This window comes from Agelaius tricolor, unplaced genomic scaffold (assembly GCF_023055355.1).
Source record: "Agelaius tricolor isolate 1412-34295 unplaced genomic scaffold, bAgeTri1.0.p SCAF_9, whole genome shotgun sequence".
In the NCBI taxonomy this organism is placed as follows: domain Eukaryota; kingdom Metazoa; phylum Chordata; class Aves; order Passeriformes; family Icteridae; genus Agelaius; species Agelaius tricolor.
Window position 1 is genome coordinate 42,035,499 of NW_027269269.1, and position 72,089 is coordinate 42,107,587.

At 36.3% G+C, this 72,089-nt stretch overlaps 1 long non-coding RNA gene across 1 annotated transcript; it reads right to left on the bottom strand.

Annotated features, from left to right (window-relative positions):
* Positions 1 to 16,707: 16,707 nt before the first annotated feature.
* LOC139593220 (uncharacterized) lies at positions 16,708 to 43,679 on the bottom strand. Its single transcript, XR_011680220.1, has 6 exons — positions 42,539 to 43,679; positions 41,615 to 41,837; positions 40,597 to 40,655; positions 39,428 to 39,606; positions 18,165 to 18,234; positions 16,708 to 16,959 (listed from the first exon to the last, which is right to left on the bottom strand). It is a non-coding gene; the product is annotated as an uncharacterized lncRNA (long non-coding RNA).
* Positions 43,680 to 72,089: the final 28,410 nt, after the last annotated feature.

Sequence of the window (72,089 nt, forward strand, 5' to 3'; positions counted from 1 at the left end):
CAAATGGGACCAAGTGAGATTAAGGAATCAGGCAGAAAATTACAAAATGAGCTTCAAATGGGAAAAATACAAACTAATATGTTTGAGGAAAATAATATAAAATACAGATATTCACAGAGTCTGAAAACTAGGGTTGAAGTGTAACATGGAAAGGTCTCAAAGCAGTAGTTTGTTGAAAGCTGAGTAAAAAATTTCAGTGTGTTTTTTCAGCAAGTTATTTTTCAGTTCTTTCAAAGCTTCCCTCTTCAGATAACAAAGACACAGTAGCATTTCTGACTTTAGTACTGCAGCCCTCAGACTCAAGAACACTGGACCTATTAAAAAAAAATATATATATATAAAAAAAAATCTTTTCATGATTTTTCTTTGTATTTCTACAGTGACATAACTATAACAATCACAAAGTACCACACAACAAGATGATCCAAGGACCCTGACCTGAGAAATGGAGGCCACATCCACCACAAGCAAACCATGGTTTGATTCATTTGTGTAACCAGATTGCTTTTCTTCTCTGGTAGTTTGGATGAAGAAGTGATTGATTTTGGGCTGTATTCCTGATTATATCACAGTGACCATGTCTTGTGATTTTAGGTTATACTGAATGCTGAATGTGGAGTGTATTTGATTCAGATATCATCTAGGTCTTTCCCCTGACATTACAGAGATCTGGGACTCTGCACATATGTTTTCCAAGACCAAAAAAAAAAAAAACCCTTTTGGGGAAATTACTGGGATTTGTTGGAATATATCAGTAAATTAACTATGCACAGGACCATATAAAAGCCAACTTGAAAAATACATAGAAGACAAAGTAAGTAATGTCTTATAGAATTAGTAAATATTTGGGTCTGTGAGTTTTTTTAACATTGTTTTATTCAGTTTGAGCTTTTTAATTTTTTTTAAATTCCCTCCATTAAAATTGTTATGAATTCTTATCCTCCCTCCTAAATTAATAATTCTGAGTCAGAACCAGATATTTTCTCAGGTATAATCATTAGCACTTGTTAAAGGCCTTCAGATGCTCTAGGCTGTGTCTTGTTAAGATTATTAAATGAATCTTTCACTTACCTCCTGGTTATTTTCCAATTTGTTTGAAGATGGCTGCAATTAAATCTCCTTCATACAAGACAAATTCCCCTAACAAGGGGCAGTTTGTAGCTCAGAGCTCTAGGTATGTTCTCCATGATCCCAAAGCAGTCTGTGTCACATAAGCTCAAGCAAGAAAAACTTTATATTCTGCTTTTTTTTCCCTTCCTTTCTGCAGTGCTCAACAGTTTTCAAGGCTTCTGCTTCCATGAACTCCTCTGTTTCATTTGAAATTCCTACAGATCTTTCTGGTGCTGTCTGACCGTTGTTCACATCTAAACATATTTATTTTGGTTGCTCACTGTAAACAAGGCTCTAAGATAAGGGGGGCAAGAGGCCTTTAGGTAAGGTGTATCAATTCTTTCGTTCTGTGCTCTCAGACAAAGGGCAAAGTGAGAACTGCTTAAAAGCCAACTAGTTCAGATGTAATGGTACACTGTTCAGCAAGCTGACAGGGAGAAAAACAGGGTGGCATGGTGGTTGAGAAAGTATTGAACTGATGGGGATGCAAAACAGAACAGGGACAAGGAAAAACAGACAAGATAAGAAAATTACAGCATGGGTTAGGGGTTTTTTTGGCAGGGCAAGGTAATGGGGGAGAAGAGGAGGTGTCGGTGCTTTGTGTTTTGCTTATAAGCTTACAAGTGTATTACATTATCTCTGCTAACAGGTTTTCTTCTGTTTGACACACAAAAAAAATTTCAATCATAAGATTATATTGTGGTTTTGAGTATTGTAGGAAATGTTGACATCTCCTGAGATAATGGCGTTTTGTGAAGGAAATATCCTTGGGTTTTTTTGACTTTCAATGCATAACATGAAGGAGTTTAGATGCAGATGATATACTGGGTCTCTTTGGAAGCTTGAAAACAGATTGTTACTTTGCATAATCAACTTACTGATACCCAGTGATGAGTAACTCTATGTGAACCACAGACAAACATTTCTAAAATAAAACCGCAAACATGCTGACTTGTTTATTGGCACAAACTGCTTTGGGTCCCTCTTAAACACCATTTATTTATCTCTTAAAAATGGCAAGTAAATAATTTCATCAGTAACAGCTGTCTTGATGCCACCACAGAAAGGTAGGCTGGTAGTCAAGGCTGTGAGAACAAACCCACCCTACTCCAGTGCTGTGGCCATCAACAAGTTGGTTTGAAAATGTAAAGCACAATAAAAGTGCTTCAGCTGCTTATGTTGTCTGCAGCTGCCTGAGATATGTGCTGCATTTTCTGAGAACTAGTATTTGTCTTGTTGCTCAGATCTCATCTGTCTTTATTAATAAAATTCTGAGAGAGCACACAAGCTGTAAGTAGCATTTAAAATTTGCATAGACCCATCCATTCTGGAAATAGCATTGAACTTTGTTCATTAGCTCTGCCAAGATTATCAGCTCTATTACCATAGTGAATATTCTGAGTGTTATGAAGTAATTGTACGCTATCATGCATTTTCTAAAACAGAAAATTGAAAAATCCTCAAGAATGAGGTACCAGTATTCACAAAGAACAAAAACATTAAAAAAATCCCTAAACTGTACATTAAATTGTCAAGTGCAAAAGAAGAACTAGTTTTTCTGTATCATGGAGAGTAGACACAATTGAAGCATGTAGAGGAAAAAAAATCGATGATTGTGACAGTTATCCAAATATAAAATATATGCATAGGCCCACAATTAAGTAATATAATATTAAAAGTTTTGGTCATGGGAGAGGGGATTAAAATATTAGGATGATTGACCTAATTTGTATTAGTTTTTATCTTATTTCATCCTTGGCAGTTTAAGTTTTATTTTGTTTTATTTATGTTATACCTTTTTCTGCTACATAGCTTCACTGTTGTAAAGATATTAAAAATATCTCTTCTCCCAGATTCATCTTGAACATTTTCCACAAGCTGGTCTCATAAGCTATTTGGGGAAGATGGTGCTAACTTGTTGTCCTGTTGCTGGATTATCTAAATCTCTCTCAAATAACAGTGACAATATTTTTACTCACAAAACTAAACTTGACTCACAAAATGTTTGCAAACACAAATAACTCTTTCTTCCCCTTTGATGGATCTACCTTTTTGGCACTCCAGTTAAAACTAGCAATTCCTTCTTGATTAGTGTAACATATTTATTTCCATGGAATCAGGATTGTTATTTTCCAGTCAGTAATTTAGAAACTGATACTACTTTTCCACTATCATCTCTATGGTAATATATTACAGACTCTTCAACTCACAAATAATAGATGTTGTTTAAAGCAGTCATTGATTGATCAAAATTGCCCAAATGCTCCTCCAGCTGCTTTCCACTTTTTGTTGAATTTTAAAAATGTATTGGTGTTTTTTAGATAGGTCTTGCCATAGACATTTTGTATTTTCATAATGTGAAGTGCCACATAGACGTTTGGAGTTCCTTATGTTGTTCATTTCTTTTGAGAGGGGCACTGCTACCACACAAGAGGATGATGAGACAGTCTAAGGATAAAACATGTTTGGAAGGCACTTGGCATATATTATTAAATGAATGGGAAATGATCATTTAAAGCAGCAGATGATTAGAAAGGAAGGCATATTTTACTTGCAAATAGGGCACAAGTTGGCAAGTAAACTTGAACAGGTTTTAATACTATTGAAATGTCATGTTAGTACTTTGTGAACATTTGCAGGAGGAGCCTTTGCACCAAAACACTCCTGCTAAAAGGAGTCCTGGGAGAATATTTCTGTAAGGAAGAAATGGCTCTAATGAGGGAGATACTGTGAACTTGTCAGAAATATTGTTAAATTACTGGACATATGCTGTCTCATTGCAACATATCTTGTGGTAAATAAATTCAAATTTATTTAAATGTCAGAGCAATTTGTAAGGAAGTCTTGGAGGAAATTCTTGTTAAAATCAAAGTTCAGGATCCTTTGTTAAATATTTGATTATGTATGCCCCCCCTTTTCAGCAATAATGAATCCATTGAAGTATACAGTAATCATCTTTTCCCCCCATTTTATTGTTTCTGACTACTTTTCAGATAATTTGAAAATAAGAATCCCACAGTTTTAAGATCTGAAAATTAGTTAATGGCTTAGTTTTTTTCCCCTGAAGAAAAAGAACTCTGTCTCTGAGGATGGGAAGGCAACTTGGAGTCAGGAAAAGCATCTGACAGAGTTAATGCTGTTGCAATTCTGTCCCTGTAAGACTTGGAAAAATTCTCCTAGTTTTGAAATAAGGAAAAATAGTTCCAAGGTGGAGGTAGAAGCAAAAATCCCACATTGTTACTGATCCTCTTCAGTGTATCCCTTCAGATAAAAAGAAGACTTGAGGAAAAAGGACAATGTAGGCAAAAGATAAAGAATGGTGAGAAAAGATGAAAAGAGGGATCTGAAAAATGCAGTCAAATGGCAAAGGGATCCTTGACATAAGCAAGGAAGTAGATGGAAATCCATGCTACATGTTGCCTGATGACTTAAAATCAATGCAATAAATAGAAGAAAAAGTATAGCAGGAGTAAGCAGGAAAATCAACACATTTCATAGCCCATGGCAAATAGATTACAGCATTTTTTTTAAATTGGCTGATACATACATTGATTGAGGCTGTACAAAACAGTTTGGTATTACTAAAATAAAAGTGTTTATATCATTTGGGATTACAAAGGAAAAAAAGAAATCTAAAAGACATACCTAAACTGATGAGATACTATGGCTCCAAATTCCTCAGGCAGCACAGTAATGTGGATTAGAAAGTGAATTCCCCCATTATTCCAATGAGATTATGGATTTAGGCTTGAATTTAACAGTAATCTTTCATGATTCTCTCACATCCTCAAAATTATAGGAGGATCTAATAGAAGGACGAGAAAAATCACCGTAAGACTGACATTTCCATATGCATGGGCACAGTACCAAATTATAAGGATTATATTATTATTATTACTATTATTATTATTATTAAAATATTATTATACAAATAATATGTAATATTCTAATATAATACTCATAAGTGCTATTCATTGGCACAAGAGGATTTTCTTTCCCTCAGTCCTGTATTAGCACTTCTAGGACACACCCTGTTAGTGATCAAACAATTTGCCATCTAAAGTTTAGATGACAAATTTAGATACAACTTATTTCAGTTGGGTACAGAGCTTAACAAAAACTGAAATACAACCTGATTTTGACTACACTAGAACACTGTTAATCACAACACTTTTCATTCTGGCTGTAATATTTTTAATGGTATCTTTTCATCAAATTAGTATGTCATAACATTTACTTTGTGACGAATATCAAGACACATAATGGGTTGTGTAACATGATTTTTACAGGATAAGTCACCCTCTGGAAGATAACAATGAGAACATTCCAAATGAGAGGGACTGCTAAACCCTTCTGCCTGAACTGTGTTATTCTCCCTATTTATAAAATATATGATACCAGTATCAGGCAAATGGTATTTTATTGTCCCAGCCTACTTCTCATAAAACCTCTCCTTTTGCAATGCTCCACACACCTTAACTGTCACATAAAAGCATTAATGCTATAGATCCTTTTACTTATGCATTTACCTATGATTGATGCTCTTCATTCAAAGGCAACAGTTTTGTAATATAGAAATTGTATCACTTTTCAATCAGTTGCTCTACTTTTCCATCAGTAATATACCCAAGTTCCTGTGGCATACAAATTTAACAAAGGTAATCATCTGAGATGGAAATGTTACATATGGAAAAAAGGTTGCTTTTTCTTTCAAAGTTGAGGGATGTTTGGTTTTTTGTTTTATTTTTTTTTGGTTTCTCGGTGGATTTTTTGGGTTTTTTTTTTTGTTTGTTTTGTTATTTTGAGAACACGGAGAGATTTGACCTTTGTTTAGAAGTTTGGTAATAATTTAATTGAAAGAATCTAGTGCCCTCACTCTTTTGGCCAGACAAGCATTTCCTTCTTGCAAACATGCTGCAAGCCCTAAATCAGTTGAATATGCTTGTTTCTTATACTTTATGCTCAAAATCAGGAGTACATCTTAGGCTGGTGCAATGTATTGTACACATGATATTCCCAAAGTATTTGTTTCTTCTCCTGCAGTTGTTTTCCATGTACCATGGTGCAAGGCTTTCCTAATGATGAAAAACAATTGTATACAAAATAAATTAATAAGAGGAGAAAATTACAGAACCAAATTTTAATCTTACAATTAAAACAGTGAACCTGGGTGTTATTTACGACATAGATTTTCATCCCAAAGTAACAACATTTTAGTACTACAATTTTTTATTTTTTCACAGAGAGGGTTGAGGAAACACTGCAAATATTACCTGTAGTTCCTAAATTTCAAATAGTGAACCTCAGGTGGCACTGAATTATTGATCAGAGCACATTCTGAACACAAAGGCTGGAGGGAGAATACTCACGCTTTTCAAACAAACCCCATCTTGATATAGAACATTAAGTCTTAGGTAGTCTCATATCTTCAATATTCTCCTAAGAAATCTTTTTGGATGTTCGTGGTTATTTCTTAATCAACATTATTTTATCTGTGGTTTCTAAAAAATTGGCACAGCTTTTCAGAAGGCAGACTGTTCACCTAGTTTCTAAGCTTGGGACCAATGTTTATTTTTGCTATCTCAATTTGATTTGATGGTATGAGGAAGCTGTCACCATCTGCTTCGATCTTAGGAGATTTGCCTAGCCATGTGAAAAATAATGAATGTGACCAGAATGTGCAGGTTGGTGAAAAAAATCACCTGGATATACTACTTTGATTTTAATGAAAAAGGAACAAATAATATAATGAGCATAGTTGAATCCCCACACACATTTTCCCCATTTAAAAATGAAGCTAGTGAAAATACTTTTCAAAGAAGAAAGATATTTGTTAAAAAAATACATTCAGAACCTAGAGCAGAAACTTGATATTTCTCTAAATGCTTAAGTTTTAAAGTTGCAAATTTTAGTACCGCATTGTATTTGGATGAAAGGAAAAAAAGACTTAGATATCACCTGTAAAAGCATTAGCAAAAATATTAATTTTTTAAAGTAATGTATCAGTCAGAAATCTAAATTATATATCTATAAGAAATAAAAACTCAATATACATTTATGCACATGTGTAAAATCAGAAGTATATGTAAATGCAGAAAAAGATTTTCCTGGGAGTAGCTTGTTCCTATCCAGGGTTGTTCAAATGGCTGGAAGCCCTGACTTTTACTATCTCTCTAGTGTGTTCCATTTGCAAATGGAAACTAAAAGCAGAATTGTAATTTTTTTTCTGCTCACACCAGCACCTGAAATATTAGTTAAGACAAGGATGCAGCAGTAGCCTCTATCCTCTTCATATTTCCTCCTGTCAGCTTCCTTTCTGCCCAGTAAATTAGTCACAGAGGAAAGAAGGTAAGAAAAAATGCCTTTTACATTGTGATGAGTCTGTCAAAGTCATTTAAATTGGCTTGGAATAGCACTGCTCCAGGAAACTCGGGAAAGAATCAGCTGTTCACTTACCACCACCTTTTCTTATCTTCCTGCTCAAAGATTTATTATTTCCTTAGATATACAAGATAATAGACTAGATAAAATGCTTCTGGTTTAATTTGTCTGAGATTCATTACTTTAGATCCTCTGAGATCTATTCAGGAAAACTTGTGATTTCTTTTGGAATCTTTTTTACCTGTTGGAAGGCAACTAGCAGTGCCTAGTCCAACTTCTTCCTTAGCTGCTATTCTTTTCCTAGTTAAAAAAAATTAAATAGAGAAAGAAAAATGTCTCTGCCCACTGTACAAACAATCAGAAGCTTAATTCTCATGCCAAACTTTGTAGTGTTTGCTTTTGAGTCCCTTTGAAATTCTGATCTTCAGGCTGAGAGGAGTGTAAATGTACAACATACAGGGTTTGCTAAATCTTTACCGTAGGTAAAAGGAAAGAAAATCTCCTTTACCCTGTTGAGTGTGTGGAGAGGAGGGAAGGGAAGCCAAAACCTTCATATTTTAGTTCTTTCTTTCAGGTAAATGTTGTTTATGAATACAAAACTCCACATGTAAATCTTCCAATATCCTTTTGTCCAAACTACCCCTTCAAGCTCTACTATCTTCATCTGCATCCACATTCTTGCACTGTCAAAAGCCAATATAAGTTCTGTTTTGGTTTTAAAAATTATGGCTATGTTATTTTAAACAAATAGCCATATAATCACAATGATATTCACAAGTCTAATGTTTTCCCTTATCCTTCATAAATTTTTCTTTCTTGAATGTTTCCCTGGCAGAGTTCTACTTTTAATTTGCTGCCATCTTTTCTTTGCTAACATTAATACTCTGTTTACAACAATTACCATAATTCATTCTGGCTAAAGGTTGAGGCCTGAAAAAAATATTGTCCATCTCCAATTTTTTAAAAGTACAAATCACAGTGAATAATGTAACTTCAATTCCAATGTGGGAGCATTATTTCAAAGCGAATGACAATAATGATCTTTAAATTACATGACCCAATTCTCCTCTGACTTTTATGTTTTCCTGTAAATCAGGGGTACATTTTTGAAGGCTATAAAGCTGCACTGACCTTTAATTATAAAGGTAACTGCAGAATCAGTTTGTGTTTTTAATACCTTCAGGCAGAAATAAGACACAGATCCCCATGCTTAGAGACTCTATTTAGTTCACCTTGATGAAAAGAGGAGGCAAGATCAAGAACTGCAGCTAGGTCTTGTGGAATTTCAGAGGGCTGAAAACAATACCCATCTCCTCAAACCCTTTGCCAGCAAACATCTAGTATCCCCTTACCACATAAAATCAGTGTCCCCACACTGTCCCTTACTCTAGGAAAGTGAGAACCTCCAGAGAAGGCTGGGACCTTTCAGTCATCATGGGAAACTCTGAAAGTGCCTTCTTCTCTTCTCTAGGGAAGCTTTCAGATTAGAAGGGAGCATGCTGTGTCATAGATTTTGTGTAGAATTGCTGTTGCATTACAAACATAATAATAATTGCAATCAAAATCTCCCACAATCCTTTTCCCCAACAAAATAAACAAACACAATGTTTTTAAAGTCAAGTATTGAAGTTGGAAATCTTCCTTGTAGCCTTCAACAAGTTTATGCCTTCAGTTTCTACTCTCTGCAATTATTTATTTTGTTTTGCCTCTTTGCTGTCTCTCTTCCTGGTTGCCTTTCCTCATGTAAATTTTAATTTCTTAGGTGCTAATCATGCCAGCAGTAACAAGAATTGGTTGTTCAATGTAGGTGGAATCTTCTGAGATTTTAGTAACAAACATCTCCACAGATTAAATGTGAAATGTTTTCTTTTAAAGGCTGTGGCCAGCATTGAAACTTTGGGTATGATTTTGTGCATGGAAAGGAAATGTACAAAAGGGTGTACAGAATGTAAGGGCATGGCAACTTCCCATTCCAAAGGGCAAACTTTTGGTAAAACTATGGATGTTCACAAGACTTAATGCACAAACACACTACTATTATGTGATGAAACTGGAATATTGCTGCCTGAAGAGCCAGGTGAAATTGCAGTTTCTAGTTCCAAGAAAATCTCATTCAATTTCTTCCCTCAAAAGAAGGAAGACTGTAATGAGAATGTGTTAACACCAATGCTCCTCTTAAATCCAAACCTTTTTCACACAAATTACCCAAACCAACCAAGGGAATTCGAGCCTTGTATTTCCTCATCAACTGCTTTGGTTTTATTTGGTTTGGATTTTTATCAGTGCTCCATCCTTAAACACCAAAAACTTCCCTTGTCATCAACTTACATTTTACCATGTCTAGACATTGTCCAGATATAAGGAAAGGTGACCAAAATCTCCCAGCTTGATCTTTTCCTCACATCAATATATTGACACCAGTAAAGTCTAAAGGATTATGACAGTTGTGCTCTCTGTGCCTGAGAAACTACAAGGCAGAAGACAAGCTGCAATAAGCATTTGGGTCAGGACTTGTGTCAATGGAAGCAGGGTGAACTTTCAAAAGGAACAGCAGGCAGTCCAGGTTAGCCTCAAAAGAAATAAGGAACAAAAAGAGGGCTAGCTGTCTTGGCCTTTCGGCCCAGGGACAAAAAACCTCCGGTGAAGTGTTAGGAAATTCCTATGGGGATATATCTTAGCTTAAAAGAAGGGCATTTCAAACACAATGGCTTATAAAAGAATTTAAAAGGAATTTATAGCTACAAACTCGAAGCCAGACTTCTCTCTGAGATTGCATGTCAACAGATATTTACAGTATATTGTGGTCAAACTCATAGATGGTAGTAAAAATTCAGATTGGTATTATGAAAGTATCACTTTAACTATAGATAGACTTAGCCTATTTTATTTTTTTTTCCTAAAGCATTTTGTAATGTTAAAATTATATTTAATCAGAGAGGACATTTTCTGTGAAATTGAAGGCAATGGTAAGTTAAAAGAACCTCAGCTTGAGTTGGCAGAAAGCAATTTAGTTATTTTTGTAATTCTGATGTATTTCCAAGGTCACAAACAAGACTGATTTATACAGGAAATATGAGTTAGAAAGGCTGTTTAAGTGAGCTGTAAATACTTTGCTTAGATGTGCCTAGATGGATTTATTTCTTCCATCAGCTGCACTGAAAAAATTATGATTTACCAGTAATCTTATTTCACAATTCAGTGATAGTGATAGCTTTTCTTGAAAAGAAATTATTCCCCTCCCTTATTCTGCAAAATAAACTAATATTCAAAGTAGATCGTTCAGAATTTAAAAGGATTCCCTGGAACTTCACTTAACCAAGGGACACATCTGCTGAGGAGTGCTCAGCATAACAGAAAGATGAACTGAGAGGGCCTAAGAAGATTTTTACACAGGTGGCTTTTAATGAGAATGTTCCCTAAGTATTGGATGCAGGGGGAGACACACAGATTAAATGAAAAATAAATTACCACACCCAATATGCTGCTTTACCAAGGATACTCTTCCGAACATCTTTTCTCATTATTGTCTCTTCACTTTTGAGAAAAATGTCACTACTGAACCCAGCCAAATGCTATCTATAATGTGGACCATCAGTTTTTACTTATTTTCCAGGGATTCAATCAAGATATTCTAAGTGATGTGTTTGGGGCAGAAAATATAAAGCATTTGTCTCAAAAAACTTTGCTATGAAAAGATATCCAGAGTGTAATCACCTATTTCACCTCTTTCAGAATTTCCTAAAGATGGGACTCAGGTCCCACTCTGTGCTGTTAAATTCAGCAGCAGCTGAGTTGCAGAGCTGGTCTTGGCAAGCAAAGGCAACAAGGCACACATTCATAGCACCACACAGCTTAACTTGTTTTCTCCACTTCAAGTACAATATTCTCATTTTTCAAAGCTTCTCCACGTCTGGGGCAGGACATGAGTTGGTGCCAAGGGAAGGAGACTGTCAGGTATCCTGCTAAAAGGAGCTCCTTTCAGAAACAAAACCAAACCAAACATGCTCTGGAAACAGCCACCTCCTCCCCTCTCCAGGCTTTTCAACATGCCCTAAAGGTAGTAAGAAAAACTTTAAGGAAAATACTGAAAAGGTGACGAGAAAGGCACAACTATTTATTTGTTTAAAAGATGTTCATTCCTATAGACCTCAGAAACAGGGAAAGCAGTGATCAATTACAGGGAGGGAAGGAAAGAAGTCAGACAAATGAACATTGTGGGAACTGTGATCTCTCCATAGCAAGCAACCTTCAAATGAATAATTCAAAAATAAATGTTCTGAGATGGAGTAAGGTTAGTAAAAAACTTCATTTCTATAAGTTTACTGAAAAAGAAACTTATCTCTTATGTCAAACAAAAAAAAGTACTCTAAAGCAGGATAGTTAATCTGCATAGGATTCACAGGTTCATTTTCAGGTTAGCATTTGGACTTGGGCTTTTTTACCTTTAAATCAAAAATCTTGCTTTATCTTTCTTCTGACAAAATTGCTCCATACTTAACTTTAATCCCAGTAATTCAATACCTGTTTTCCATAACTGCAGCAGTATCTAGAACTTTGCTTAAAATTACTATACAAGAGGAAAAACAGAAGGAAAGAATCTATAGCTGCTCTGAAATGCAAACAAGGCAAATGGTAGAAAGCAAACATAAAAGTCTCCGGGCTGGTAAAGTTTATTGGTTTTTCATTACTTACACTCATTATTGATACAAGAACCTGTCACTGTAAATTTATTCTAAGACACCTATTAACCAGTAGACAAGAAAAAGATTTAAATCCTTACTCCTACTTTGTGGGTATAAAAAAAGCATCATTATAAACAAGCCACTAAAAAGAGCTGATCAGTGACTAATTGCCACTCATAATCACTATTCTGCCCCATTATTTCTTACATCTTGTAACACCTGGATATTTAAAACTCTCCATGAGTGCAAGACCCATTAAAAAAAAACAAAACAAAAAAAAACAAACAAACAAAAAAAAAAACCAAACAAAACCAAAAATAAAAACCCAAAGGTTTGTATTGGCTTTCAAAGGGCTGAATTTTCCAGAGCTGTTCCTCCTCCTTTGTCTGTTCAGGAGCACAAATCAAGCACAACGAAGCTTGTAAAGTGCAAAGAATTTTAAAGTACTCAGACTAGAATAAAAACTCACTCTTCATGTTGTTTGTATGAGTTTTCCTCTCTAGCTAAGAGCATCACATCCACTGACAAACATGGCTTTCAGCTAAATTCAAGGCACCAGCCACGAGAACACAAAGGACTGAAAAACCTCTGCAAGAAGAACAACAAATCAGTTATTAGTCTTTTGCATCAAATCATGGGTTATACTAAAAATTTTACTGCAAAAAAATAAGCTTCCTGCCAAAGTGCCTGTGACATATTCCTGCATTAGAGAGTATTTTATCTTAGAAGGAAACATATTTTGGGTGAATGGGGAAAAAGACATGAACAATGACAATAAAGAACTAGGATTAATTTTATACTTTTTTGCCTTTCCCATAGCTCCTCTCTAAATGACATTGCTATTTCTTCAGTATCCATGTTTCTGTGCTTATATTTTCTTTTACTGTCACTGTTCTTTTTTTCCTCACATGCCTTACTCTCCAATCAATAGATGCTGTTCTCCTTCCTGAAAACCACTAACACATAACAGAGAAATTCCTGCACTGCATTTGAACTCTTGGGGTGGACAACACTGGGTAGCACTGGTCTCAAAGTTGACCATGCCCCAACAGGAAATGAGAAAATTTCCTACCACAAGAGAAAAAATTGAGGTCGCTACTCTACTGGAGAATTGTGATCTTTTAGCAAAAAAAACTTCACGCAAGATTATAATTCATCTACTATAAATATGAAGGCAATTTCCTCCCTATAAAATTGCTTTCCTGTTTCTTCAGAATTCACAGATTTATTCCAAGGCTGATGTTCTGGGGAGGTTGCAGGTCACAGGTAATTTTAATCCCAATGTAAGTAAATATAAAAAGGGAAAAACAAATAAAGCCTTTGTTTTCTTGAAAGAAAGTGAAATTACTAGGAGACTAGTTGAACTGGAAAATGAAAGCCAGAAGCAGTCATTTGAGAGCCAATAAATAGGTTTAAAATTCAAGAGTCTCATATTGCAGCAGCTGATCCATTACTGATGCTGAGACAATAGGTCCTCTTGCTGTTATTCTTGATTAATGAGAATGTGTTTTCTGTTCTCAGTTACGGCCCTTTGTGGGCCCATCCTCTTTAATTTTAGCCATTATGAATATTTCTCGGGGTTCAGCATGTGCAGTCCTGAAGGAGCATGGTAAAGGACACCAGAGGAAAATTCCTTGCCCAGGACCATTATAAAAACTCCCTCAAGCATATTAAAAATAAAAAAGACAATAAATTTACTGGAACTCCGGGGATCTTGTTTAGTGTCAGAACCAAATCATTGAGAAGCTTTTCTTAGTGTGGACTTGTACAAATTGGAAAGCAAGAAACAGTATGATATACTATATCTGATATAACAAATTGCTCTTTATTTAAAGTTACTTTTAAAATACGAATAAGATTTTAAAGCCTGTCAAAGATGGCACGCAAAGATAAAAATAAAGAAGTGTCAGAGACAAAAATGTTCTTTTCCTCTTCCTCTGAATTAATTTGCATGTCAGTCAAGAAATCTGTCAATGCATATGCAATATAAGCACCATGACTTACACTACTCAAAGTGTAGGAAAAAAAAGAACAAGAAGAACCGAAGAAGAGGAAAGCGACAGCTGTGATGAGCAAGGATTCTTCCCTTGTATAGCATGTATTCAGCTATAACAATACACCCAAAGATGGTGAAGAAATGATGACAGAACTGTCAATTATAGCTGAGCAGAGTGTAAACAGAGATGCAAAATCTGCTGAGCAGAACCGACACCAGGTGGTGAGGCTCCTCTGCCGACCCACCCCACCAGGCAGAGCGCAAACCCTGCTGAGCAGCAGGGATCCCACTGCCTGGTGACAGCCTTCCCAGCCTAAGGACACAGTGGTGGGAGCAGCTTTCCGCAGAGAAAAGGCTAAAATTAAAAAGGTCCTAATGGGAAACAGGCACAAAATTAGCTGGTTGAGATGTAAATCAGATTATTGATGCAGCGTTTCAATTTCATCTGAACTCCAGGAAAGGGACCCTCACCTAAAGTCTTGTTTGCTCAAGTGAAGAAGAAGTAGACACTCAGCTTGTTCAGAGGGTTTTGCAGCTTGCTTAGAGGTGTATTTCCAGTAAATCTTTAATTTGAATCTTTGCTTCACAAAAAAATGATTCTGTTTTCCAGCATTCAACGTGCTGAAGACTGTGAGGTAAATAAATGGTGTTTACTATACCATTAATCAAGCCAAAACCAAATTTAACCAAATTCAACCAAAATCCCACAAACTCCTTGATTTGGAGTCTGGAACCAGAATAACTTCAGGCTTTGTGATTATGAAGGACCCAAGGAAATAGTAAGAACTTGTCCTCAGTTCCCACTGGGTTAGTTTTGAACGTGACCAGCAGCTCTGCTCAAGAGATAATAATGTGGGACAGAATTCAGTTTCAGCATTGTCCCAGCAGAAAGGTGCAGCAAGGAAGAGTGAGGAAAAAAACCCAACCCACAAACCCCCACAAAAAAAAGCTTAACATCACTTCAGTCTCAAGAACAAGTAGCTGCAACCAATTGCATGAAGAAAGATCTGTTGAGTAATGAGTTCCTCTTTTTTACATGTACCCACATAGAAATTGTGCTCCAACTATGGATTTGAGTGCACTAACCCAGGCAGCAGGCACTGTTGGACTGAAATTTTAAGTTATAGGTAGTGTTGTGAAAAGTGTTATGATGTTAAACCTCCTCTTGGCCATTAAGGTTCCTTAATTCTGAGCTTGTTGCTCAGAGTAAGCAGCCAAGCCTTCATTCCACAAATGAACAATAAATCAAATTCTGGCTCAAGAAATAATATTTCCTGTGATAATGTTTTTAATTCACTTTTTGCACAGCACTCAGCCTTTATATGGGAGTTATGGCTAAAGAGAGCAGTTTCAACTCCCATTTCCAAGCTGAGAATGAAGTGCCTTACTCTGCTATTCCAGACTTCATAGAAAACACTCAGATTCTTTTGATAATGTTTTTTGCAAAATCAATAGACTGTATCTTTGGGGTAGAAAAGGTGTGGGTAAGAATATCAAGGAATTCACCAGGAAATTGAAGGTACCTGATTTTCATTCTCTGCTCCAGTGCCTTTTGAAGATTTTTGTATTAAGTAACCTATGAATAAAATACAAACACTATTATGGGACCCCATGGGAACTAGAGAGCTCCACCATACCATATCAGTTCATACATATTTGCTTTTTAATTCTTTCTCTTGATGTGCTAATTTTGTCAACAACAGCAAAAAAATCAAACTTACAGCATGGTTGATAAGGCAGACTAGTGAACAGCAAGACATTAGATTTTGTTCCCTTAATATTAAAGGTACTGCTCTAAAAGCTCAGTTATATTTAAAAAGTAAAGGAAATGCAAGGAAAGGAAATTTCAACTCCCAATTCTTTTTTTGCAGTTCTTCTCTATGATCAAAGAGATGCCTAAAGTGCCTCTTTTCATAGGATTTAGGCATTAGGAGCTCAGCATGAAGCTACTCAGCCTCAAGTGGACTCAGACTTCTGTGCCAGGCAGATGGAGACCTTGCAGTCTCTAATACAGACACATCTGGGTATTATTAATTTTCCAGGGTCATAAGGAATGAGTTGCTGAGAACCCTACCTTTGGCCTTCAACACTTTGAAACCAAATAAGATTGTGGGGACTTGTAGCAACAGCACAGCAAAGCACCACATGCATCCCTCTGGCAGCAAGGGTGATTTTATTTTAGGATAAAATTGTTTTCACCCACAGACTTTCACACCAGTGGGCATGTGTTCAAGTGGTCCTGGCTAGCTAGCTTTCCTTGGGATGATGGCTGAGAGGGAAGGTGGTGCCAAGGTTTAATTAGGAAGAAGAGGGATGGTGATTATCAAGATTTTTATTATGTCTTCTGGAAAGTTTTGAAGTTAGTGATCATGTGCTGATTTTAGATGTGCCTTTTTCACTCTTTCTGAGCAGATGGTGATTAGGAAATTTTGCCTCTCTGGAGTATTTCACCTCCATGAGTCACTATCATCTGTTTACTGTTTCATCTCTCTGATCTGGGGGTGATAAAACTTCAGTCATGTCTCACCTTGTCACTGTTGCTTTCTGATGACTTGTGTTTTGATCAAGCTGCCCTCTTCCTAATCCTGGGGCTGCTGAGAAGCTGCATGGAAATGCACCCACATCTTAAAGTAGATGTTGCCCAATTGTGCCAGTCCTGAGTGGCTTCCTCTGGTCTTTCCACAGTCATTCATAGAGTCCCATTCAAGCCTCTTTCAGTGTTTAAATTACAGAACTCTTCAGTGTACAGTCAGAAAAGATGACTCAGATTATCAAATCCCCTCTGCGAACCTTAATTTTATTGCAAAATGAAGAACAGATATGGTTTTTAGGAAATCAGGAAATATGAGGAATTAGAAAGAGAATTGCATTACTTTCATATCTTTCTAAGACCATTCTTGATTTTAGAGACTGCAGTTTTAGAGGCTGCTTCAGTCATCAGTAATAAATTCAAAAAAGATTGGAGTTAAAAGATGGAAGTAAGGAAGCAAGGGGAGTTTCCTGCAAGTAAGATTTATAAATTAATTCAAATGAATGAGACTTCTGTTATGGTCATATTAATGTTTCATGACATAGGGGAGTCCTAATATCTCCATTTTCCCTATTTCCCCATCAGCTCTGGCAAAGTCCAAGTGCATATTAAAATGCTGCTACAATTGACAGTGCAAGCATAGCCTAAGAGACTGGCCCACTGGTCTGGATGTCAAGAGGTACCATAGCACAAACAGAACTGTTGAAAATTTAAAAAAAAAAAAAAAAAACAAAAAAAAAAAAGAAAAACTCCCAAAAAACCAACCAAACAATATCAAAACAGACAACAACAACAACCACCAAAAAAGCCCAAACAAACAAAAAACCCAAACCAAAAACTCCCAAAAACTTTTCCTGTGTTGTGTGAAAATCCAAATAATGTAATGGGATTTATAGCAAAGATAAATACTGTGAATGCACAAACCACTAAAATTGTATCTTGAGTATTTCTCTTTCTGACTCTTAATGCTCAGCAGGCTGTTACATCTGTGGTTTTTTTCTAAGCTCCCTTGCATCCCACATAAAAATTCACTATAAATTTATTTCCAATCCTGTCAGGTCTCACTTTCATTATTTTCTGGAACATATTTCTCCCCTATGAAGTGTTGTTTAGCTGAATTGAAAAGTTCAGATAAATGCACAGACTTTAAAAATAGAAGCATTTCATCATGTTGAAATCAGGCTGTTGTCATTTTTAGAAATGCTCATTTAGTACTAAAAGCTTTTAAGAATGCATGCAAAAGAAAATCTAAAATGCAAAAAGCTTCAATGTACTTTAAAATAAGATGGATTTGGAATTTTTTTTCCTTGAGTGTTAAGATAGTATCACATTTTTATTTTCAAGAAATTTGCCATAAAAATGGAAAATCTTAAATCCTTGTCAGGGCTACTTATTCTCTAGGTTTTTTTACAAACTTTGATCCAAATTAATAGTAGTGAGATTGGGATTGACTTTGTGAACTTACATTTGAAGTTAGGGCATCTAATTGGTCTTCTGGGGTCTCGCTAAGGAGCTTGTCTTCAAAATCTGGATTCCTACAAGACCAATAATGCAACAGGCACACAGGTAAGTGTGTTACAATAAATTTTTCTCAAAAATAAGCAGTTACTTATGAGAATAAGTTCAGGCATGTCAATGCCACATGATCAACTTCCCTATGAATTTGAATGCAAATAACTTAAAAGACAATAGTTATCATTACTATTATAAGTGTAAGTCAAATAAATATCATATAAGGCTATATAGTTTAATGTTGTGTGAACTCTGCAAGAAGTTCAAGGCCATAATCTCAACATGAAAAATAGATTCACTAAAGTTACTGTGTTTCTTCCTTGCCTGCTTCATGGGCCAAATCTTGAAAACTATGGAAATTTCAAGCAATTTCAAGCACATCAGATTTCACTCACTGTAAACTCATAAATATGTGATTTTTACCAGCACAGCCTTCAGTGCATGCAAGAGAACCAGAGCATTCCTTATCCCCCCTCAATGTCTTTTGTAAAAGCACCTCCTCTGAACACAGTACCTGATTTCTAGGGATTCATTCCATCCAAGGGCTATTTTATTGAATTATATCCAGTAATTTTGGTGAAGTTTGAGCTGCCACAGAAGGACCTCAGCTTTGAGATTCATCATCTCTTCAGGTAGAAACTGCCCACAGAAGTATGCTGAATTTATCAATGTTAATTACATTAATGCTTACCTTGGCAAGGAAACAGAATGTATACATGGATATTGGTGAAAAAATCATAAAGCACACTCTCCTGTAAAGTAGGTCACATGTTAATGAGCTAAACCTAGCCCCAAATACACACAAATATATGTAGCTTTGAGCAAGACTTTGTTGAAGTCAGCAGGACTACCCAGCATGAAGTCAGGTATTTAAGTATGAGGACCTTGCTGTGTTGGGATTAGAGTTGCAACTCTAGGATCAAAAAAAAACCCCAAAAAAAACCCCAAAAACTGCTGCCTCTTTTTGTTTTGTATTTTTTTTTTCCAAGGATTAAAAAAAAAAAAAAAAAGTTGAATTTGAAACCCATGATATTTTCATCAGGAATAAACAGGACAAATCAAATATGTTTTATTTACATTCAGGCACTCTGCTGTCTGAAGGTGAACCTGGTTACATCAGTTTACAGTGAACACACCCTGTGATTTCAGTGCTGATATTAAAAGGAAATATTACTGAGGTTGTGGCAAAAGTTTGCCAGTCAATCCATGTTTCTAGGATTGCACTATTTCTGGAACAGATGTTTGCCACCTACATAGATCACCTTGTAATCTATCATTGTACTTACCCTTTGCAAAATAAATTTCTTAAGAAGACTGTATGAGAACAACTGAGAAGTTACAATAGTACCTCAGTTTGCTGGCAGGTGTAAACATCCCTCACAAAGGATAACTCTTTTAAAAAAATAGATATCACTTCTAAAATACTACCAGGTGCTGTAAACAGAGAATTGTGTGAAGTAAAACAGAAGTACACACAGATACACTCTCCAGCTCAGAGCATCATGTATCACCACAGATTCTTTTAATCCCACAAAACAGAAGCGCATCCACATTCAGGGAAAAGGGCACAGCCAGCTGGTTCTCTAAACAAACAGGGGCTGAGAGAAAACAAAAGTGAAGGGCAGGATGATGCATACAATATGAAAATAACCTTTAGCATTCATGCAGAAAGAAAAAAAAAAGAATTATCCACATTTATCCATTTTGTCTGCTTAGGGCTACAGAGGTTTCACTCATTGCAGGGAAGCCACCTCCCCTTCCAGAAGAACTGAAGTAACATTCCTAGCCCCTGTTTTAAACTAGAAAAAAAAAAGATTCCTTTTGGAATCAAATGCTAATCCTACCATTGATCAATGGACTTTTTTTCTTACACACAGGCAAATGATACAAATAGGGGAAAAAAAATAAAATACAGAGCAATTCTTTGTTTTCCTGCTGCCATTCCAGGAATTCAGCATAAATATTTGGATAAAGAAATTAAGTTGCAAAGCCAAATATGAATCAAAATAAGGACATCAGGAAAGATCAATAATCATACTAAGGATACAACACTCTTAATACAACACTCAATAATACAACACTCTTAATCTGGGATACCTCTTTTAACCACAAAATCATTTAAACACCATTTATTTAAGAGGATGGACCTTTTCAGAAGATATTCCATCAAACACAATTTAAAAAAGATTCTGAAGTGTTTGTTTTATGTTTTCCTAGAATTTTCAGAAAATATATCTAACTTGTCTTCACGTAAGATGGAAGTCAAGATATATTTTCCTTCCAGAGTCATAACCAGCATAAGAAAACTGGGATCCTTATTACAATAGGAACATGCAAAATGCCCTGGAGCACAGGGAACATACCCTGTGGAGAAGGTGCCCCCATGCAAGGTCAGGATTGCAGAGAAAGAAGTTTTGGGATTGTGTAAGCGTTTCCTCAGGTTATGTAAAAGAAAAAATAGCAATTCCTGTTGTGTCCTGCATGATGCATTAAATGTGCCTTGAGAATACCTTTGAAAGGAAGGAGATAAGGGAAAATTTTGTTTTGATCATTGGGGAATCTCAACATTAAAAATGCATTGTGGAGTACACTCAGAAGTGTACTCAGCAGTGTGAAAGCCTCAGCTGCAGCCCAGCTTTAGACACAGGTATGTGAAACCTGAGAACACTGAACTGGGTGAGAAAATCTCTTGCTGGATATAGCCCAAAAAATATGCATAGTTAGTTAAAGAAGCAAAATCCAGAAAAAATAAACTGAATTTCACCTGAGGGAAACCATGTGACAATATGGTCATAAGGCAGACTGGCAAAGCAGTTCCAACTTCATTTTTTTGTCAAAGCAAGGCATCCCTTTATCCTCTGTGATCCTCTGATTTATGTACTGGGTCTAGCAACATAGAGAAGTGATGAGTTTTACAATAGAATTTGAATCCAAAGAAGCCTGATTTCCACATAAATTGCAAGTATAGCAGTTGATTTGGAAGCTGGAATTTCTACTCTGCAATGATTTTATTGCAGTTTTGTTACAGGCTTTACCACCACTACACCTATCTTTCTGAATCCTGAGTGTTTTCCTGACCTCCAAATTCACAGACAATGCTTTAAAGCACACAAGGCACTTTTGGAAGGTACATAAGGAGAAAGTATTTTTCTTTGTACTCCCTGCTACCATTCTGGATAGAAAGACATCATTATGTGTCAGTTTTATGTGCAGAAAGTTAAAAAAAAAATCATGATGGTATGCAAGAGCAGTCTGGTATGTCTTGAAGGTACTGTTTAAATCATGCAAGTAGGGGAGGAACCACAAGCAGCTCAAGAGCTTCTTCTGGCACAGACTAAGATGCAACTCATGCAGGATGGAATTCAGCAGATCAAGAGGAACCATTGCAGCATCTAATGTGAACAGGATAAAAACAAAGAAAAGAAAGGGGAAAAAAAGCTAAGAAATAGTTTCAAACTAACCATATTTTCAGATTCTAATATTTGTGTTGCCAAACCTGGCCTTGTTAAAATAGATCAACTGCTATCTGTGACCCTACCCTCTATCCTCACAAAGCCACACATGATGGTCCAAAAAGGAACAAAGGAAACATTATAGGTGCTTAACAGGACATGTGTTACTGTTCTAAATCAAAATCAAGGTTAGAAATCCGAAAAGGATCCAGCATCCCCGGTATCATTTTTATCTCCCTCTATGGTATTTCTCTCTCCTGTCCCACTCCTTGAATTATTCTCATGGTAGATAATTTCTATGTGGGTCTGTATTGATCCTTTTCCTTTCCTTATCTTTCTTTGGATCCTGAATCTCTTTTGTCTGCCTAATCTACCTCACATTAAGATGAATGAATCTCCTCTGCACTATTTGAAAGTAACTTTACTGCCATATGTTGTGAAGTGTAAAACTTTGCTTTAATGCTGCTCCATTGTGAACAGGTTGTTGATTCTGTTATCTTGAAGAGCAGGAATTTTATTTTCCAGAACAATCTTAAGAGCAAGGACCCACATGTGACAAAATTCTGTATTTCTTTCCTTACCTGTTTTGCACCTTTGGTAATCTGCAGGAGCACTGTAGCAGGAATATCACCCACCTCATCTAAGAAATTTTATTTTATGCACTTGAAAGCTAGGATTGCTGGCACAAAATATAGCTTCCAAAATTTAAACCTCTATAACTAAAATTTATACAGCAGGAAAACAGTGGAGGTTATACTATTCCTCATTTTTACAGCTGTACAAAGTTGGTAAGAATTCTTATAAAGGCATGGCCAGCAAAAGGTGGGGAGCAATCAGCAGGGAGACATGAGGAGAGTTACTTATTGCAAAGAAAACAATATAGAGGAAAATAAAATAAGAAAAAGGAAATTTGCTATAGGCTTCCTTCTGACCATTCAAAAAGACTAAGTATACTCAAAAACTGGAAACTCCTTTCTTCGAACCACCAAGCATACTGATTAGGATGAAGGAAAATGTTATAGAATTTTGATTTGTGGATTTAAATAAAACCAAACTCAAACCTCCAAATCTTCCAGTTGTTCAAAAAACATATAAGAGTTCCTTCATTCAACTTTTCCCAAAAATAGAAAGCATACATTATTGAGAGACAGAGTATGAATTACACAATATTAGACCAAATCAAACTTTTTAAAATAACTTCTCCAAAAAAGTCAGTTAGAAATTATAATTGAAGCTTATAGACAACCTTTACTACAGCATTCAGAAACAGAAACAAAATTCAATAAACTGTGGCACCTTTAGCTTGGCAATGTTGCAGTAATTCAGAATTACATATTTTGTTTTTCTAGCACAAGCTGTTTCTCTGTAACTAGTCAAAGAGCAAACAAGTGTCTGCACACTGTATGCCACTCATTTAATTTGTTATGATTGTGGAATACCTCATCAGGAAAGTGAATACATAAGTCATGAAAACACTGGCTGTCATTGAGGGATATGAAATGCACATTGTAAAAATGTTCCATCTGAGTGTGTAGAAGCAAATGTGAGCAAGACACTGCAGAGGCCATGAAGAAAGTAAACTACAGAGAGTGGCATAAGCAAAATAAGAAAGTTTTACAAGACGTGCAAATGGATTCAAAAAGGGCAATTATAGTTTCATTTGTATAGGTGTTTTGAGCTATATCAAAGCATTTTTCTATGGCACAATGAAGAATTGAGGTTGGTAAGACCCCTCATGGGCAGTGAACAGCAGTAATTCCATGAATAAAGGATATTTGTCATTCTGTAGGCACATTAAATATTACTGTGTGTAGTCTTTTTTACATTGCCTCTAAAAAACAATAAAGGGGGACCTGTGACAGCTGAGAGGCTAAAAAAAAGCAAACCCAAACCAAAATAATCCTCAAACTAAAACAGTTTTTCAGTTGGCGTACTAGACTGTAAATGTTTCAGCTCTTTCATTTAATGCTGTAATCAAAAAAAATCACTTTCCTGCCCAATTAAGGCAGTGTTCATGGTCACTTGACACAACTACCAGCAAGAATTAAAGATAAATAAATTAAGTTTCTGATTAAAAATGGTAATTTGTCCCCAGCTGGGAAGAATTTGGGAAGCAAAACAATAGAGAAATTGCAGAACACTTCGTATATCCCAAACATATAGAATGTGCAGAAGAGGTTCAGGCTATTACAGCAGAGCATTGTTTCCCCACAGGACAAAAAACATGAACAGCACTTCACAGAACACAAAAGGTGAAGTCCTCACTATAAAGTACTCAGGGTTCAGATTCTGCAGCTCTTATTCATAGGAATAATCCCACTGGATTCAATCATCAAGTGCTCATTGATGGACAACTCCTGGGCTGGTGGTAACCCTTTCACTTGGCTCCAGGTTTCCCCAGAGCCCAGCCTCATAGCTGCATGTAGAATTGAGCATTACTCTATTTGCATGAGGAAAAGCGTGAAGTTCAAGCTCCAAATGATCCTTTAGAGGTTTCCATGGGTCTGAGGAAGAGCACAACACAAGAGAAAGCTACCTGTACCCTTGGAGATACCTCTCACAGGAGTAAGCATTTAAATTCGAGGTCGACACATAGTTGACTTGCATAAATACAGCAAAATAACATATCTAAGGGTCATATTCAACGAGAGAAACAAAATCCCATTTCACAGTTAACAACTTCAACCTGCCAATAACTTAGCTTCAGAAAAGTAACCACTTAATTGAAGGGGAAATGTCTTGACTTCTAAATTCACACGTGAAACATGTGATGGGATATTTCAGGATCTGGTTCTTCTGTCACATTAAGAAGTGTTATAAATGACAATATAATTATTGACTTTCTCATTTACGTATTGGCTTTTGCAAGGTATTATTGATTACAGAGATTCTGATATAGTACAATTTGTAATCCCTTTTTAAATGCTTTGGAGATAGTACAATCTGTCAGTTTTTGTATGCACTATATAGCTTATAAATAGTACTGTGATAAATATTATAGCTTAGAACTTCACATAATAATAAAATAGAGACTATGTACTGATAAATACTTTTATGTGGGTAACTAACTCAAATACTGATGTGAAATAGTTGTGTTGATTCAATGTATTTGTGGACTATCTTATCTGAATGATAACAGTGACAAGAACCAGGACACCAAGAGAAATATTTACTACTGACCCTCCAGTTTTCAGGAAGTGTCAAAACAACTGAATGGAGAAGAAATAAAATGTATTGATTTAATCTACAGGATGGCATCCAGACAAGTGAAAGGTTAAAACCAAGTAAAAGAATTCCCAGAGTGTAAACTCACAGGAATGTTTGAATATGTATAACCTTTATTAATAGGCATTTAATCACTGTAATGAAAAGTATATAAGAAAATTGTTTCAAGGTAACAGGGTGTTTTTGGCAGATTGCCAACCACCCTAGCTCTGCATATTGTCCCTTTTACCCCTTATTAAACTTTTATAAAAAAATTAAATAGTGAGACTTGTTTTTCAAAAGAAACATTTTTGTTTGTTTCTTTTAATCCACAGCTTAAATACCAAAGCAGAATCTACTACTAAGTCAAATAAAACTCCAGTTTGCTCAGATTATGTAATTTATTCAACTGCCTTTCCTACTCTGTCAATTAGGATAAGTCTACCAATCTTTAACTTCTGAGAATTAAGGCAAAGGGCCTTTTCAAAGAAATTAAAACCATGCAATAATTCCTTGTACTAATACCTATTTCTCAAGTAAAGTGCCAGGAACAGGGTAACAGCACTGTCTGTCTCCTAAATCCTTCACCCACTTGAAATCTTGCCCTTTGCAAGTCAAGGGTTCACTGAAAGGTTAAGTGCCCCAGGAAAAGTGAAAGAGCTACAGCAGAAAGAAACAAGAGCATCACTGACCCAGGTCGTTTTAGTCACTTTGGGAGATGCAGATTGGGATCTACTCAGGAATGAGCCCTGTTTTCCAAACCTGGTGTCGTCCCTTTAAAAGCAGAGCTTGGGTAAACAAGAAACATCCAGCAAGCCCAGAACTTTGGGAAGTGGAAAAGAAGGATGAGAGATGCTTTGTGACCTTTCCAACAGAACCCATCTGTGCAGTATGGCATGATTATACAACATTTCCTCTTGGATCACAGCTACTGGGACTTTTCTCTATGATCAAAAGACATGACCCCTTGCTTCATTTTTGATTGAGCTGCCTTAGAGACTCTTGTGTTGCAAAGTTTAGGAAGGAGAGTGTTTCCTCTCTCATCACTGCATAAGAGGTCTGTGATAACCTTGACAATTTTAAGATGTTTTCTTAAAGAAAGAAAAAAAAAAAAAGAAAAATTATGTTTTTAGGCGAATTTTTTGGCATTTTAGGGAACTGTTAATCCTGGAGTACATTTGGAGGATAAGAAATGTTTAGGTGGTTGGGTGCCAGGGTTTTTAGATTCCCTTGTGGTCTTGGGCCCAACAGAGAAACTCTCAGTGGGTCAGAAAGATAAGTAAATGCTTGGTTGGTGAAAAAAATAATTCATATTTACATGAGCCATAGTTAACTATCTCTTCATCATAGAAATTCAGAGGCCATCATGTGCACTATTCACTTAATCTGCTGAGTAGTTTGGGCAGAATATCATGGGAAATGATTCTGTATCAACTTTTCCCTCTAGCACCATGTTCCAGAAGATAGAGGATACATGAATTCCTAATTGTTTTTCTTTACATTGTTCAAATTTTCTTCCTTGATGATGCAAATTAGACATACAGAGAAAAATCATATAATTTCAAGTAAAAAAAAGAAGCATTTGTGAAGAACTCTCTCTTTGGATTAGCATACAGAATTCAATGAGGTATGACATTTGTATTTCACTTTAGGGAATAGCTGTTTGATTATTTAAGGCCTGTGATGGCCCAAAATCTGCTGTGCTGACCCAGGCAGAACTGGTGATCCAGCCTCAGCAGATTACTTAGAAAAATTTGGTTGTAAATCTGATATTGGGATAGAAATCAATTGCTCTATTCAAAAGGAGCACACAAAAATCTTTAGTATTACATCACAATTATAAAATATTTTTATTTTTCTCCTATTTTCTGTTACTGCCTTCTGAATAATTTCTTTCTTTGGCTCAGTGGGTCTATTCCTTTTGAATTAGTACACTATTTTCTTAAACTATCCCTGAAATTTGACTGGGATTGTAGAATATAAAAGTCCTTTATTATAATTTAAACTCCTACCAGTATTTAGATGGAGTTCTCTTTAATGTTCTACTTGAGCTTTCCATTTAATCTCATTCTACCTCCTATATTTAATTTAAAGCAAAATTATCTTTCATAATGATAAGCTGGGGGAACCCATCCCTCTCTACATGTTGTAGCTTTTATCATCATTTAGAGCTACGCAGTAAAATGTTTTCCTTAGATGAAGCTGAAAACACTTTAGAACATAAAACCAGAACCAAAAATAACAATAAAGGCAATGACTTGAGGATAAAATACAGTCCTAAATGGCAAAAAAAAAAAAAAAAAAAAGCTAAAACATTTCAACTCACAGAGGAGAGGAGACAGAAAAAGAGTAAATCAACTCCAAGTATAAAACTTTCATTTACTTGGAGAAACTTTTGTTAAACAAAGAGTGTATTTGCCTAATTCAAAATATATGCAAATTTAAAGTAATTTGCCAAATGGTAGAATCTATTCTTTTTAACATGTCTTGTTTATATCATTATATATGAAATAGTTTACAGAACATTTAGAAAAAATTTTTCTGGTGGATCATCACAGCTCTTCAGTTCAAAATAGAAATCTAACACATGTCCACCTAAACCCTCCTCTGCCCAGTCCTTCTCCTGCCATAATTCATAGAATTCAGTTCTTGTATTTAGCAAACATTTAAAAATTACATAGAAAGAATATAAATTATAACTCCCCTTGCAATAGAGCAAACTGAAGATCAATTTCAATGGAACAGATCACAATGAATGTCTGTTTTTTCAATGACTGGAACATTGAAGGACAACAATATTTTACAGTAAACATAAAAAAAAAGTACACTTTTTTTTTGTTTTCCCTCTTTAAAATAATAAAAATATTTTCTAGGTTATTTATTTTCAAGGAAGAGCTTTGATGGAATTTTATTTAGTTGAATGTCAATAAATCAGCAACAAGCTGGAACCAACAAAACGCACTAAAGCTGATGCTGCTGCACTAAAGAAATCTCAGGAAAAACATCATCTGATGCTCAAAAAAAATTACCTAATACAGAGGAGATTTCAGAGGCCAACATTAACACCCAGATGGAAGCATCTCTGTGTATGAACCTTATTCTGATGAGTGGGACTCGCTGGGAGTGAGAAATTCACTTGTTTGCAGTATTTGTCATACCAAGTTGTTATAGCACGGCGCCTCTTGCAGTCCTACCTCTCAGTCTAGCATCTACCAAAACCTTACCTTGCATTTTCATTCACTGTCCTCAGGCTGATAACACAATGACACTGCTGGGGGGAGTGTCACAGATGCCAGGTGGCAGATGAGGAATTCTAGAGGAGTTTGGATACAAGAAGGTCACTAGAATTGATATACGAAATAGGAACTGTGCATTTGATGTTTAACTTTGACATACATGTGTTCCCTGATTAATCATCATCTTGAGTGATTACTACTGAAAGAAAACTGAAAATATTCAAACATTTGATATTTGTTTCATTTGTAAATATTCATTCTGGCAACCCAGTTTGCTGGGATGTTTGGAGGGGAAAATGACATTTGGGGTGCAAAATAATTAAATTGACTTTGGTTAAAACTTCAGTGAGTAATTGTAGAGCACCTCTATTAGCATTTGTTCAACTAGAAAGGGAAACCTAATTTCCATACAAAAGTCTTTCAGATGAAATAAAAAATCATGAAAGTTAATAGTAAAGAGATACTAGTACTAAAAAGATGATGCATACTTTTTTTAATTAAAAGAGCAATGTGTAATCAAAGCTGAATTCCTCCTTTTGATCAAAGGAAAGTTTTGATTGTTTAATGTCAGCATAATTCTACATTTGTGTGATGATTATTTAAAATTACTATCTTCTATGTGAGAAAAATAGCTGGATATTATTAATATTAACAGCTCTGTATATACATATTGCTTTAGAAAAATGAAAAATTAAGATAAAATTTTAAGACTACACATTCTTACTTGGATGTATGTATTAAAAAATAAAATTAAGATTCCCCATTTTAAAGGATTACTGTACTACAAAATACTTTTCAGAAAAGTAGAATATCTACATCAGTTTCCTTAACCATGACAGGACCAGACAATTTTATTAATTCATCACTTCCCAATTTTTTGCAAAAGTTTTGGGTTTTTTTTTCAGACCAACAGGTTGAATTTTACCTTTTACTACCTCCTGTCTGATATATACTACTTACCCAGCAGTGAATACTCACCACTAAGTGATGAACAATATGTAGTGCAAAAACCAATGTGAAATGTTGTCAGAGCCATAAATAAAAGCAAACTATGTTCAAAATATCAAAGGAAAGTTGAATACAAGATTTATAGAGAAGAATATCACTTAGCCCTTAGAAATCTCTATTTTATTGAAGTAAAGCCCACAATTGTAAACATACTCTTTGTCTTCTTATGCCTGTGTGTGTATGCAATGTCTGCTTACCTCATTTCTATGACACATCTACAGAAAAGCAAAGTTGAATTTTCTTTATGAGAGTGAAGGGACTGAAAAGAAAAATTGTAAAAAAGCATGTCACAAATGCTTGCCAGCAAGTAGTTCATAAGAAGCAACTAGTAAGTAAATCATAATTGTAGTCACAGGACATGTTTATTTTCTGGGTTTTGCGGGAAAGAGGTTCTCACAAAACGCTGTTGCAAATAGCTGAACCAAGAGATGGTCAATGGGACCAGAAATAAAGAACATTGCACAACATTCTAGATGGAAGTGCAGCTGCACAGCTCACATCATAACTGCTCTAGGAACCTGACACATTAACTTTTTGTACTTGAACTCTCTAAGCCAGGTCACAATTTAGAGGCTGTCAATTCACTAAGTTAAACTTTCAGCTGTGGATTTTGACCAAAATATTTCTGTGCCTCTTCAGCCCTTCTTGCAGGATGGTAGGGATTTTCTTAAAGGCTTTCAGCACAGAAATCCACTATCTACAATCCCAGGTCACCACGTTTTTATCCAGCCCTTTGGTACCTTTCATTACATCTTGTACTCTTTAAAAATAGAGACAAGACTGAGAAAGTAAAAAATGGTTGTCAAAGGTGCAGTTCTGAGAAGGTCCTGCTTTGCAAACAAGAACCTTCCTCCCTAGTAACATGATTGCAAATGCTTGATGAAGAAGTCCTAAGGTTGTGGCTCATGGTTAAGTAAGGCTGGCCTCAGATTGATCCCAGTATTAGAACAGATATCCTCTTTAAATATGATGTGGGAAAAATAAGGAGAGCAATTGTTCAAGAAATTAGATTTGAATGTCCTGCTTCATCCCTCTCACAAATACTGACATCAATTTCTTGATCCATAAAAGTATTCAAATTATTTCAAAATATACTTCAATAACACAACATTCTATTCTGAATATAACAAAGAAGTTATTTATAAATATTTTTTTTTTCCCTGAGCAGTCCTTGAGAAGTCACCTTTCTTTCTCACCTGCTAACAAGCTTCTGGCAACTCAGTGTCTTACAGAGTAGGGGTTTTAGAGTTACTCCTCATGTACTTGTAAAGGTTGTCAGAAGAAGATTTTGACCCTTGCTATCCCATTAAGATAATTAGTCAATTCTGAGCAGCAGCAGCTATAGGTTGTCTGTTTTTCAACCCCAAGCATGCCTGGCAATGTATGAGATTCACCCATAACATTCAGACTGTCCTTTTCTATGTCAGTATACCTTACTCACACTAAGAGTCTCTTAGAAATAATATGAAATGTATATTAATATTATTGGAAATTAATAGAAATATATAATAATATTAATAGAAACAATATGAAATATATATATATTATATTTATATAATAAATATAAAATTCTCTGAAAAGGTGATTAAAAGCAATGCTTCTCTGGAAGTTTTGAAGAAAATAAAAATGAAAACAAACCCTAAACCAAAACTCACACCACCCTGAAACACAAAGCTTTCTCTTTCTCCTCAAAGAGTTTGAAGCCTATGCTCGAGTTTGAATTCTGGTAAAACAGACATTTATTTTATCCTATTGCTATTCCTTGTGAAGAGCACAGGCAGAACTAGAACCCTAAGAGCTCCCTCCTATCTCAGCTGATTGTGAAACTGGACTGTTGTCCCCTGTGAACCCTTTGTGGGCAAACTGAAGGTGAAGTGATGGTAGGAAGGGTGATGGCACAAGGCCTGGCATTGAAGGACACCTTCCTTCCAGCATGGGCATTAAACTTGATTTGGAAACTCCCTCTACATGAGGGAGATTAAGCTTGAATTCCCTCAAGAAGAGGAAAAGCCTCTTGACATCCAGCTCCAATTTCCAGGCAGGTAAATAAACAGACTAAAGTTAAACAGCAAGCCTGTTAATGCTGACACCATGTTAGCTGCATAAACTAATTTTTCAGAAGCTTCTTGACAGCATCTTTTGAGCTTTAAGCATATTTGCAAAGTCTGAGAAATATGCAGATCTGGCACTGGACTGCTTAAACTCTATCAAGTTCCTTAAAAAAGCAGCTCGAGAACTTGAAGAGTTTTCATGGTGTGACACTTAAAAAAACCTTGCAGGTTGCATATGGATCTACACATTTGTATACAAAATAAAAAGACCACAAGTCCTTTCTTAATACAAGTTTCAGTCCTTCTACAGTCCTCAGTTGCTTTTTATTTTATAATAAACACACATGGCACTGAACAAAAGCTTTTAACTCTAAAGAAAAAAAAAATCTTTAACCAGACTCTTTTCCTTCACTCCATGGTATTTGTGCTCCCAAATTACTACCACACTGAAAAAACCCAGAAAAATTAGCTGACACAAAGTAAAGTCATTATGATATGGCTCCTGCATTTTGAGGCTGAGAAATTTCTGTAACTATAAACAGAAATGCACCAAAGCAGGATAGAAATATGCAAGCATAAATATTTCAAGATTGCTTGCTGGTCTCCTCTGTCCATCATCCTTTCTTATCCATCAAATATCAGCAGAATTCATCTCCTTTTTAGGGATTCTACCATTCTCTAGGAGATGCTACTTAACTCCAGGATGTCAGTCAGTGGACTTGTATCTGATAAATAAAAACTCCATGGCCTTCAGAGAGCTCTCTGAATAAAAATAGGTCCTTCCCTATGGAAAAAATACAGGATTATTACTCTAAACTATTTTGAAGATTTGGCTAGAAACTGATTAAATCTTCCTGAAACATTTCTTTTATATAGCAGACAAAAACATTTGATCAATTTATAAAGAAATAGAGATTCCAAAGGCAAGATTATATATTTCCCCATCATTCAGTTATTTTTTCTGCATTGTGCTTCAACAGATAAGTTTTTATGTATTTTTTAGCTTGATTTGAAAAAAAATCCAGAATGAGATATTTTCCACAATTGAATAAAAGGCAAATGAGATTTCACATTGAATGTTTTGCCAAAATCAATGAAAACTACACCAACGATTTTGTCTTTCAGGATCACTTAGTTTGTGTCATTAGCAACCCTTAAAAGAATGGATTTTGTGTAGCACATTGGCTGTGATCCATACAGTGGAAGAATAGGAATTGAAAATAGCTCTCTATTTAAGAATGCATTAAATTGATTGCAGTCAAGTTCCTTGATCTTTTAGGCACAGGACTGCAATTATAAAAAATTAAATTAGCTAATTAATACATTGGTAGTTTAAATTATGCCCTTCCATAAAGCAGTTGAGACCTCATGGAAGGCAGACAAGTGCTCTCTGTACTCATGGTTTTGAAGCTAAACATCTCAATTTATGGAACAAAGAAAGAGAGGGAAAGCTTGTATCTAAGCCCTGATATCAACACCCTGAAAAAGACTGAGAAGGAATCTCCTCCATCAATGTACTGAGCTTCTAAAAGCCCCAAATGCCTGTACATTGAGTACCTTAATATAGAAGGAGGAGCTGGACCTAGAGGAAGGATGTGAATACAAAGAAATTTTCAATAAATAAAATATTCTGGAAGATTTGACATGATATTCAGCCAGGACCCAGTGGGACACTGGAAAGGCGAATATCACACCAAGGAAAAGGGTGACTATTGGTTTTCTTGTATAGCAATTATGAATTATTATTAATATCATCAATGCCTTTCTTTATTAATTTGGCCTATTACATCAAATAATGCATAATTATTATTGGACTAATGGTGTATGCTATTATACTGTTAAAATATTAATTTCCTCATATAATATTTTATTTCTTGGGTGAGGTGTGTTTTGTCATCAAACTCTTTTGTGCTGTGATTCAGCATTCACCAAAAGTCAAGGTAATCAGACTAAATTTGCCCTAATTTCTGCTACTATTACAATTGGATGACAATGGTCAGGATGACAAAGGAAATGGATATATTTCTTCCTGATTCCACGTCTTTATATGCTAAGTTGTCAAGTTCTGTGTTTTGGAAGGAGGCTTGTTTGATTTCATTCTTAGAAATCTTAAAGAGAGGAATAAAGAGGGGAAAAAGTTACCTGAATTCTACTGAAAGAAACCTGGTTTGCTTCATCTAAGTAGGTCTTTCATTTATCTTCTATCTGAAACAAATGCATCCAATTGGCTTGCTGCTCACCAGTGCTATTTTACAGCATGAACAAGAACTGCAGGATAAGATTTGATTGTTTTCTTCTACTTGTGGACTGACAGCAGACCAAAGCTACACATACATAAAATACTTTACAACAGAGTGGCTTTAAAATTTAATAAGACACAGTGAATAGACTGAATACATTATTGAACACAAATAGCCACCCAAGATGCAGTGCACATTGTTAAGAAGGTGACAGAGGGAGGGAGGGAAAAGAGAGATTAAAAAGTAGGGTAGCAATGCCAGTTAGGACAGCCAGAGCTAGGGCCATATCTTCATCTCTGACTTAAGAAATTTAATTTTTTAATGAAGACAAAATATTAAGCTCAGTCTGGAAGCTCTTCAGTCAGCAGAAAATACAACTTCCCCAGTTAAAAATCTGAAGAAGATATTGACTATATGTTGTCTATACACACACACACACATTTATGTCTCACTGTACAGGAAACTGGTATCATACTCCAAAGTGCCAAGTTAGACATGATTTCCAGAATTAAAAATATCTTTCTGCCTATGGAATACAGGGCCAATGATGTGGAGAACACCAGCAAAGAATTAGCCATTGACCTTGTACTGTCTTTATTTGGACAGGCTAGTTAGTGATATTGCTTCTAGCAAATGGGTCATCAAGATTTACTAGCAAATGGAAGAAGGGGTGATGATAAGCTTCTCTATAAATTTCTATAAAAAGCACTATTTAAAAGCAGTTTATTTAAATTCCTCACAACAGGGCTGTGGAGCACTACAGGAGGTATTACAGAGAGAGCACCGCATCCGTACTTGGCAATTCTGAGGACTGACAAAGTGGCAACAGCAGGAATACCTCATTTATGTCATTTTCCTTAACCAAATTGTCTCCCTCAACACTAATCTCTGTCAAGTACTTCACATCTTTAAAGAAAGGGCTGATAAAAGAAAAATATTTCAAGTAAATTTCTTCTTTGATGCAGTGTTCTAAAACAGCATTAAAAAGCCCTGAAAAAACAAGTTCCCTCCAAGATCTGGTTTTTTTTAGTGATCTTTAACTGAAGAACACTGGCAGGTGAGAATATCACATTTCATAAAACAAGGTACTCACCAGTTCAAATATATCCAGGCTGCTACACTTGTATGTAGTGTAGCAATGGCACATCAGCCTGGAAGCTGAGAACACCTGGAATACCTGGAATAGTTCCCTAGAAATACTTGAATTCAAGATTTGAATGCTATGAATTTAGGATTTGAATGCTCTAATGCTATAAGAGACCAACAAATGGAACAAATGACTCAATGAAACATTAATTCACTTCCTATAGGTGTCCCTCCCCACCCCCCAACAAATTAGCCAGTAAAAATAATTCAAGGCAAGTAAATACTGGAGAATGCATGCTGGAAATTAATTTTGAGCTTACAACATGCAAGGGTTTCACTTAAGGCCCAATAATCTGTTTTGAATAGAAAAAAAATGGCCAAAAGTAGAAATTTTGTTTGCAATAAAATCTAATATAAAAAAAAATAGACAAAAATACTCTTAGTAAAGAGCATTAACCTGTGTTCCTAATAAATCAACTGGAAGCTAAGAATTTATCAGCAAAATTCCTTATTAAATGATTTTGCAAAATGTTCAAAATCAAGACAGTTTTCTGCTGTTCACAGATAACGCATTAAGGGTAAAATAAAATAAATTGGTTGCATGAATTATTCATCCCAACTGTTTACACAGTTCTAGTCAAACAGTGATTCTGCTCTAGTATTTTTTTTTTCCATTCACAAGCAGTTCACAGAACAATCTGTCCTCTCATAAACCACTAAATTTTAAACTGTGCAATTTCTGATTAACAAAATGTCCATGGCCATTCAAATGCATGCAGAGACACAGCATTTGCAGGACATGCTAAGAACAAATCATCATGATTTAAAGCCATTTCCAAATTTAGCTTCCAAACTTATTGTTTCTTTAATTGGACACGTTTGGTTTAGGAGTAAGTCATTTTACTGATCTTCACAGGACTTTCAAAGCTGTGTGGTTATGTGTGCACTACAAATATACATGCTATGAGATGTGCAAAGCCAACAGCTGTGCTAACATCTGAGTCTGCCCCTCATCCTCACTAAAAACCTCTCTCCTAGTAATTGCACTAATCCTTCAACTCTAAAAATGGTTATTTGTTTTCCAATATTTCAGAAATTTCTAAAAAGGCAATATCTCTTATTAGAAAATTAAGTATCTCACTCCATGCTGTGTGAACAAACTTTCTTTTATCTAGCCTTTCAAGGAACAGGAAAATTAATATTAACATTGAAAACTTTGCCATGATGAGAAAAGTTTAAAGTTTAAAATGTAGAACAGATCTTTCCTATCCCACAATTAACCAAATAGCATTCTAAGCTTCCAACAGCTGTTTGTTTAATATTAATATCAGCACAGATTTTTACTTTTTTTTCTTTTTTTTTAATTCTGAACTAAGGTTAAAAAAAAAAAGTGTTTGTAACCAAGTATTATACCCTTACAAAGGCAGTTAATAATATCATAGTTTCTTATATTTATTAAAAATACCCACAAACTGTAAAATTTGTTGGAACTATTTTCCACAGACACATTGTTTGGATTAATTGAAGCTGTTACTTTCCTACCATAAATCATCAGCCAATTGATTGGCTTTACACAGTGAGGTCCATTCCAGGCCTGAGGCATTAGTGCTTTATGGAAAAACAGCTGGGCAGAATTGGACATGATATTTCTTTTTCAGACAGATTTTAGAACATTACCTGCATATAAAACTGTTCAGAGGAGTTATTTTTCAAAGTCCTAAAGAGTAAGAGTTTCCTACTGGCAGGTAAAAGCAGATGAAAGGCAGAGATTCACAATGAAATTACTCACCAATTATAAAACTACTGATAAAAATAAAACTACTCATACAATTTAGAACTTCTTAAGTACAATGTTTCAAATTTTATTTTTTTGGGCCATTGTGTCTGTCTTTTAATATACAGCCCCTCATACACTCCATGACAAACAAGCCTCACATCCACAGCATTTTAGACAGGAAGGCAAAGGTCACATATCCATTTTCTCAGGTATTTGCTAGCTAATAGATTGAATGCAAGCAATGAAGGGGCTATTATTGACTTGTTTGTGAGCTGCAGCTAAGGAAATGCAAAATTATGAGTATTTCTCTTGAAGAGAGCCACGGTAAGGGGATTGTGCTACAAACACCTTGTTGAGAGCATCAATAAGTGAAAGCAAATATACCAGAATCCTACTACAAATTCCTTGGCAGCCTGCCATGCAAGCAGCCAGTTCTGATGGCTGCAAGGAATGAAGTTGAGAAGCAAGCAAACTAAAGAGTCTGGACAGGAGCCAGATGAGGAATAAGGGGTACATAAGAGAAAGCCACTTCACAGCTGGAAATTGCAAAGGCAAAGTGCCTGTAGTGGGGGGAAAGGCAGGGTCCAGGCACAGCTTTATCTTCCTTTGGCATTTTACCATGCCCCAGGAAGCCAGCAGATAGGATTTTTAGGTGTGGCCAGGCTGACAGTGCAGCTGTAAGACAAGACCAGCACACACAATCTTATCTTGCAGCAAATAATAGCCTGAGTGATGTCTGAGGGCTGCTCTGCCAGCTCAGGGATTGCCAGCCAGGGGCTGGTCCTGCTCTTTGGACACAAAATCACTTCTGAAATTCCCATGTGCCCCTTCCAACTGGTGCACACTGTGCTAGGGCTCTGAAGTAGGGGAATATGATAGTGGATGCTGAAGAGCAAAATCACATCAGCTCAGGACTCCCAGGAAAACCTTCCAGGAGTCACTGTTACCACTTGGAGTGATTTTACTGCCTGGATGGAGTAGAATGCTTAGGCACTACTTCTCTAGGTGAGAATGTCCTTAAGTGGTGAGGAAGTGTTGGAACCCAGGACATCCCTCTGGCTGTCCTGAGCAGCCAAGACCCCTGCCAGGGGGCTCAGAGACCCTGGCACAGAGCCCAAAATGCCTGTGGTTTTGATTATCACCCATGGAGAAAATTACCAACCTTAGATGAAGATCTGCAAGCCCTGGCAGTTTAAGTGGAATGACAGTGAATTTGTCACAGGGTGAAAAAGTAGATTTTGGGGTTTTTAGAATGGGGGTTCAGGGGGCAAGATGGAGGGATCTGGGCATGTCCAGCCTTTCTACTTCTTCTTCTTGGCCTCCATCTTCTGCTGTGATGTTGGCACTTTTAGATTGGTCTAGAGTAGAAGCTCACTGTCTAACATAGGTGATAGGTATTGGAAAGTAATTGCAAACATTGTACATGTAGTTTTTAGTATAAAGACATAACACTGCCCCAAGGGCAGAGAGAGTGCCTCTGACTGTCTTGCTGAATGGACCTCAGCTGGACAGGAGAAAAAAAAATTATAGATAAGGAACAATAAACAACCTTGAGACTGAGAAATTAAGAGCCCTGACTCCTTCCTCAAGTGCCAGGCTGGGAAAAGAGACTTTCTAACACACCTCAGGGTCACTCTGACCTGTGAGAGATCCCAAGAATGAAGTTGCTCCCTCTTACAAAAATACACTCAGAAACTGTGACTGTGTGGACTTGAACAGTCACTTAAATATTTAATGCAAAAAAACTTGTTTGTGCACAAACAGTATCAGAATGTTTATGTCATAACAAAGGCCAGGAAGTGGGAAAAAAAACCCCACAAAAAATCCAAGGGGTCCAGCATCAACCCCAACTTCTCTGCTCATCAGGTTTTTTTCTACTACATGTTCTACAATTCTGAACACACTTTAACATTTAAGCAAGGCAAATGAACTTTGAGGTTTTGCATATAAAAAAGGTGTAATTAGGGCCTTTTCCTCATTCAACAGCTGCTGGTTGGAGACTTATTTTTGAAGCCAGGGTCAGTAGGGTAACAGCACTTCCTGAACAGAAATAGCTGATTCTCCAGAATGGGGCAGGGAGGAGTAATAACTTGATTTCTCAAGTCTTTTCCCTCTAGATAGGATGCATTTGGCTTCAAAGAAGTCACACTGATGTAAAATTAGCACAAGTGAGAGAAAAAAAAAGTGCCACTTCTATCTGGAAGATTGCAAATTATTATATTACTCAAGAAATCCCAGAGACATTATAATAATGGGATCCACCATGAATTACCCAGCAATTCCTTTTATCTTCTATTAAGGCAATTAGGGAGGGAGAGAGGGAGAGAGAGAGAGAGATCTGTTCTTGTTTTAGAACTCAACAGGCTGCAAGTCCCTGCACAGAAGCTGAAGCAGTCCTGGAGGAACAATGATTCCATTCCTCCCATGAACAAGCCAGTGTAAGCAAGCCACATACAGAAATAAATTACTTGGTCTGGAAAAGCATTAATGTGCATTGATTCCTCTTTTCTCATTAAAGGAGAAGGAGGGGGAGGAGAAGGACTGAGGTGTAATTGAAATTTGAGATGAAAAAGTTTGCCTGCATGTTTGCTCAGGAAGACAACCCAGGGTACACCTGACCCCTTCTGAGCTGAGTCACAGCCACAGTACAATGCAAACATTTCCTGACTTAGCTCTTTGAACAGAACAAAGCAGAGACATTAATAACTGAAATGATTATCACATATTCAGAGTAGGATTTACCTGCAGCAGGTATGTCACACAGAGAAGTAGTCACTTTTACAAAGGTGAATTTCACTCAATACATGCTGACTACCATCAAGAGTAGTCCCATAAATTTTTGGGGTTTATTTCACTACTACTGCCTGGGAATGCCTGGAGTAATTCTGACAAAACCAGGTTCACAATCATTGACCTATGCATGATGTACCATGTACTATGTATGCTGCTATAAATAATTCCATTTTGTGTTTCCTCTTTTGAATTTTGCTATTTACATTTACAAGCAAGTAGGAATTGTGAAATCTGCAATCAAATCTTTAATCTCTAAAAATTTAAAATTGAAAAATCTTTAAAACTAAACCAAATTTAATTTGCTTTTTTTTTTTTTACTGGTGCTGCCTGTTGCTGCTGAATTCATTGCTATCTGATTCACCTACATACCTACTCCTAGACTTCATGAACAATAATGCCAGGGATACCAGAACAGGGTTCAGAGCATGGTTTTGGACTGTTCACATTCCCATTCCTTTAGACTGTGAAAGGAATCATGCTGTACCTCTGGGAAACACGTTTTGCTCCTTTGTGCTGCACAAATGTAACATGGCTGTAAACTGGAATAGCTTCAGAACACCACACAAAAAATGTCACATGATGAAGAAGGGAACAGAGGGGAAGGGGGAGGAGAAAGAAGGAGGAGAAAGGGGAAAGAAAAGTTGTTATTCATGAGGCAGCTGACCCTGTATGTCAGCTGAAAACTTTTTTTTCCTTCTATTTGGTTCTTGTTGCTTGGTTGACATCACTGGATGGAACATTCATTTGCTTGGTCCTACCACAGGCACTGTTCTCATCAGCTCTGATAAATGGTAGGGGAACCAAAGAAAGAAATGGTTTCAGCGCTGCAGATTATTGTTTTAGGTTTAAGAGACAAACTGTGTACTTCCCTGTGTGACCTTAAAAAGTCATATTTTTGCCCCTTCCAGGCAAAAAGCTGGGGACAAGAGAATAATGGCTGTAATGAACACAAGGTTTAAGCACTCTCCTCTCGACAGTTTTGGGAATGATTCTCACCTCTGCAGCTCTAGTAAATGGTGCAAAATTTAGGAGGTTAAGAGGCATCCCTTAATACACAACAGGCCCTGTTTTATCCTGCAAAATCTGTCAGAGCTTGAGGCAGAAATCATCTGGTTTGTTTTCTGAAAAGTACCACATGTAACAGGTAGTGAGAAAGGTTCTACAAGCAGTGTTAATTAACTGGAGGCTGAAACAATATAAAATGCATGTCTAAATAGACAAGACAATTTCCCCAGATTGTGAACTCCAGCTCACATTTTGAGACTGAGTGCCTGACACTTTCCCTTCCAAATTGTTAATCGCACCACTGGAATGCAATTAGCCACAATTTTACCCTGCACATGAAGGGGTTTCTGCACAATGGGCTATCATAATTTGATCCTGAGGTTTCTGAGGAAAAGGAAGAATCAAACTCTTCCTTAGAAACTAGGAAATAAAAATAAAAAAGGGAGTATTTCTGAAGTTTTGCAAGGGTCGTAGGTCTTCTACTTAAATATATTGTTTAAAACAGAATTAATGTTCTAAGCAAGGAAATTTACCTTCACCACTGATCTGGCTTCAGCTGGGGGGTTAAACCACGATACCCACATCACAGATCCTGCAAAGTAGAATTCAGAAGGTCAGACTTTCATCCTGCAATAGATCTTTCCTTTCATAAGTTCATCAAAGAATATTTTCTTTTTCTTTTTTTTTCCTCCCTGAAACTAGATTTTAGGCTTCTATACAATGTATTGTAGTGTTCCCATTCTTCAGATATTTTTAAAGAACTCGATAGGTTTTGGCCAAAACTCCATTTGTCAGAGGCAGCAGGCTCTATTACTTACTGGATATAAGACATTTAATTAGTGTCTTAAAAGAATTATGAGCAACTCAACCCAAGCTGAATAGAGCACTTCCATTTCTATATATAATAGGCCCCAAACTGATGTAGAGTATGGATTAATCCCTCTCACCATATAAAGAATTGTATTTTTTCTTTGTGTTTTTATACAGTCTTAATAACTTGGCCATCATGCACATGCACACAAAATACTTAAATAGATGTTTAATGGCTAATTCCTTTCCTAACCAAAGTATTGAAGTCATGATGAATACACTGATTTGAACTTGTTCCATTCTCTAATTTGCTCATCTGAAAGAGCTTGAATCATATTCAAAATCCAGTGCTGAAATCTTTATTATTTATTTCAAATACATCATTTACTTTGGAGTTGGCCACTTCTACAAAGACTGTGTGAGATGAACTTCTCCTGACTCTGTGAAAGTCATGGTTGGAAATTCAGACAAAATTTCTATAACAGTACCAGATTATTTCAGGGACTTGGAAATAAATGAACTAGGAGAGCCTGAGGAGTTTGCTGAAGACTTTAGGAGATATTTTGCAAAATTCATTTGCCCACAGTTACAGAAATTCTCCATTAACCACTTTTAACAAATGCCCCACCAATTCTCCCAATGATGCAGCAGGATCAGACTCCACGACTTGCAGCAAGTCCCTGCTACTTCTGTTCCCAGTCTGCATCCTCAAGCTATGAAAATTGAAATTAAATTTGAGACCTTCGAGCCTGTTTGTTCTTGATCCAGCCTGATTCTTGTTAAATTCTTGGTCTTAGCAGCCCTCTTGATCACGGCTAGTGTTTGCCAGAGCCAAGTCATGCTGGCTTCCATTGTAGTTTTGTGGTTTGCCATCACTCTCCCAATCATCTCCTGTGTTTTCAAGATCAGTGACATCTTTACTTTCTGGTATCTTCACTTTCTGGTATCTTCTCACAGAAGTCACCTGTGTTTGTTAAAAACACATGCATACCAAAAATCACCTTAGAATAGGCTACCTAAAGTTATTAGACATTATATTAAATATGGTTTAGGCCTCTCAAGCTCATGATTTGGAAAAGTCTGCCTCAAAATAGTCAAGGTCCAACAGAAGACTGAGGATTATAGAATAGTGCTATTTAGAGAATAAGAGATTAAACTGCAGGAATGAGAAAAACCCTATCAGATTTTGCATATCTGCAAAAGCTGGATTAATCCTAAAACTGTGTTCTTTGTTTCACTTAAATACTCATCATTATTTCTGTTGTAATCTTCTGGTACTTGGGTACTTGGTAGTTTTATATTTTGCTTCCTGTAAGATAGTTTAGCTACATTTATGTTCCTTCTTCCTTTTTTTTTGAGAGCTATATAAATTGCAAGAAATACATTGCATCATAAAAATAATTTGGAGGAGGGTTTATTTAAATATTTGCTTAGCAGTCTTGATAAACATGTGATAATTAAAGTATTCTGAAGGAGTAAAAGCCAATAGAGGAATACCCACTTAATAAAAATGGAAAATACAATCTGGTACTTATCAATAACTGAATTACTATAGAGTCACACAGTTTTTCCTCACTATCTTTGAGGACTATAAGTACACTGACATGCAACTGGTACAAGACATAATTCGAGAAGGCAAGGCAGCAAATGGAGAAGATACTTTACCTATAATTCTTCTGTAAACAGCAGCTCTCCAAAACGCATGGAGTTCATTTTATATGACACTCTCTTTATGTTAAGAGAGCTTGGATGACATGAGGGTCACTTGCATTAATGAGCCAAACATGGAGAAACTTCAATCTCTGTTCCTTCATAAATTGTTCACTGGCAGTCAGCTATACTGATTTAAGAAAATGAGCAAAGAAAAGGTAATAAGGTAACAGATGGATTGCTTTTTTCTCCTTTTTTTTTTTTTATTCTAACACTGCTGTGTGTATTACCTATAGAAATACATCAGACTCACACTGACTTTTTCAAATGAAAGACAGGTTTGCAGCTAACACAAAAAAAAAAAAAAGAGCAAAGAAAGCAAGCAGAACTTTCTCTGTGGAGTTTTATTTGATTTGGGATGTAGTTCTTCTCTTTCAACTAATACAATCCAAACATGTTGATCTTTAAAAGTAGACTATAAAAGCCTGTCTTTTATGGTCACAAGGCAAAATCTATGACAGCACTTACAATCTTGCTCACTAAAGAAAAAAGGATCATTTCCCACTGTGCTTATCCTATTTTGTTTCACCAGTATTGGCAATAATTTTATAGTAAGAGATATATCTGAAACATAATTCTGTACAAAATGCAGTATATCCACAGTATCCATATTTGCTTTTCCTACACACCCATATTTTTCTTCTTACATAAAATAACCCCCAGGCCACCACATATTTATTTCCAGCAATGCTCTCTTAAAAGCTGCAGGTTTTTGTGTTTCCCAGAGAAGTCCTAACTATGGATTTGAGCTGGATCTTAGGAAGAGTAATTTGATTATACCTGATTTTCTACAGGTTGTGCAAATTGTTACACAGGTTGTGAAATCTGTATCTTTTCAGTTACTAAACTGAATCCTCTTCTAGTAAGGCACGAGTAGGTGCACTGTAGGTGCAATAGAACTTTGATGACACAGATGGATGGTAGCAATAAACTGAATTTTGACTTTGGCATTACAGAATTCTGCAATTCTACAGTATTCCACCTGGGCATCTCAAGGCACTTCTCCAAACATCAGCTTTGCTTCATAATGTTTCTGTTTTGAATCGAGGAAGCATCATCATGAAGCACATTTTACAGGCAAAGAAAATGACAGATTAAAATAATCCAATCCCTAAAAAATTCAGAGCTTTTGATTTGGTCATTATGGCTTGGACATGACCAGGTAAAGACCAGCACTTCCTTACCTGTGTCACCCTGACTTGGAACCCAAATTTTTACATATCAACATAATGGTCACCATGATACGTTAACCATCAGGAATTCAATGGTGTTTAGCTGCAAGAGAGGACATTTCCCCAAAGATTTAAAGCCACATCGATTTCCATTATTAATATTTCAGAAATAGAAAAGTTTCCCTTGTAAGTCAGGTTAAGAAATTATCAATATTTGACTTGAGTCTTAGTGAATTTTATATATACGCTCAAACTTGCACAAACAGCAAGGGCCTATTAGCTGGAAAACACAATGAACCCAGCGAGTTTGAATTAAAAACCATTTATTGCCATTGTACAGAGGCAAGGTCGAAGACAATTGCTATTTTAGGCAGCCTTCAGGTTTCTTGGAGACAAAGGTGTATATCTGCATAACCTTGTCCTTGTCATCTGCATAACCTTCAGACCTGAGGTGTTTAAGTTTAAATGAATTGGAACAGATAAATGAAACATATGTTCAGCATTCCTTAACCTCCACCATGCCACAGGACCAGCTGCAGTACCATAATTTAGTTGATCAGAAACATTTTTGTCCAATTTATCTTCATATACTTACATTCAGACAAAAATAACCAGCACTAAGGGCTTTTAGACAAGCAAGCATACATTCTTTCAGTTGAGGTATCCTGTTCCAACACATTGATATAAAACAATACTATCAGAGCATGGGAAATATGTTGACCAGAAATAAACACTTGTTATTGTGACTTTTTTTTCTTTCCTTAATTTGAAAGGGGAAATGTTAATAACAAATTGTGTTTCTTAGGGATATAAACATGTCTGCAAAGAGACAAAAACTTGGACCTAAACTTCACCACTGCTGCCATAGCTTTGGGACTCCTTTTTAAACCCAGTTTCTCCCTTTCAGAAAATAACTAGGCCTCTTTTCTGAGTATACAAAAATAGATCCATATTGATTTAGCATAATTTTTTCCCCCCTCTCCACATCCCCATTAGGCTGGATGAAAACTGGTTCTGTTTTAATAAGCTGGTAATCTACTAAGAAAATTAATTTTCAAAATAATTTTTACAGTGGCTCAGATATTTTGAGTTGTCTCCAAATTGCAGTTTGGGTAGAAACCAACTCTATGACTCATGACTGCATTGGATGAACTTTACTTTTTTTTTTTTCTTTTCTTTCCCTTTTTCTTCTTGAATGAAGCAATGGCATATTCTGACAAATGCTTATTACTGAGTTTGTCACCTTGTCCTTTTCTAATGCTTTAAAATGAGTTTAATATTTTAGAATTCAGTCACTGAAAAGATTGAATAGGACAGAGGGAAAAGAAGACACAGGACACATCAGTTCAAACAGTGTCATGACGGGTTAATCAATGAATGGACCCAGTCTTCCTCCTCTATGACATTGTAAAAGTTAATATTCCCATGCAGCAGGCTGAGGAATGAATCCTGCCTGCTGCAATCTACTACTGAGTATCATCCAGGTATTTGCTCAACACATCAGACAGACAGCTTCAAAAATAATACACATTCACAATATGTATTACACCAGTGCCTTTGCTGTGATGATATGTGCTGTGCTAAGCCCTTATCTACAGCCCAGGAGATGCCTTCTCCTGCCAAAACCCAGCAACTTTCAAAAAGAGATGAAAGGAAGATATTATTGTGTTTTGTTCCTTAAGCTGCCACAATGCAAAGAAAAATTAGAGTATTTGTTTCCTTCCTGTAAAATTATATATATGTGTGTGTATCTGTCACTGTTACAGAAAGTGATAGATTGTTCCTAAAAATAGGTCATAAATTGAACACTGCGCTTCAGCCTGCAGAGCTTAAATTCAGCTAAGCTCTTCTTTCCTGAAAATCAAGCCCATTGTTTTTCTCCTTCACAAATGCCAATCCACACTCCAACCTTTTTTGTGGAACAACATCTGCTGCACAAAATTGAATATAGATCAGCAGATCCAAATACATACAGCCCAAGTTGCAGGGATATTTTCTCAAACAGCAACTCTAATTTATAAAGTTAAGAAAGCAAACTGCTTTTCCAACTAGAAAAGTCTTTATCTCTTTCCTTATTGAGTACTTTTTCCTTTTAAAGAACACCATTTTTCTTAAATCCAATACAGTTTCATAGGTAGTATTAGGTATTTTTTTTTAAAGCTTGTTCTCCAATTTTTATTGAATAACTGTATTTTCAAATCATCTAATCTAAATTTTAGGAAACAGGTGATATCTATTATACTAAGAAAAACAGATATTACTATAGTGCAAATATTTTTGGCATTTAATCAAAATCTCAATTTTAAATTTTTCTGAGGTAAAGGAGAAGTTATAGACAATCAATACTTTTGAAGTGTCATTGTATAAAAGTACAGAATACCACTGAGTATTATTCTTTCCTCCTCCTTTCTTATTTTTCATATTTTACTTTCACTTCTTAGTGTAAAGTTATAAAAGATCTTAAAAAATTTTAATAAATAGAAAATAAAGAAATCACATAAATATTAAAAAATAAATAAGCACAATTTGAAAATTATTCTGTATTCTGTATATTCTGTAACCTGAAATTCACCTAAAAACATTAATGGAAGGGATTGGGTATTGCTTGCTTTTCCTTTTGTGATCAGAATTGAGGTTATCACACTGTTCTTTTGGAATCTGTATAAATCAAATTACTAAATTAAATAATCACGTTCCTTGTAGAGCTTTTGTTTCTCCAATAGTCCTCCTTAGAGGAAACACCTAACTCAGTAAAAATGAACCTGGTCCTAATTTAAGGAGCAATCTATTTTCAAATTAATTTTTTAACAACCACTTCCTATTCTATATGTATTTATATTCCTGATTGATATAATTCTGAAATCTCTTGTAATAATTTACTGGATCTACCTATGCAGCATCTTTACTAAATAGAAAAACATTATCCCCTTGGCACATTTAAAACAGCATCAGTTATTTTATGCTGCAGATGGAAGTATTATGGATTCAAAATTATCTCCTGTTTTTATATTGAGGAGATGGTGTGAAGGCAGAAGTAAATTAGGCTCCCTACCAACCTAATGCAATGGTGAGCTGCCATGGAGATCATTTCAGCTACCCAAGTAATGTGTTTGCTATTCTGAAGATTGTGAGGGAGAATGAGAGACTTTTGTGTCAGATCTGTTAATGCTCACAGTGCCAAAGAATCCTACTTTCAGTCTCTAGTTGCAGAGCCCAAAACAGAGTCTGGCATGAACAAGCTGACCTGCAAGCACTGCTGTTCTCAGGTGTTCCTCACAGCCCTGCCTGCTTTGCTAGGACTGACACCTGCTCATGGACATATCTGACTTTCTAAATGATCACTCTGCATCTTGCATGTCCATAACTGCAGTTGTTATAAGAGCAGAACTGGAAATGGAATGGAGCTTTCCTGCAGTGCTTGCTTAAATCAATTTCTAGCTGGGTTTGCAAATGTTTGTTTACTGCCTTCAATTGCTAGTGATTTCATCCATCAGTGGAACTTTGCTGTTTGATCCTATCCTTTCTGACTTTTTCATGGCTCCTCCAGTTTAGGTGCGCTGAAATTTTGATATAGATATGTAAATTATAGTGTAATATCAAGGGGTTTTACCCCAGATTGTAAACAAGTATCTGGCAGCCACTTGCTCACTCCCTACCTGTGGGATCAGGGAGAGCATCAGAAAGGTAAAGACTGGAAAACCTGAGTGTTGAGATAAAGAGAGTTTAGTAGGCAAAGCAAAAGCCATGTACACAAGCAAAGCAAAAAAGGAATTCACTCACCACTTCCCATAGTTAGGCAGGTGTTCAGCCATCTCCAGGAGATGAAGGCCCCATCACACACAGCAATGGCTTGGGAAGACAAATGGCATCACTCCAAATGGCATCACTCCAAATGTCTCCCACTTCCTCCTTCTTCCCCCACTTTATACAGTGAGCAGGACATCATGTGGTCTGGAATATCCCTTTGGGAAGTTTAGGTCACCTGTGCCGGCTGTGTCTCCTCCCAAAATCCCACACACCCCCAGCCTCCCTGCCAGCATGGCAGTATGAAAAGCAGAAACTTAAAGGCCTTGGCTCTGTGCAAGCTCTGCTCAGCAACAACACAAACATCTCTATGTTATCAACTCTGTGCTCAGCACAAATCCAAAACACAGCCCCACACCAGTTAGTGAAGAAATCTAACTCTACCCCAGCCAAACCCAGCACACACAAAAAGAAGTAACAGAGAGGAAGCATGGACACTGAATGAAAAACTAATCCACCAGCACTGAAATACTTACTGGGCACTAAAAGTATTTTTCTTCTCTGAGCTTACCAGATACGTCTCTACAGACTCTGTGAGTGAACTGGACTGTGTTATAGTCTGGCAGGAAGAACTGCTATCCAAAGATCAGCACATCCTTCATCAGTGATAGAAGCAGCTCACAGACCTCGAAATGCGCTCAGTGAAGCAAAGCTGGAAACAAGTGCCCAAGTGCTCTCTAAAAAAAAACCAAAAATAAAACCCCAAAGAAAGTAAATAAAAGCTCCACAGCCCTCTTTAAGTGTAGCAGTATAGTTGTAATTTAGTCTTGATGGAAAAGAAGCTTTTCCATGCCCCTATCCTTTGCTTATCCATCACTTCACTGGTCAAACTTAGCAAACACCATACTACATGAAGGGATCTGGCCAAAAGGGCTTTATTTGGCATGCATGGATGTCTCTAATCTCTCTAAGAGTATTTACCAAGATACATAGCTGGCATCTTGTGTTCTGAAGCATGTTGTGGCTGCCAGTTCTCTTGTTAGCTTTTTGTGTGTTAGGAAATGCCTTTTGAACATGATTACATCCACATTCTCTTCATTAAAGATGTATCTGTATCACATTACCTCCCCCAGCTGCAATTATTTAGCCATTTTCTGCCACCTCATTTTTGACATAGGGGGCCCTGCTGTCCAAATGAAATTTTAATGAAGGTTTGAGGATGTGCTCATGCATTGTAGAGTTCCACTGCAGTCCCACAAAGAGCATGAGTCGAATGCTCACAGTTAGTTGGTAAGTGTTGTGTTATCACATTTTAAAGGGAACAAATGTTGGCATACGGTGAATGCTCTGCCAGCTCCACTTTGCCCAGTACTTTTGTACAGCCCCACATCCATTTCTGTGTAATTTCTTCCTGCTGTCTCATTTGCCTAAGATGACCAGAATCCCACATGTCAAGAGAAAATTATACAACTTGAATTTTTAACCCAGCCTGCTTACTCTGCTAACCCTGCCACCACTGCACTTGGTTTTTTCGGAAAGACAAAATTTCAGCATACGTTTTACAAATCATGTTGTTATCTTCTATTATGCAAACATTGCTGTTCTTGTTACTCACCCAGTTGTCATTCAAGGCTTTCTTTTGTCATCAGTGCAATCCAAACTTCAACAAATTAAACTGACCTATGATCACTTTGAATTACAACTTACAGAAGGAACAAAATCTTCAATTTTTGCCTATGAGGTCCTATGCTCCCTGTGCATATCCTAATACTGTGTAATAGTAAGCATTGCCTTCATGGACTTCTCTGTTCTTTGGTCTCAACTTTTCAGTCTCTTCTAGCAAGCCCTGTTTTACTCTGTGTGATCCTTTCAAATTCATCAAATGAGCCATCATGCACACAGAAAACTGCCACCCTGTTACACTGACCAAATTAATCTCCAGGGCATAAAGTGTAGGAGGGGTTCTCCTTCTGCAAAACCCCATCACTTGTCATCATGCCACTGAAAATTACACCCCAAGTGGTTTGTTCTGGAGTACTCAACTGAAGCCATATGGCAATTTTAATTCTAGCTTTTACGAATTTTTGAGAACTTGAATAATTTTATATCAAAATCTTTCAGCAACATCAAAAAGTTTTACCATGTCAAAAACATTGTATTGGTTTCCCCTCATAGTAAAGTATAGCTGAGATTTTTGTGATTAAAAAAGTTCCTTAAGACTTGGAATAAAGCAGAAATATGACATGCATCAGCCCCAAAGGGTTGAAGATTGGCAAAGATAGTATTTTAAACAGGAAATCCTTGATGGTCTTAGATGTGATGCATCAATATCACTTGTAATTACCTTTGGTTCAGAAATCTGATTTGATGCTGACAATATATAATTTTTGACTTTTTCATTTAATGATACCTTTGCTAAGGAAAATATTTGACAAAACTATGGAAGTTCTAAGAACAAATATAAAAGGCAGCTCTCCTTGCAAGAAAGGAGTCCAGCTAAACACATTCTGGGCAAGGCACAGACTACCAGCAGCAATGAACTGCCTGTAGCTTTTAGGAGGAAAAATACCTCCTTTTGAAGTTATCTTTTCTCAGCTTGTCAATATTCACTATGACAGCAGTTCCAGCAATTTTATGTGATACCTTCAGTACAGATAAATACCAGAGATTAACCTACATTCAGTCTGAAAAGAGGAGGAAAAAAATATTTGTTAACCAGAACTGACTTGTGACAGACCTTTTATGCTGTTTTCCAAGAGGATAAGGAAACTTATGAATTTCTATTTCTTGTGGATTATGAGTGCATAAGATCTTTTTTTCACTGTTGGAACTAGAAGCATTATGCAATAATCACATACTTGATACCATGCAATGAAATAAGGAAACTGGGTAAAGCTAAGCAAAATTTTCTATGACTTATTTTAAACAGATTAAGCTGAGACAGTCACATGTAGAATTTGGTTCCTCTAATTTTAGTTTCATTACTTTTCAATAAACAGGGAAGAAAGAAACATGAAAGAATAAACAGTTGTTGCCAGTCTGTCTTTAACATTTCATCTCCAGCTTTGCACAGGAAGTGCAATTTTACCTTAGACATAAAGCATCTTTTTTATACTCTGGAGACACTTTGTGATCCTAGAAAAGTATACTTGTGTATTTCCATGTATTTCAAGTTATTAAATGAAATATCTTCTCTAACTCATTCTTTTTTGACAAAGCTTTAAAATGAATAGAATGATCTTATTAAGTTTTCAAGGTCTCTCTTTAGCTGTGTGCAGCCCACTTTGTTCAATTTTGTAATGTAGCAGTGGACAGGTTGTAGCAAGGAAATACTCTTTTACATTCAACATTTATTTATAGACAAATTGGTAGTTTCTGATATAAATATCAACATTTTCTGTCCTACCTGATAATGCATCATCAAAATCCAAGCCTCTATAACAAACAAACAAACAAAAAATTTCCTAAATTTAGAATTCCTCTATAAACATTAACTATATTTGATCTGGGCAAATTCAAATCTTGATTGTACAAGACAAGCTTCAACAAAAATAACTCAGATTCAGTATCTCTTATTTATAGGAATCAGTAACATCAGTTTCTCTCTGCTACATCCAGTTCTTTGCTGTCATTTGACCAAGTTCTTCAGTCTTGGAACCTGAGCATCTTCAGGCATTTTCACTCCAGTTCCTCTTAAACTTTAATCCTTACCTTATATTAAAGGGAAACAATTTCTTCTGCAGCTTTCATCATACACTTCTATGAACACACCTAGCCATTCTTACAGAGAACAACTTCAAGTCTGGCAAGCCCTTTTGTAGGGAAATTCCTACCAAAATGAACTGTCCTTGCTTCTCCCTAAATTGTTCTTGAGCACCGTTGCTTTCATTATAAACAGGTTTCTTCAGGTGGAGTCCTACATTAAAAATAATGCTTAATCTATGGTTATAGACAAAGCTTTGCAATGGCTTCACAGAAGGGCTGACACTGGAAGGGGCTTTTGGAGTTCATCTACCAAGTCTGGCACTTCACTTAGAAGTTTTTCAAGGAAGTCAAGCGAGAATTACTGTTGAGAAGGTTTCCTCTCAGGTCCTGGGATTCCCAAAGAGCAGTGTGGCCAGCACTGACTAAGAAAAAGAAGGTGCTCCATATCTTTCTCTGCTTTCTCCATATCCTGTGTAACCAGATCCCTGCTCTTGTCCCTACATTGTCCCTGCTCTTCTTTTCATCACCTGTGTACTTACAGAAGCCTTTCTTATTATCCTTGATGTCCCCAACTGGATTTATTTATATTTGGGTTTTAGCTTTCCTAACTTCTCCCCTCCATGGATGTCTGGACAAGGTTTCTGTATTTTTTCCCACAGTACCTATCCTTACTTCCACCCTCTCTCTTCTTCCTTTTTCTGTCTTTGAGTTTGGCCAGAAGCAGCTTGTTTATCCACAGAGGCCTTCTGGCATCTTTGCATGGCGTCTCATTCTTTGAAAGAGAAAGCCCTGAGTTGGGAGGGGGTGGTCCCTGAAAACACATGAGATTTCTTGTATCCCTCCTCCCTCCAGGGCCTTATCCCCAGGTGACTCTCCTAAGAATATCATTGAAGAGGACAAACTCTCCTCTCCTGGAGTGCAAAGCTATAAACTTGCTTTTTTCACCCTCTTCTGTGCCCTTAGGCTTGATCTCTTGGCTCAACCATTTGTCACTTGACACCAGAAGAAAAAGGCATAAAGCAAGAGCTGAGTGCTCTGTGCAAGTCCAGCTTAAAGAGCCATGGTGGTGAGCAACCACTATTAGCAACTTATCACTCATAAAAAAATAAAACCAAAGTGGATGTGTTATAATGTATCTGGAAGTGTGACTAATTACATGTAGGTGTAATTCAGCTAGATTAAGCTTTAAAGGAGTTTAAAAGATTTACCAGTAGCCAAGAGCGCTCCAGGCTCTATTTTTCATCTTCTCCTTTTCAAAACTATACTTTAATCCTCCTCTTTGCATTTTTTTTTTGTTGTTTTGTTTTACAGCTCTGAGAAAGTGCCACAGTCAGCCCTGACTGGTGATAGAAGTAAAGATTGTGCTTCTCCCCTCAGCTCTGCACACCTGAGCTGAAAGCACCACTTAGCTTGGAGTGAATTTCTCTTACGCTTCATGAGAAGGGTGCTGCTTGAGCCTCTTCTTAGGATAACACATTACACCTTAAATCCTCTCTGGCTCAACTTGAACACCAGAAAGAACAGAAGAGGCAAATTACAGGCCTGCAGTGACACTTTCATTATTTCAGAGGAACAAATCCTGCCTAAGATACTCAGAGCAGTGTTACCTCAGGTTTGTCTCCACTTGCTGCTATCTCAACTCCGACTGTTTTTTATTCGGTTCAAAGTATATGACTTTGAGATAGAGTAATCATTTAAAGAAAGAGCTAGTAAAATGTCACACAGTAGATAAAAAGTTGAAGAAAATTAAAAAGCCAAGAAGTCACTCACTAAGTATTTATCATCACCACCACTGGTGCATAATCTATCTACACATCAATGTGGACAAACAAACAGTGCAAGGCTTGAATTATTACCCTTAAAGAACCAGAAAGGAAACCTTAACAAAGCACATGGATGCTGACCTGGATAATAGTAAACACAAAAAAAGGAATTAAATAATTAGGTGATGGATCCTAAAGATCCAGTGAACATACCATTTATGCAAAAGATAAAGCTGTAAGCATGAAATAAATTTACAACTTCTGTTAGGTTAAAAGCTGACACAAGCAACACAAAACCATATGTAACTATTTGTGGGTACTGTGATAGTTGTGATGATATAACATTATAAACTAATTTAAAAGCTTACAGGTAGAAGTCTTGGGGATTTTGAGTATACAAGTGGGATGGAGAGGGGCAAGAGTGCACCATAAGGCATTCTCTTGGAGAAAATCTCAATAAGCTGAAGTTTTAACCACAATAGGAAAATTAACTGAACATAAGTCTTACCTCGCAGGTTTCTTCCTTCTCAGTATGAACTATTCTTTTCCATTTTAGTAGTAATGGTAAAAAACCAAAACAAAAAAACCCAACAAAAAAAAACAACAAAACAACAAAAACAAACAAAAACCCACCTTTTTTGCTAATTAAACTTTTAAGAAAGATTAAAGATGAAAGATTTAAATCTTTGTTATCCTCTTCCCCTCTTGTTTTAGAGATTCTAAAATAATATATTTTTTAGGTTTTTTTTATCTTTGGCTTTAGAAATGGGTTTCTAAATGCTATTTCTTACATACAGTTTTTTCTGTGAATTGCACTGAAGACATTGCATCTGATAGAAATCTTAAAATCACTGGAAGATATTGCAGTTAGGACCTGAACTGAAACTCAGGGAAACACAACCTTGCCATATCCAAATTATAGTTCCTTGCACGGTGCTTTGTCTGAGAGTATCACTGAATAGAGAAGACTTGTAAGTAATTAATTTGGAGTTTATAAGAGGTTAAGGAAACGGTAACCCTTTAATAAAAAGGGTGAACTTTAAATCCTAGTTATGCAGTTTAGTAGATCAAACAGCATCTTATTAAAAAAGAGCATAAAGCTCTCCATAAAATAGTTCATTTCCATAACACACTTTAACAACTGTTAGTTCACATTTTTCCTACATTCTTGAGAAAAATTTTAATATCAGCAGTGCCAAAGGCATTGTTTTTGTTAAGTTTTCCTGGTAATGATAGCATATTTAATTGCAAACCAAAAAGATTAATGACATTTTCTGAAATAATAAATTGAATACAGTTTGGCAATACAGAGGTTTCACAGGGAGCACTGGTCATCCAGTTTTAACCTTTGTATTTATGTAAGCTGGCAATGAAGTTAAAAGAATTTCTAAAGACATATTGACTAGGTTATCTTAAATATTTCATTTTACATTTCTAAACAGCTACAAGTTGAAAATACCTTCATTTCAAATTTCATGATTGAAATTACCAAAGCTTGTTCTAATTTAGAAGTGCTTTTTAAAATGAAAACAACTTCACTAATTTATTTATTTTAAAGTACAGCAACACTGTCTGCCACAACTTTAATGATATCATGCTGCTTTTTCACAGTAGAGGTTTTTGTTGTTCAAAGTGTACTTTCTTCTGAAATGCAGCCCAGAGAAATTACTCTCATAGGGGTTTTATTTCTTCATCTTGAGAAATATAAATTTAGATTCTATTACTAATTGCTTCCTTGTAATCAAGAGGTTGGCATCTGGGAGCTTTACAATCCTCAGGCTACATTTAACAGAAGGATAGTTCTAAGGCAGAAGAGTTGTAAGAGTTGTTGCAAGAGTAAGTTAATATAAAGCATTTTAAAACTCCTCCTGGAGAGGAAATTCTGAGCTGTTATTAGGCTTTTCTCAGTTTTCTTAATTTTAAATATTATGTAATTTGGAACCTAATTTTTTTTTTTTTTTAATTTTTACTGAGAGTGTTCCAAATTAACCACAGGAGTGTTGGCAAATTTTACTGAGTTGAATTTGGAATTATACAAAACTTAAGAGTTCCTCCCTTGAGAAAATTATATTGCATTTTAGGAATATACTATGCCTAGACAAAGCTTTTTGTTAGAAAAGTTCAGGTTTTGGAGGCAATAGTGGAACTCAGAGTCAAGAGAAATAACAGAGGCAAAATAAAAAAATAGCAGTAACTCTTACTCTGGTTAAGATGATCAGTAAAAACAACAAACATGATCAGAATTAGAAAGGACAAAAGAGAGTTCCAAGTTATTTTTAGAACCCAAATCTACCAGGTGTGGATGTAGATGAAATTGAAACCTTCTCTGGAAGGATCTTACATGTTTTATAAGTCTTATAAGCCTTGTCAAGCTTCTGTTGTTGGCTTCTATTAAGTGTACTAAATATTTAAATTAGCTCAAAGCAAAACAGCGTCAGAGTCTGAAAGTAAGCTGCGTTAGTTCAAAGGGCCACAGACTGGCATGTTACCCAAATCAGCATGATAATTCAATTTTTTTAATTGCTTAATTAAATTCTTGTCCTCAAATTTCAATGAGGTACTCATACACTGTCTTCAAAATGTGCAAAATGAAAATGACCTACCTGACACAAACTATTTAGCTGAAGAAAGGACAAATCATAAAACCTACTGTTGGCTCCTGCAGTTGCTAAATTAGATTATTTTGATCTCCAGATCCCTTAGAGTGTCTTCTTCTTTTTAATAAAAGCATAACCACTTGGAAAGGAATAAAACCATAACCTCTATGAATTTCTAACATGAATATGAATGAAGCAGTCTCCTGTTCTCTCCTCCATCTCCCAGTGCAGGGTTGCAGTAGCAAGAATACTAGGCAAGAGACAATCACAGTCTCTTGATATAAAATATTAACCATAACCACTGTACTCATTATTCTATGTCATGGAACTGCATCCACAAGTATGCTATATATTGGTCTTGACCATGCTTGGATTCTTATCAGATTTGGCATCCAAAACAACTGTGATAACAAATCAAAATAATTTGTGGCAGAGGTGTTCATTTATTTTTCATTCCCATCTTTTTTAAAACACAAAATATAGCAAATTACAGTCAGTTAGCAGCTAGACAAGTCTCATGAGGTGGGAGTTACAAGTAATCTCCTTCTACATCTATTACAACGATTAACAGAATAGGTCAAAGAAAATATCTTAAAAAATCCCAAATATTGATAAAAGCTTTTTACAAACAGTACTGTGCAAAAGGCTAACATGTCTATAAGAATTCGATGATTGCATAAATTTCCCCATCAGATATGTAGAATTCTCAAGAAAGTTGCTTTACTTTCTTAACTTTCCTAAAGAAATCTTCTCCAAAGAGCAATAGATATCTTAAAGTCTTTACACCTAGAGAAATAAGGCTAAGAAAATGAAAAATTATTTTATAAAAATTGCAGTCCTGAAAGTGAACTAGCATTTGCCTAGAAGGAACATCCTAACTAATCAGAGCTGTGTCTTTGCATGAGTATGGCCTTCATACATTCATTAGAGTAATAAAATAGAACATAAATTCAGTTAAGATTTCTTACTTGCATATTTTTTAAGAGAAATGCTGATGAAGAGGTTAAAAAAAGGTTTAGTGTGTTTAACTCATAAATAAATTTTAAAAAGCTTAAACAAGCAAACCTACAACTGTTAAGAGTGAAGTAATACTGATTCTCCTTTTCTGTAGATATATAAAGTCTAAATGATTCAATTTCTGATACACACCATGACAGCTTTCCTTTAAGGATCAATTTAAGTCAGGAGTTGACTGACTATATGAGTGTTGAGTAGTTTTAACTCAGAGTATTCTGTCATATTAAAATCACATGGGTAATGAGGAAAGTGCTTGCCATATAACGTGTTCTCTGAAAATAAAATTGTCTTCAGTGAGATGAAATTAAAACTGTGGGACAGAGCATAGCAGTAGTTGAACTCCAGTTTGCTTTATTAGCCAACTGCTCCTGCTATTTTGAGCACTCTAGATGTCTCTGTGGGAAAAATTATTCCAATTTGGTTTATCTTTTTCTTCGAACTGATAAATGGCACAAAGGAGATTCTCACCTAAGAGAAAAATAAATCACATGTTCCTCTTAGTTGGACCAGGTTATGTAGATTTCATACAATAAGGTCTTTCTAAAATTAAGGGTCATTTTACATTTTAAATAAAAGACATGATGTGGAGGAGTAGTGAGTGTGTCTATGTAAGTATCTAGCATTAATCAGCAGGCATATGAAATTGACCTGTGGTTAAATGGCAAACATGCATTGTGATCCAAATAATGCTGAGAGCATAATGAGGAAAGAACTTCCAGCTCATTTGCCAGACTATGATTATATTTATTGCTATTTCTTACACTGTGGTTTCTGGCAGGAGATGGAAAAGTAAGTGATATTTAATTACATCAGTAGTTTCAAACCAATAATGGAAAATAATGCCAGTTTGCTGTTCGTGTCATGTCCACTGTTGAACAAATTTATTCCTCTTCATAAATCAATTTGTTTTTCAGTGTAGGTGGAATCATTACAAAAGGGTCATCTCCCTAGCATTTGAATTTGCTGACTGTCTGGTTCACCATGCATTGCTTATTCTCACTGAGAGCCATTAATCTATAAGCAGAAGCTTACATGAGAAGGGTGACTTTTTATTAAAGCTGAGTGAATAATCTGAAATTTATTACTCAATGCACATTTTGGGCTTTTAGTCCTAACTGATTAACCCAGTACTGCCATAATCAGGGAAGAGGATGAAGGGGGACAGGAAATGGACACGTTATGGAATGGACAACATCTGGTCAAGGCCTTCAACTAGGACAAGGTCCTAAAATTCTTCTGTCTTCAACATTTGAAAATTTCCTGCAGGTTTCTCCACTGAACAAGGAAAGCCTTTCTCAGGCTGGAAACTGTTCACACACAAGTTCATAGGAAAAGGTGTTGCTTTTGCTATATTAAGAAAAGCTTGACTCTCCATTATGACTACGGTTTTCATTTTGTAGTTGCTTGTATTGCTGGTAACACCTGTAAAAAAATCTTTTTTTTTTCCTTTAAAACTTGTTCAAATTTTAACATTGACTGAACCACTGCTTTCTCTCCTTCCCACAATGAAGAACTTAGATGAAAATTGGAACTGCTGCATATTGCAGCAGGATTAATAGTTATTCCATGTTTTTCACTGCTCCCCCTCCCTTATTATCCAGAGGCTAATTATGCTGGCTACCATGCTGCTTTGGGACCCATCAGCAACTGGATGCAAAGCAAATACTGAGTTTCTGATCCCAAATCCAATGGAAAATGATGTCTTCTCCCTGGTACCCACTGAATGACTACCAGAAGCTGTCCCTTTCTGAACATCTCTGTGATCTTTGTCCCTGAGGTTTTGTCCCTTGACATCCATCTTTTGTGAAAGAAAACCCCTAAATAATAGCAGCTGAATACAGATCAGCAGCACTGCTAACTGTACAGTCCATACTGGTGCAATACCAAGCACAAAATTATTTACAGCACTTCTAGGAAGGACTCCAGTATTTAATTAATTTAAAGCAGTGCTGAATTGCACTGCTTCCTGCAGTGAATACTGCACATGGTACATAAATGTTAATCACTAATATGGGATGTGGGGCTTTTGAACAAACACGGTCTGACTGCCTGGATATCAAGAAAACAGAGGTCATTTCACTCATTAAAAGACAGGACAATAAAATTTCACCTTCGTTCGTTTTCTGGAATTAAAAATTTCTTTTTACTGACTGGCCTTACACAGCTCCTCACCAATCAGAGCATTCCTTAGCTTATCCCTCAAATTAAAGCCATCTAACTCATCAATGGGTACTTCAGTTAACACCAAATCTAGCAGCTGTTTTACAAGGGCTGCTGGGTTTTTGTCCAGTAGGTACCACATGAATTCCAGCCCAGTCCATTATAGATATTTCGGTTGTGCAGCATCCCTTAGGTAACTGTAAGAATTAAGGAGGCTGTATAAAAATTTATAAAGCCTATGACATAGAATCTCAGCCTAACAACTAAAAAATCTGTCCTCTGATTTGGGCATCTATCAAAGAAAACCACACTGCTAGTCCATGTTCCTGTCCTTTGGGACAGAAATTGTATGTTGACTTGCACATGAGCCAGTTCTAGTAAAGTTGTGTGTTTCCCTCAGAGGCTCTTAATCAGCTCAGATGGTTGCTGTAAGCTCAGGGAGTGTCCTCACATGAGGGTGATTTAAGCACTGTGAAACCTATGAAAACATCTACTCATGCTGTTTTGAAACAAGCCATTCTACCTGGTCCAAAATATTCCAGCTTTTGGCATTTACTAAGACCAATGTGCCTTATTACAAGATCTGAGAATCAGGAGAAAAGACAGACTTGTGTAACCAATGGGTTAAAGGACTGGCTTGGCCTGCAAGAGATTCAGCTCCAGTTTCTATGAATAATTCAGAGGAATCTGTATCCACCCCACTATTTTGGATCAGTTCAGCATGACTAAGATCTTTACTTCCTACATTCCAGACTAGTGTCCTAATTTTCAGTGGACACACAGAAACCTAGGTTTTGATTCAAAACATCATACATCAAGTCTATGTCTACCAACTGTTCTTGTTTTTATTCAAAACAAAAATGTTAGCTCAAAATAAGATTGCCATTAAATGGAATTTGCCTCTCTTAAATTCATATTCCAATGGTTATTGATTTCTTTCAAGTGAAAGAGCATCAGAACATCTACAGTAGGAAAGGATTATAACTTCAATATAAGAAATAAAACTCACTTTGTATTCCTCTTGCATCTTGCTCAGGAATGCAGCAAAATTTCACACTAATCAGCCCAAGCAGTTAACATGCTATATGAAAATTTAAAATGTCTGCTGACTGTAGCAAAAAGAGGAGGAAAAAAACCAAACCCAAAAAAAACAAAAAAGCAGCTATAGTAATTACTCAAGATACAAACATTGCACTAAATTGTGAAGGTTATACAAGTTTTCACAAGAATGACAAAAGAGATCACTCTAGCACAAAAAAAAAAATTCAAATTAAATTTTTTTGTGAAACTCACTAGAGACCCACAGCAGTTTTTTCCTCTTTGACTCCCTAGCTTTAGTAACTAGACATTATAAATGTGATACAAATACACAAAATGCTAAGAAAAAAATAATTAAAAAGTGTTAAGGTAAACAAACAAAAACATGCAAAGGGCACAAAAAACATACAAAAGCCCAGGTGCCAACAGAATTAATCAGAGGCTGTCTGAAAAATTCCATATGGAAAATTTGCAAAATCCTTATGCTAGAAACGTTTTTATTTTGTGTTTAGAGAGAACCTTAATCAAATGATTAATATGTAGGCAGACAAATCTCTTCCTTAACCTCACTGAAATACATGTGTTTCTTTGTGTATATTTTCCCCGCCCCAATAAAACAGTGTTAAGAAATTAAAACACAATTTCCCTCTATTGTTTTGTAGTTAGCAAAAGAGAGGGCCATGTTTCTCACTTTGCAGCATTTTCCTTTTCAGAATTAGCTATTACAGTCAACTGTGATTAGGGGACTCCTATTATCAGGTTCTGTGAACTTTGAATTAATAGCATCCCTGTCTGCATTGTGGTAAACACTCCTATCCAGGCTAGGATACTGCTGTGATTGGAGCCAGAAGGGGTGAGAATGGAGCCCAACAAAACCTTGCAGCCACTCCCAAATTACAGATAAAATTGCACAATATTAACTCCATTCCTATAATTCTCCAGTGCCACTTTCTTAGTCCTATCACCTGACGTTTGTGATAAGTCATCCAAATAAGTCACTATCACTCCTCTTCCCTGAGTTAGTGACTCCAAAGTGATGAAGGCTGATTTATTGGTACTATTAAGGCTGTTTTAAAGTTCAAGCAGGAAGGTGAACAGCTGCAGCAGTAGCAAGAATGTTACAGAAAAATAGAGCAATATTTGTACATGGTCTACGCTATAACCTTTCCCTTTATTAGAGAAAACAGCTACTGCAAAAAGAACCCTGGCAACACACGTTTTAGAAGGCACAGATCAGCAAACCAATTATCAATCCATCAATTGATTAGAACTAGTCTTGGGAGCAGTTTGCTCTTGGAAATGAAGGCATATGCAGATGGCAAGCATGTTCATGACTTGCAGAGCATCTGCACAGAATAGATAATTACAAAGTAGAAGACAAGAATGCGAGAACAAAATTAAAGAAAACTAGAATAGGTAACTGCATACAGAAATTAAATTATTTACTGTTTTACTCCTAGATCAACTGAAATATTAGGTGATGTATATGTAGGCTCCATTTGGTTTACATTTACATTGTGAGAATATTGTGAGGGTAGAAACAGTTGCCTGCCTCCATCCACCAGACAGACTCAGCACTAAAAACAATTTTGAATTAGAACAGTAAATGAAGAGCCTTGTATTGATGATGCTTTAAATAACCATCAGTTGGGTTTGGCTCTGAATAGAAGATATCTCTGAAATTTACTAGAGAAAAATGGTTTGATCACTCTACCCTTTTTCTTAAGAAATTCAAAACTTGGACAATACTAAGGGAAAAATTAAGGTACAAAAATAGATAAAAAACCAGGGTTGCCCGTCTCAAACACTGTCAAGGCCACAGAAGGAACCTGCCAAAAGATAAGCCACCACAGTGGAACTTGAGATAAGTACAAAAGGGAGGCATTTGTGACAGGAAGGCACAATTCCAGGCCTGGCAGAGCAGAAGTTTGCTTAGTGCATCCTGGTTAACGCACCTGGACAAACATTCCCACTGTGGCAAGCAACGGGAAAGGAAAAAAAACTGCTCATACTCACCCTGTGGATACCTGGGACCTCTCCTTCTCTCTCTCTCCCCCCCTCTCTGACCCACCTTTTCCCTATAGTTATTGCATGCTAGAGACAAATAAACACAGCCTACTGGTTTGAATGCTTTACAGCCTGTCCTACATGAATTTGTATTTAAAATACTTTCTCCTTTAATTCATATTGCTATAATATCCTCTCCTACATATAAGAGAAGTTGAATTTTTTCTAAAATTTACTTTACATATCAGATTAGTTCTAATGATTGTCTGTGGCATAGCTGTATCATCGTGGTATTTAAGTGCTAAAAATAATCCAATTTAGGCAGTTTGGGTTTGGCCACTTAATTAGCTGGGTAGAAGTTAAAAAAACATCTACGAGCAGGGCTCTCCCAGAAGGTGACATTTCCAGACAGATGGTTCATTCCTAAGCAGGCTCAGGATGCTGCCCTCACAGACTGCAAAGGAGATAATCCCATCCTTTGGTTTTGTCCCTGCTCAACTGGGACATTGTTCAAATACTCACAGGTACCAACAAGGCAAACCAGGAGCTGCACTATTTACATCTGCCCCTGCATTTGCAACAGGCTAACTGCATACCAAGACATGGTTTGCTGGTTTTGGGTTGTTTTGAGCAGAGAGAGAAATACAAGACGAGAAAACCTTCAGGAAGACACTTGAAGATCTCGGCCGCTTTGCTTCAGCATTGAGCAGGGCCACAACAGAAAGGGTTTTTCCATCCCTTTTGCCAAGAACATTTGCATCCATACAAACAGGAGGAAAGGGCAGGCTGTGCAGTTTCCTGCCACAGCTCCCAGGCACTCAGTTCCACCCTGGCTGCCCGCTGCCACCACCACAGCTGGGGCACGTAAATTCTGTGTATAAACACAGACATGGCAGAGTGAGTCACAAAGGAGCCACTTTAAAAGCAATAAGGGTACTGTTTTCACCCTTTCCATAGCTTATATAAATCTTCCACAATTAAGTACAATTGCAAGCAAATCACCTTGATTAGAAATTTATGCTTTCCACTGTAGTCTATTCACAAGATTTTAACTACATTCACATAGGAAGTGCAAAGAGTCTATTAAATCCATCAGGAAAATCATACAGGACAAAGGATAAACTGATACACATGCTAGAACTTCATAAACATTGTATTTTTAGAATAATTTCTACACAAAATAATGAAGAGATTTAGGTATGAATCACCATAAAATTCATCATGCATCCTGTATAAATTTACCAAGTAGTTTGTGACATTGTTTGTTACACTAGTGTTTGCAGAAATGCCTAAAATTTATGGAATGTGTCCCTCTTTGATTTAATACCCTAAAAAACTCTTTAAAAGAGCGCATTCTCTAGCTAATTTCATCCTACATTCATATTTTCTTTTGTAATATGACATTGATGTTGTTTTCTGATATATATACACTTTAAAAACCAGCTAATTAAGTCTGCAGCCATTCCCTAATCATGGCTGTAATTGTTTTCTGCTAAATTTACCCTTTCTGCTATAGCAATTTGAAAAGATGTTTAACTCTCTTGGACACAATTGCCTTTTTTATGACTTCCTCACGCCCAGTTCCTAACAAAGATTATTACGCATGCCTGCTTATTTTTGAGCCCTTCATTAGGCAACTAAAGGGCCATTGGGACCCTCATGTTGCTAAAATTAAGCAGAGTTATAGGTCTTTTCAGGATCAGAGCCTGACTATTTAGATGACAATGTGATTTTTTTTTTTCTTTTTAACATAGCAGTCATAGATCATACACACAGCTAAAGCAGAGACAAGGTTAGGCAGATTAATTTATTCAGGGCTGCATTTTGCCAATTCAATTTTAACACAAAATCTGCTGGATTTTGGGAGTTTTTATAGGAATCTGGCAGACTTGATGATGTAGTAGGCAATTTGTTTCTAATAAAGGATTGAAATGCTATTTGATTTTGCACTCTAAGTAAGCTATTTGTACTGTGAAACACTGTAGATTATCAGATAAGGATTGCAGACAAACTTGTACATTTCTCAATATTTCAGTGCAAAGGTTTGTTTGCAGTTTTGTGTCTTATGTTTGACAGCTTATTTTGGAAGCATTTTCTCTTACATCCTTTTAAAGGAGTAGTAAATACTTGAAAATTAATCTTCTAAGTGTTAATCTTCAGAAATAGGGCAAACCATTGACAGCATTCCTATAACATTCATTATTTACACGTCTTCCACCCCAGATGTAATCATAAATGACATAATTTTTCCCATGCCTTAATTGATTATACAAAACACTCCATGTCTACGTGCAATACATAATTAATGTAATTTCAACGTATACCTTCAACTCACAGCTCTGCAAAGAGAAATAAACACCATTTGCCTTAATTAAAACCATCCAATCATTAATACTTACTTATTAATGGAAGAAAATGTCACTGGTGGATTGGAAGCACTGCAATACACACCAAGCATGACAATGAAAATGTGCTCACATAATAAAAAACCTAATAAATAAAAGCTTTTCTTCCTGGGGGAAGGACTAAATGAGGGTTTGTACCATTCACCAGGCATGCTTAAGGTAAAAAACCCAAGGTCAAGGTGATTAAAAAATGGAACTGAATGTCAGGAGAGAAATCTTCTCATGATAATTCTGGTTGCAGAGTGCTTCAGAGTTCAAGAACACTTTGGGCTTTATCAGTACAACTCACTCATGCACTAGGCTCAGGTCACCGTTTCTGAACTCACATGAACTTCTGGGAAAACAAAACACTTTGTAAACACAAGTACTTATAGATGTAGCACAGAATATTATACTGATTCAGAAAAAGGGACAAGAGACTGGGTAGTACTGTAATCTAGAGATTATGTTATTCTGCATGCACAGCCATCAGCAGAATAAATCATGCTTGTTCAAGTGATTTCAATGTTTGAGACTTCACAGAAAGTGGGCAGAATAACTTCCACCAGGTTAACTCAGAAAAGACAAAAATATCTGAAAAGTGACTCTGTAATAAATTTATATATATATTATGTTAAAAGCATTGTTTGGCTATAAATTAGTTTTCTTAGCTTTTTCACATTGCTAAGATTTACCACCCTAAAAGCTGTTTAAAATGTAGCAGATAATGAGTGCTAACAGTAGACAAAACATTTCCAGAAATCCCGTGCTGAAGACAATACCTTTTCTATCCCTTGGTACTTGGTTTATTTTTTCCTTCCTCCTCCCCTCACACTTTCCCACATTTCAGCCTAGAAGACACATTTTTATAGGCAAGAGCAACCCATCAATTCCATTTGTGATCCTACTGGAGAAACTGCCATAACTGTGAACATATATTGGCAAAGCATACAACTCTAATTTAGTGAGAGAAAATATGAGTGCACTTAGTGAACATTACTGCCTCAAACACTTTTTAAACTTTGGCCTCTGTATTGGCTCCTACTAATTTTCTAACTGTGCAGAAGATACAATAAATAAAACTATTCTAGCACCTGTCCACCCAAAGCTCTTGTGCTCATCCCTTGCCCTCTAGACTCTTAATTAACACTTTCCCTCAAGCCAGATTTAGACCTTTTTTTTCTTTTAGAACAAGACTGGTCCTCTTCTCTGTGTAAAAATTTTCAGCCTTATAACTAATAAACGTATCTTCCGTTTAATCCCATTAAGGTGTCTCAAAGATCAATAGTGTGTGTATATCAGATCAATGTATAAGCCATTTCCCAGTAAAATTGTCAGATATATTTCTTTCGCAACACTAGCAAAGTAGTCCTGTGGCAACTCAGTGACTTTTCCAGGAAATGGGCAATATGTATTGCTATACATATATTTGTTAACTAAGCATTTAAAAGTGGATTTACAGATTACCAAGGTATTTCTTTGACACCAGAGCTAAATTAGCAGTACCAAAAGGGCAAAAACCCCCTTACTTTTTCCTTCCAAGTGCTTGCTCCACCTGAGGTACATATCGATCATGTTTGGTTTTGCCTGACTGAATTTTACTGGCTTTTCCCTGGGTTTATCAGGATATTTGAACACTGCAGCAGCAGCTCTGGTTTGATCAGGAGATTGCCATCAGTATTGCCTGTATGTTTGTTTAATCTGAGACGGGAAACAGAATGATATATTACAATATATCCAACCCCATTTCGGGTGGATAATTCTGAAACTGTATACCTAGGAACCAAGTACCCATCAATGAGACTTTATAAATTTTATGAAAATCAGAAGAAACACACTCAATAACTACAAAGATTACAAGGGTCACTGGGAATATACTATACCCAAGGGCAGAAGTCCACATGTTAAATTTTAGTTCTTGGATTTAAAAAACCAAACTATCTAGACTAAAAATCAGATTTTTTCAGTCATCTTCCTCTTCCTGCCAAAACACCAGGACTACCTAGGACTACAGTGAAACATTTTAGATTAGTGAAGTTTCTTCCTCCACAGCAAGGATATAAGTTCTTGTGCATGAAGCTTGCTGCTGGAACCCAACTCTGGCAGTGATTGCAGACAAGAGCAGACAGCCATCCCACAGTATAATAATTTCTCATTACAGTTTTATGCATACAAGCTAACTACTTTAATTAGGTAAGTACATGGAAATAATGGTGTGCAATTAAATACAATGCCTAATTACAGCTATATAACTAATAACTGTGATTCTGGATAAATATGATGTTTGGCATAAATACTTAGACAACATGAGAGAAACAAAGTTCAGTCATTCATCTTGCATATGGGTTGAGCCCATAGTCCTGGATTTCATTTTCTGAAGATTTGACTATTAATCTTAGCTATTTAACATGTCTTTGCATGTATAGAAGTGTACATATAGAGAGGTTTTACTGTTGAAATTAATATTTTAAAGGCTCTTGGCTTCATCTGATCAAGAATCTACTGAAAGAGAATAATATTACCTTTTCTCCCTTTCTCAGAAAACATACAAAGGTGAACTATTTTGTTCCCCTGTGCAACAATTAGCAAAGCACCACTTCATTTAAAAGTAGGGTATAATCATGGTCCTATTATAAATCATGGTCCTGAAAAAATTTTATCTCAGCCCTTTGTGGCTAACTATTTCCTTGACCATTTTCAGTTTTGGTGTACTGACTATTCAGTCCCAGAAAATAATTCTTAATTATCGCCATTATAAAAAACAGATTTAAAAAGGAATGGTGATTGCACACCATCTGGAAATGTACTCAAGCTGTCAAAAGAATCTGTGGATAGCTCCAGTATACAGTATTCAAATTTCAGCAGGAAATCATACTTGGTCAAGCGGGAAGAATTCATTCAGATTCATGCATTTTTTAAAGTGTATTTGGCATATCAAATAAAGTTCAAAGATACAGTTAAAGAATTTCAGTTTAAGGGATTTTAATAGGATGCATGTTAAATTTATACACTGCATACATTAACAGACAAAAGAAATAAATTAATCAGTCCTGAAAGAGCATTCATAAAATGCCAGAACTGTGACAAGTGCAGTATGGATATAAAAGAATCAGAGAGAAAGGAAAGAAAAGGAACTTTAAAAGAAAACAAAGAACAAAAGAAAAAAAAAAAAAGAAAAATGAAAAGCTGCCTTTCTCCTTATTTCCTAAGGTACTGATAATAAAGAAAACTCAGAGTATCACCAACTTCTCTGAGCAATTACAGATCATGAGAGCTCCCCTGCAAACATTCAGCCCCTGCTGGTGCCCGCTGAGGTACCCTGGCCTCAGCGTATCCAGGCAACGGGGTCTGCAGAGACCCTTGGTGGGGACAAAGTTGGCTTTAAGCAGTCTTCCATGTCTAACAACCTGGCACAGCTTTATTAGCTCAGATAAAAACACAATTAAGCACATTTACTTGCTCACTAGTGTACAGCGAGGAATGAGAAAATGAGGTTTGTCCTTGCTGCTGGTATTTGGTGCATGCAAGCTGTAAATAACAGGCAATCACACAGCCAACCATCCTGGAGAGGGGGGAAAATGGAAAAGGGAAAAAAATTCTAGTTGAGAGCATCATTAGAAGAGCACACTGTGTACAGAAGCCTTTTAGTAACAAAAGATGCACATGTACGAGAAGCCATGAAATCAAGCTATAAGGAGGAGGACAATGATTTGTGCAGAAGGTGCTGTGGGCTACAGGGCAGGGAAGCCCAAATGAGGTGACCAAGACCTGTCTGGGCTCCTGAAACTTGAGCATCAGTAGGATTACACCACTGTGAGACAAAGCAACCACCAACAATTATGCTGGTCCATCCTGTTGGATGCCGTAGTGGCTAGAGAAGCAGATTTCTAAGTCATTACCCATTAAGTCTCCTTATTTCAATAAAATTGAGGTTTTAAGGAAAGAAAACAGTGATGAAAGATCATAAAATATCACCAGCTTATTCACAACAGTTATATCTCTATCTCTCTTTATGTTGTGACACCTAAGTGCTCACCTGAGTTTATTCAGCACCCTAAAGAAACCCAGACATGGATTTGTTTGGTTTAGCAGTACTTCATCAAGTTGGATGAAAGTTGAAACCAGTTACAGCAAAATATATATTCTAAATCTTCATTTTTAGGAAACAAGTACCAATCAATGAGATTTTACAAATTTTATGAGAAACAGAAGAAACAACATCAATAACTACAAAGATTACAAGGGTCACTGGAAATATGCTGTACTTTTTATTTTTTTTCCAATAATTTATTGATGTAACTAAAAGAAACATGAAATGCCTGAACAGAACCCTGTCACTTCTCAGAAGTGCGAGATTTACTAGTAATAATTTAAATACTTTGTCATTTACTTATTAAAAAATTTTCCAAAATAACAAGTCTGCCCAGCATGGAAATAATAAAAATGTTGATTCTATATAATGTGTAGCAAACTCAATTTCAGATAAATTCAACAAATAGAAATGTTATAATGGTCTACTCTGAATAAAATACATGTCATAAAATAATGCAAGCCTATAAGCTTGTAAACATTGCTTCTCAGGTGAAATAAGCTGGCTTTTTCCATAGCAGTGCTTTCTAAATCAAAGTGTTTGTAACAGAACTTGTAAAGCTGAAATTTTAAAACTGAGTGTTTATGGGCTGGGGATAAATATACACTGCTTAAATAAACTCCTGAAAATACTTTGCCAAAAGCTACCATAACCACAACCCTATCTCTAAATTCATGTCAACATCTCTACAGCATTGCTGGAATCAGGGAGAGCATGATGGAAAACTCTCCCTGCCCTTCTTGTACTTTGCACCAGGCAGCTGCTAAAAAAAGCATCAGGAAAAGATAAAGCATTGCCAGCAGGTCAAGGGATCCTGCCCCTCTGCTCAGCCCCAGTGAGCCTCGAGTGCTGTGTCCAGTTCTGGGCTTCTCAGCACGAGAGAGACAGGGAGCTCCTGGGGCAGATCCAATTTTGGGCTCCAAAGATGATGAAGGGACCAGGGAATCTCTCTTGGAAGGAAAGGCTGAGGGAGCAGGGGCTGCTCAGCCTCGAGAAGAGATGACTGAGAAGGGATGTCATCAATGTCTGCTGTGTCTGAAGGGAGATGTCAGGAGGCTGGAACAAGGCTCTGCTCAGTGGCGCTAAGCAATAGGACAAGACCAGGAACAGGTGCCCAAGAATTCCACCTGAACATAAGGAAGAACTTTAGCAGTGCACTGGAACAGGTTTCCCAGAGAGGGTGAGGAATCTTCCTTCCTGGAAATGTTAAAGAGCTGTCTGGACACAATGCAGTGCCATGTGGTCTGGGATGGTCCTGCCTGAGGAGGGAGGTTGGGCCTGATGATCCATTGTGACCCCTTACAACCTCGCCCTTCCAGTGATTCTGTAACAATATGTGCCTGTGTTGTGCCCATATGGTAAGACAGTCATTATGAATTTAATTTCTCCTTAGATCATTATTATTTCATAAGGAGGAAGCAAATTTTTCTCAGGGGCATGTTTTTGTGTAGTAGGTACTTGGAAAACCAGCACAAAGATTTTCCCTGCATCAGTACCACACTCATTGCAGACACTCAGACTCTGTTAAAGGCTTTTCAAATTCACTCTAAGTCACAAAGGCACTACACAACCCTTTACAGCTGGGCAGTGATGTTCTTCCAACAGCCTTTGCCTTTAGAGGTTCCACAAGTAGACATAAGCAAGAATTAGTTTCACAGCCAAATTTAACAGAAGCAAAATTTCTTACAGGGCAAGAGGGAGGAAGTTTTAGTCTCACCAGTTCTCCTTGCTATTGCTGTAAATGGGAAGCTGTGAGTTTCTAGAACACAGAAGGAAATAAAAAGAGAGGCAGAGTCCAGAGTGAAAAGAAAGGACTGTAGAGGCTAAAATGGCCCACGAGAAAAAAAAGAGAAAACTGTAAATGAGGAGCTAGAAGTCTTTGTAGAGAACCCTCCCCTGATGACCAGCAAACACCTCTGAGGCCACACAGCAAATAAATTCTGACCTGATGCCCACAGTCATAAATTCTTGTGTACTATATCAGGCAGCGTGCATTGTGCAGTGCATCTGAAGAAATTCATCTTACTGGTTACCTGAATAGGGAAGTGGTGCAACCACACCTGAAAAGGAAATGTTTGGCACCTCAATCTACAACATAAAATAAAAGATGGCTTACTTGAGCCATAAGCTCTCTGTGCTTCAATTCACTTCTGTAAGACAAAAGGCAAAGCAGTCGCTTAACCTTGCACACTACTGTTTAGCTAATTTCATAAACCATTGTGAATGCTTGATCATGATGATAAACACCAAAGAAACCCCATGAGGGAAATTAATAATTCTGTATAAAGTGCAGCAATTCGATGGTGTGTAAAAAAATACAGCACCACTACTTAATGAGGAGCATAATGAAGAATCATTTAGTAGTTCCCCATTTAGTAAATGCTCTCTCCCCTGAGCAGTGGTGAGTGCTAAGGTTTCATAGAGAGGTTTACAGTAAATTATTATGTAATTAATGGTCACAGCAATGAATAACAAAAATGACACCGCAAGAGAAATGAATGGTGACTTTAATTATGGCTTCTATCTAACTTTAATGTTTGACTTCAAAACCTGAAGGTTCTTGTTCTAGGACTTTACATGTAAATACTAAATCAATTATTTGAAATATTTGGCCTAGCACTAAGAACAAGACCAAAGAGCATACACATATTTTGGATTAATGTACATATTTGTAGCATACTTGTACCGTATTCAGGTTTACACAGCAGAGAGAGAAAATTACCAAGAACTTGGTTGAGCTTAAGAAGAAAAATTATGCTTTAAGAATTGTACTTACCATCATACACTTTTCAGTCAGTAAGTGACTTTTAAGTGGTTTTGTTCTTTTTTTCTTTAGAGAAAAGTTTAAGATGGCATAACCATGTATTGAATAAAAATATTTAATAGCTATATTTTTTTCTTAGATATCCCCACTGAGCCCAGAAATCAAGTTTGTGTAAAGAGCATACACCAGCCCTTCTTCTGTAATTTATGGACTCTCAATGTGTTTCAGTTGGATAGGAAAGCCCAGTGGTGAAAACAGACAAGGGGCATGGGTTAATACCACATAAGAGTGCAGGCAGACTGTGAGAAAAATATTACCTTTGAGGTATGTGAAAGCAGAGACTTGGGTGAGTACCTACTGCTTTTGTGTGCCATAAAATACACAATATTTGGGGTTTTTTAAGAATCAAAAGATTTTTGTTTGATTTGGTTTAGTTGTTTTTTTCCCCTCTGCAATAAAACTCCCTGTGCATGTGTTGATCAGAAAAGTAGATGGCCCATCAATTGTGCTGACAGGGTTACTACTTTTTACACTTCTTCTCATTAGCTTTTTTCAGAGTCCTGTGGGAACATACATATAAGACGTGGTGTTACCAAATGTTTTCAGTGAAAAACTTCAGAATAGTCTACTTTAGAATATCTTATATACAGAAATTATTTATCAAGATCACAGCACTTTATGACTGAAATCTCTTTGATAATGAGTTATGTACATTAATGTAAAATTCACTCTTTTACATTAATTCCCACTTTGCTTATTGTCCTTTGGTTTGGAAAAAAAAGACAAAGAACATAACTTAAAAACTAAATTGCATTTCATTATTTTTCTTACTTAAATTGAATATTGCAAATTTTCTTCTTATTGTTGTATTTGATAGTCCAATATATAGAACATTTTCATACAATTTAGGGGGTTTGGGGTTTTTTTGGGGTGGGATATTTTTGATTGGTGCAATTCCTCTCTAAATCCAAATTTTTGAGCTCACTACACAAATTGTAATGAATATCCCTGAAGAACATCTGAAGAAGCAATAAGCAGTCTTACCTCTATCCAGCTATTTTTTTT